At 36.8% G+C, this 72,089-nt stretch overlaps 3 protein-coding genes and 2 pseudogenes across 3 annotated transcripts; all 5 read left to right on the forward strand.

Moving 5' to 3' along the window:
• Positions 1-11,929: 11,929 nt before the first annotated feature.
• LOC143563128 (nuclear transport factor 2-like) lies at positions 11,930-23,537 on the forward strand. The gene is made up of 10 exons (XM_077050747.1): positions 11,930-12,078; positions 12,192-12,262; positions 12,353-12,490; positions 21,336-21,624; positions 21,704-21,936; positions 22,026-22,194; positions 22,284-22,405; positions 22,488-22,553; positions 22,822-22,888; positions 23,006-23,537. Exons 2-10 carry the CDS (start codon positions 12,221-12,223, stop codon positions 23,263-23,265), a joined length of 1,386 nt encoding a protein of 461 aa, XP_076906862.1. The 5' UTR covers positions 11,930-12,078; positions 12,192-12,220; the 3' UTR covers positions 23,266-23,537.
• A 3,498-nt stretch (positions 23,538-27,035) lies between these two features.
• Positions 27,036-28,598, forward strand: LOC143562429 (DNA-directed RNA polymerases I, II, and III subunit RPABC5-like). The gene is made up of 4 exons (XM_077050232.1): positions 27,036-27,164; positions 27,260-27,318; positions 28,033-28,127; positions 28,328-28,598. Exons 1-4 carry the CDS (start codon positions 27,129-27,131, stop codon positions 28,351-28,353), a joined length of 216 nt encoding a protein of 71 aa, XP_076906347.1. The 5' UTR covers positions 27,036-27,128; the 3' UTR covers positions 28,354-28,598.
• A 527-nt stretch (positions 28,599-29,125) lies between these two features.
• Positions 29,126-30,497, forward strand: LOC143562441 (uncharacterized; annotated as a pseudogene).
• A 128-nt stretch (positions 30,498-30,625) lies between these two features.
• LOC143563509 (18S ribosomal RNA) lies at positions 30,626-30,758 on the forward strand (annotated as a pseudogene).
• A 1,417-nt stretch (positions 30,759-32,175) lies between these two features.
• On the forward strand, positions 32,176-34,889 carry LOC143561803 (oleoyl-acyl carrier protein thioesterase, chloroplastic-like). The gene is made up of 7 exons (XM_077049781.1): positions 32,176-32,478; positions 33,568-33,701; positions 33,788-33,901; positions 33,976-34,071; positions 34,153-34,240; positions 34,349-34,417; positions 34,493-34,889. Exons 1-7 carry the CDS (start codon positions 32,176-32,178, stop codon positions 34,748-34,750), a joined length of 1,062 nt encoding a protein of 353 aa, XP_076905896.1. The 3' UTR covers positions 34,751-34,889.
• The last annotated feature ends 37,200 nt before the right edge of the window (positions 34,890-72,089 follow it).

Consider the following 72,089-nt stretch of genomic DNA (forward strand, 5'->3'; position numbering starts at 1 on the left):
ATTTCCTTTCCCAACATTGAGGATTTCTGGCAGACGGTGGAATATGACTGCCGCGTCGACCCCCCCGTGATGCGTGCAACGGTAAATGGTCAGGATGTTCAGTTCTCGTCTGAACAAATCCGGGTGGCTTTGCAATTCGGAGAGGAGACGAGGGACGACCCGACAGAGTTTGTTGCTCCGTTCCGTGATGGAGCATTTCTACGAATGGGGTATTCTGGTCCCTTGGGGGATACACAAAGAAGGAAAGGTTTCTTGCTCGATCAGTGGCGCTTCCTCATGCACGTAATGATTGTCTGCATGTCAGGGAGGAAGGCGGGCACTGACGGGATGGGCGCGACCTTGCAGTCGGCGATGACTGCTCTGACTTATAACAAGCGTTACAGCTTGAGTCAGATGGTCTTCTATGAGATTGATCGACAGCGAAGGGCAATGGGGCGTGAGAGATTCATCATGTATCTAAGATTTCTCCAAATGATCTTGAATCATGTTGCTCCCACGTTGCCTCAACGTCGCCCTATCAGATACGTGGAGAGTGTGAACAAGCGTATCTTTGCTCAATGTAGAACTTCGAGTGCTAGAAGCAAGCCTGAACTGCGTCCTAGGCATACTCCACTGTTTGGGTATTTAATCAACCCGGAGTATGTTCCTGCTAATGGGGACGAGTTTAGAGATCCTCAAACACAACAGGCGGGAGCACCTCAAGCTGTACTTGCTGCGCCTGTTGTGTCAGCTGAAGAATAGGTAGACCTTGACGCTGCTTTTGGCGGCCAAGGATTTTTTGACATGGACCGAGTTGATCTTCAAGAAAATATACAGGTCTCGGTTCCACAGAGTACGGGAGTAAATGTTACTAGAGCAGCTACGACGGTGGATGACTCAGATTTTGATGATGTAATGGATGAGGCAAGACGTATGATGGTGACTCAAGAGAGGACGTATGGGAAGAGAAAGAGGACAGATGACGACAGTGAGTCAGAAGAAGAAGAAGACATTCATAAGTTGATCAGACGTTCAAGAAGGGACAGGACAGGTGCAGGTAGGGGAGCTGGTGAGAGCTCTAGAGTCATACGTTTCGCTCCGCCCGCACTGTCCGGTATGTCAATTGTCCCTACACCATTACAGGTCACAAGGCCAAGCGCCACGGACGTTCCCGTGGTGGCTACATCATCATCTGTTGGCCTCCCATCCATCACACTCCAGCTGACGACTCCAGATATTGTATCGTTGCCGCCTCCAACGCTTACTCCGTCGGAGGTTGTTGCACAGGTTATTGAGTCGACAGTGGTTCACACTGTAGGGTTGTCGGTCACGATACCACCTGCGGTTACGTCCACAGCTACTTCTGATGTCCCGGTTTCATTCGAAAACCCTCCTCAGTATACTCAATACATATCTCACATGAGGTTCGATTTCGATGCAACCCTATCAGACTCGGAAAGAATAGCTGCACTAGAGCGGGTCGTGGCAGAGCAATCTAGGATATATCTTATCCAGACCCAGGCTATTTAGCGCCTAGTAGCAGAAAATCAACTACAGTCGTCCCTCCTGGTTGAACATGGAAAAATTATAGATGCTATGAAGGAGTTCTTGGCATCTCAGGGGGAGACGAGCTGTAAAGGCGACGAGCTCAGGACAAAGAAGAAGAATGATAGAGACGATGATCCCAATGCATCGAAAGGTGCAGGTGGTGAGTTGCCAAGAACTACTCAAGCTCTTGGGACAACCACAGCTCAGGGGGAGTCTGCAGGTGCAGCTGGCGGTTCTGGTGGTGATGAGGTGGTGATGGTAGATGACGAGGAGATGGGAGATGATGTGATCGATGCCTTGAAGGACTTGGATGATGATATGTTAGATGTTGATGATGTGTGTGATGATGATGAGCTGCCATTAGAAGAAATTGAGAAGATTGGTGCACAGATAGTGATAGAAGATGATGTTGAAGAAGGTGAAATTGTAGAGGAGAATGTTGAACACGAGCTTCCAACCGTTGAGAAGTCGAATGTATGTGAAGATACAGTAGTTGATGATACAGAATGGGAGGAGCAGCCTAGATGGAAGGAAGGCTATGCTCATTGGTTTATCAAAACAAAGAAGCCAGTGGTACCTACAATGTTCAAGAAAAGTTATAATATTAAAGGGTACGCTGAGTCAAAGAAAGGCATTATCTGTTGGTTATATGATGAACAGCTAAAAGTGTTCGTGGTGAAAAGATATGATGGGATCCAATACTTTAAGAGGACGTTGAGATCTCTAAATACCTTACCTGAGTGTGAGGTAAAGGATTTGGCCAGACTGGGGTTGATTAATAGAAGTGATGATAATATGGCCAGAGTTATTGGGAAGATAGTATGGAAAGAAAGTATTAAAGAGAAAAAGTTTGAGTTGTTAAAACCACAGAAAGGGAAATTAGTTGAAGATACTGAAAGAGGAATGAGAGCAGATGGCAAACCTTGGATGGTGATGAAATATAAGCCGATTCGGTGTTTGAAAGAGGTTCCAATGAAGACTATGCCTCAAGATGTGCTGAAAGATCTGAAATGGTGGTATGTGGATTGCCAGACTGCTGAAGCCATGATGGAAGACGAAGACGAACAAGAAGTGCTAAGAGTATATGATCCGATGCATCTTGTTAATTTATCTAAAGCTGATCTGCAGGTGTTAAACGAGAAGAAGATATTCTATATTCCTGCTTGGAAAGGCGAAGCGAGGAAATATCAGCGAATAGTCACGGTCTGTGTAAGAGAGGGAGTGCATGCATGAAGATTACAAGACAAGTGCTTAAAGATAAAGATATGAAGCTACTGCCAAGGGGGAGTCTGTTGGTGCATAATGTCAGTAGTTCATAGTCTAGTGTCTGTAATCCAGTCTGTAATGTTAATTGTGTTTTGTTTATGTTTAAGCGAAGTTACTGACAAGTTCGCTTATCAGGCGAACTTGTTAGTCAAGCGAAGTTAGCAACAACTTCGCCTGAATATGTTGTCGTGTATTTATACGCTAGGTCACGGCTTGTTTAGGGTGGCTGAAGGTAATCGTATACAGACGTGTGTGAGTCGAGAGACGTGAGAACCAGAGAGTATTGAGTCTGTATTCAGTGATTATATCACGTGTTTCGGTTATAATATAACGTGTGTTCGTTTATTTGTATCGTGTGTTTGTTTGATTCGTGTTCTACGCTCGTAACAACCTACGCATGGATTCCGCACCTGTGTAGATTGAGATATCCCGTGCAGATCCATCCAGGGAACCTACAAGGTCGAGTGGGTGTAATTTTGGCTAACACATTACCATGGTCGTGGTTGACATGGTGGCAAGGCAATCGTATAAACAATCAGCTTTGGTGTCGAACACTTAGTAATACATGCTTGATAGGTTAGCTACCTATTGATATATAATTGACATAACACTATCTGGTAAGGCTAAAACGCAACGCTTAATTTATGTAAACATGTGAACCCACCAACCCTGTGTTGACACTTTTAGTATGTTTATCTCAGGTAGCCGAGGCGGGCGAGCGGTATAGGACATGCATTCTCTGAACACCATTGTTTTAAACTTATTTTAAATTTCATCATGATAACTGTGTTTTAAGACGTCCTGTGTGGCACAACTATTTGCTTTACAATTTACGCTTCCACATTTTTACTTAAGACTTGATGTCTTAGTTGTTTTTTGAAAACTTTAATTATGGTGTTTGATATAACTAATGATTCCGATCATGTTAGCTCACACCCTCTAAAGGTAAAACTCCGTTAGTGGATTTTGAGGGTGTGACTTTTTAGAAACCTAACTCACGTGTGCTTCTGTGATGATTTTTAGTGAATTTATTTACATACGGTTTTCACACAATGATCAAAACAATACAGTAAACACACAGCAGTCATTATCATGCGCAACAGAACTTTATTTGTTATTCCCGTTACACGGATAATCCAATTAATGCAAGGCCAATTTGGTCAGATTCCTAACTCAAATTATTAACATCCAGAAGCGGAACCAACCCATTTGGTCTTGTCGTTTATGAGATATACTAATTACAAAACAGCCTACAAGCAGACTTCCCGAATCAGACTTGCACAACAGATTTGTAAATTAATAAAAACTAACTTTCACACGTCCAAAAATTACAAACTCAGACTCTTTAGAAACTAGACTCGACCTACTACATCATAGAGTCAATAGTCACTTCCAAACACAACATTAACATCGAGTTACAGTCATCTAAACACGAATTTAAGAATATGTCCAGCATCAGTTTTCACCAAAATTCAACAAACTAATAACCTACGAGCTAGAAATCATGAATACAACCCTCTAGATACATAATCCACCAACCATGCATCTCAATTTCACTTTAAATGCACATTTAGGGTTTTACTTCAAAATTCAATTTCAAGAAACATGTGATTAACAATCAATAACAATACAACTAGTTATCAATTCACTAGTATTCATCAACAAACATACAAATAAACCCTAACTCATCTTAAATCATCACTTTCAAGATTTAGGGTTTTGATTAACATGTTCAATAGAATAATTAAATCCATAGAATGACTAAAGAGGATGTTAATTACCTTTCTAGCACCTTGAATCCTCCAACCAAACTTGAAAAACACTTTGTATGTGTGTGTATGTGGGTTTACGGTCGCCAAGAGGGAGAGAGAGAGGGAGGCCGATCGCAAGGGGGGGGGGGAATTAGGGTTGGGTAATAATTTGTTTATATAATTAATCATGTTACACTTAACCCCCTAATCTTCTAGTTAATTAATTTCTAGCACAAAATAGTTTATTTTCTTCATGAATTAACGTTATGCATGTAAACACCAAGTAGCACATAAATGTAACACATAATTATCAAATACTTTATGATACTTATTTTCTGTTCACCAACGGTTTGAGTCGACTCGTGTGTGTTTCGGTGAAACTCTGAAAGACTACTTGTGTATTGATTGCTACGCGTCATTTAAACCCTAATTAAATGTAATGAGATATGCGTTAACTGGAATGACATAGTTCGTGCGATATTGAGTTTGAATTAATGGAGTTCGGATTAACGGAGTTAACCTGAAATTGGCGAGTGTCACATCATTCCCATGTTGAAAGAATTTTCGTCTCGAAAATTTGCGTCATGTCCCGGTGGCTGTCTGAAAAAAGCAAAAATTTTCAGTTTGTCACATTTAGGTTATGTTCACTGATGTTAATTAGTCTCTCCATATATTTATATACACCCAAGTGGAAACCCTTGATTAGCAAGAAAGGGTAATTTGGTCCATCAACAATTACCTAGCTAATATAATAATAAGATATAATTAATTAACTTTGATCTTATTATAATATAAATGATCATGTAGGCCATTCATATATATATATATATATATATATATATATATATATATATATATATATATATATATATATCCTTATATTTATTATTACATTCTCCCACTTGGCCAAATAATCATTTATTATGAGCATTAAATTAGTCTGCAGATTTTAACACTTATTTTAGCTTTAAACTCAAACTGAAGCAGAGAAATACAGTCATTGAATTGAACATCAGCTCAAGAACCCCATTAATTATACTGCAGTCCTTGTTTAAAACCTAAATAGTTATGATCAAATGATATAAGTAAGCCCTTCAAATATTTGATTTGTATAATAATTTGTCTATATGTCATTACGCATGCAGAACATATTAAGAGACATACAAAATCAAAACTGAGGAAATTTTATTAAATAAAATGTAAATAAGTACAATATGCAATTAAATAAGGTCTTCAGTAAATCCCATATTAGCAACATGTTCTTCAAAAACTTTATGTGGGAGACCTTTAGTCATCGGATCTGCTAGGATATTATGTGTACTAATATACTCAATACAAAGTTTATTTTCCTCAACTCGTTCACGCACGAACAAATACTTTGTATCAAGATATAAACCAGCTCCAGTCGAACTGTTATTGTTCGAGAAATTAACAACAGCTGAATTATCACAATAAAGCTTCAATGGTCTAGAAATGGAATTGACTAATTTGAGTCCAGAGATCAGATTTTTAAGCAACATTCCACAGCATGTAGCATTATAAACAGCTATATATTCTGCCATCATAGTGGAAGTAGTCGTTAACTGTTATTTATGACTCCTCCATGAGATGGGCCCGCCTGCTAACATAAAGATATACCCCGAAGTGGACTTCATGTCATATTTGCATTTAGCAAAGTCAGAATCGGAATAACCTACCACTTCTAAATTATCACTTCTTCTATAAGTCAGTTTGTAGTCTTTCGTCCTTTGAAGATATCGAAAAACCTTCTTAGCTGCTTTCCAGTGTTCAAGGCCAGGATTAGTCTGATAACGGCCTAACATTCCAGAGATATATGCAATATTTGGGCGAGTACAAACTTCTGCATACATAAGGCTCCCGGCTACTGATGCATAAGGTATCAATCTCATTTGCTCTTTTTCAACCTCTGTTTTCGGACATTGGAATGCCCCGAAAACGTCTCCTTTAACCACAGGAGCTGCAGTTGGGTTACAATGTTGCATTTTGTAACGAGTAAGGACACTGTCAATGTAGGCCCTTTGAGATAATCCTAAGATCCCTCTGTGTCTGTTTCGGTGAATTTCGATACCAATAACATGAGAAGCATCTCCGGGATCCTTCATGTCAAAGTTATGCGAGAGTAATCGCTTCGACTCATGCAACATGTCTAAACTATTACTTTCTAATAGAATATCATCTATATAAAGGACAAGTATAGTAAACTTACTCCCACTCATTTTGAGGTAGGTGCATTGATCCACTTGATTCTTTGCAAAACCTTGTTTCTTCATGACTTCATCAAACTTTAGGTACCATTGACGTGATGCTTGTTTCAACCCATATATTGACTTCTTGAGCTTACAGACTAGATGTTCTTGACCTTCAAGTTTAAAACCTTCAGGTTGCTTCATGTACACCTCTTCGTCTAAAGTGCCGTTAAGGAAAGCGGATTTCACGTCCATCTGATGCAACTCTAAGTCAAAGTAAGCTACTAGGGCCATAACGATCCTTAATGAATCTTTTCGAGAGACAGGTGAAAAAGTCTCTTGATAGTCAATTCCCTCTTTTTGAGTGTAGCCCTTTGCAACCAATCTCGCTTTATAGAGTTCAATGTTCCCATTTGGATCAAGTTTTGTTTTGAACACCCATTTACATCCTATGGGTTTGACACCGTTGGGCAATTCTACCAAATCCCAAACGTCATTTTCCTCATGGAATCAAGCTCATTAATCATCGCTTTATTCCATTCAGAAGACTGATCACTGCTCATAGCCTCATTATAAGATATAGAATCATTAAGCTTTCTAGCGTCAGCTTCAGTCAGGTAGGTGACATAATCATCAAAGTTAGTAGGTCTTCTAGACCTGGATGACCTTCTGAGTTGATTAGAGGGTTCAGCATTGTCTTGGTTTTGAGTGTTTGATGTGCCTTCATTTTATGTTATAACGGGTTCTGAGTGTGGAGAAGGTGGTGTAGAAGGTTCAATTACATGGGGTACAAGAGGAATGTCCGGAGTTACAATAATCGACGAGTCTTCCCTCTCATCTTGTATTTCTTGCAATTCTTCATAAGGGTTAGTACTGCTCCCACTGATCTTGTAATCCTCCAGGAACACGGCACACTTGGTTTCTACAATACGAGTGACATGGGAAGGACAATAGAAACGATAACCCTTTGAATTTTCAGGATACCCGATAAAGAAGCAGGTAACATTTTTAGGGTCAAGTTTCTTTAGGAAAGGGTTATAAAGTTTTGCTTCAGCAATACAGCCCCATACTTTCATATAATTAAGACTCGGTTTCCTTCATGTCCAAAGTTCATAAGGAGTTTTAGGGACAGACTTAGAAGGAACTCTATTGAGTATATGAACGGCTGCTTTTAAGGCTTCAGTCTAGAGAAATAGAGGTAAATTAGTGTTGGCTAACATACTGCGTACTATATCCATAAGGGTTCGATTTCTCCTTTCAGCGACACCATTTTGCTGAGGAGTACCTGGCATGGTATATTGGTTCTGGATCCCATGGCCCTTACAAAACTCATAAAATGGACCAGGGGCCTGACCCACATCAGTATGTCTTCCATAATATTCACCTCCTCTATCTGATCTGACAACTTTTATTTGACGATCTAATTGTTTTTCAACTTCAGTTTTATAATCTTTAAAAGTTGTTACAGATTCAGATTTTTCTTTAATGAGATACAGGTACATATATCGGGAATAATCATCAATGAAAGTGATAAATGAAGTATGTCCAGCTATGCCAGCAATGGGGTAAGGACCACTAATATCAGTATGAATGTAATCTAATAAATTAGAGCTTCTAGTGGCGCCTTTCTTATTTGCTGATGTCATTTTGCCTTTAAGGCATTTAACACATGTTCCAAAATCAGTGAAATCGAGATGTGGTAAGACTTCATTCTTCACGAGGCGAGCTAACCGGTCTCGTGAGATGTGGCCTAAACATTGATGCCACAACATAGAAGAAGTCTCTAAGTCTCGTTTCTCTTTAATCTTTGTGGGTGATTCATTAATATTATATGACAACAAAGATTTAGAAAAATTAACATCTAGTTCTAATCTATAAAGACCCCAATCAAAAAACCATAACCAAGCACTTGAGAATTTAAAGAAATAGTAAGTTTGCCACGACCATGAGAAACATCAAAACCGTCCATGTCTAACTTTGGTCCTGATACAAGATTCCGAGTAATCTCAGGAATATATAAGGTATCATAAAGTTTAATACATAAACCAGTTTTCATTATTAATTGTAAAGTTCCCACAGCCTTGACTTCAAGCTCTTTATCATTCCCCAGTCTTAGTGTTCTTTGGTTTCTTTCCAGCTTCTGGATTGAAAGGAATCCCTGAGTAGAATTGGTCACGTGAACCATAGAACCAGAATCAAACCACCATGTATTAGCAGGAACAGTTAAATTATAGGACTCAATTATCATAAAGAGATCATTACCTTTCTTAGCCAGCCACTCCTTAAAGTCTGAACAGTCCTTCTGCATATGAATGTACTTCTTACAAAACTTACAGAAAGGCTTTCTAGTGGAGTTCTGAGAGCTGGTTGAGGCACCTGTTTAGTCTTCTGAACTTTAGCAAACTCCTTTCTTGAATTAGTGTTCTTCCTCTTCTTGGTACTGGTGGCAAGGTAAGCAACTCCAGGTTTGTCCATCTTCATACGCTCTTCCTCTTGCACGCACATAGCAATCAGCTCACTTATAGTCCATTTGTCCTTCTGGGTGTTGTAATTGATCTTGAAAGCTTCATAGGCAGCTGGAAGAGAGGTCATGATGAAGTGCACCAGAAAACCATCACTGATCTCCATGTCATCCCTTCAGCTTATGGGCCATGTCGTTCATCATCATAATATGCCCACGAATGCCACTCCTTCCATCATACTTAGTAGTCACCAGCTTGAGAATAAGAGTACTAGCATGCGCCTTAGACGTTCCTTTGAATTGTTCCTCCACAGAAACTAGATAGGTTTTAGCATTTTCAGAGTCTGGAATGGATCCTCTTATGGGCATGCTAATGGAGTTTTTCATAAGCATTAGAGATATGCGGTTATATCTCTTCCATTTTTCAAACAATAAGTGCTGAGCAGGAGTGCTTTCAGTGGTTAGTACTGGAGGTTCATCCTCGTTTAGAGCAAAGTCGAAATCCAGGAAGGCGAGATTAAACATAAGAGAGTCCTTCCAGGCAGCAAAGTTATTTCCAATTAATGATGTGATTCCACCATTCGGAGCTATTATTAGAATTTACATGAGAATGTTAATATACTAAACTAGAAGAAACTTAGAGTGAACTAGGGGCAATTTAAACTAATGCAAGCATAGATAAGAACCATTTAAATTATGAAGCTGTGATAATAAATATCTATTATTAACATCAAAATAATAGACTAATGTAATTAATAAAATCTGCTTAAATAAAAGATAAATCACCCTTGGACAGAATTAAATTTTACTTAAGTATATGTGCAAAACAATTGTAACACATCACCTTTGGACATAAGTGAAACAACCATTTTAATCATGCACGAGTTAGTTTTGCTTTGATATAGATGTATCGCATCACCTTTGGGCAGAAGTGATACATTTAAATCATGTTTAAGCTAAACTAATACAACTTGTATTTAGACTTGAATGATATGTTAGATGTATCACATCACCTTTGGGCAGAAGTGTACATCATCATTCATTTAAGTTAAGCTTTTCATATGTTTTGTAAAAGTAATCAATATGAATTTTAAGTATTTACAAAACATTGGTACAGTTAATAGCAAACAAAATATTAGCGCAGATCGAACTGCTTTAGCCGTAAACACATACACCCATAAGTTTATGAACAGTTAATAATGTTTGATCTGAATTCTTAAGGATTGTTTGTTTATCCAAGATTTGATTATTTTCAAAGTAATTCCTTTATTAAGTTTACAGAATTCAAAATATCTTGGTCTAAATCTTAATCAAAAAATTTAGAAAAACATTATAACAATCCATATATTGAATAAGATTATAACAGGTTTTCGAAAACTGTTATGAACACGAATAATCATTTAATTTACCAGATTTCGAGTTTATATCAGATACGATTTTTAAAACCGAAAACTTTTTAGGGTTTGTTTATTTTCGGATTTTAATCAGAACAATAAATAAATAAAACGAATTAATAAAACCGAAAATTGTTAGGGTTTATCAGGTTTTAGTCCATGTTTTCCGTTTTAGATCCTGAGTTAATGGAAGACATGAAGAACTGATTAATCAACATCGCTCTTGATACCACATGTTGATCAGTTTTTCATGCATATAATAGAAAACATGAATATTTATGATAAACCTACAATTAAAACATACATGTCACAGCATAGAGAGAGGTCACGGCTGATGAGAACGATCCAAACGACATGACAGTCAGCTTGGTCGGGTTCCCCTTTAGGATGTATATTAGTGATGGGGATTAGAGTTCTTGAGAAACCGAATAATATAGAGGAAGAGAGGGTCACGAATTTATTTGTGAGGTTTAGGTTATGTTCAATGATGTTAATTAGTCTCTCCATATATTTATATACACCCAAGGGGAAATCCTTGATTAGCAAGAAAGGGTAATTTGATCCATCAACAATATAATAATAAGGTATAATTAACTTTGATTTTATTATAATATAAATGATCATGTAGGCCATTCATAAATATGTATATCCATATAATTATTCTTACAAAAGTTCGTTAAATCACAATGCACATTTAATCTATAATATATATAAACGAAAACCCAAAAATCCTAGGTGTTGCGATGTGGTCGCTCCCCTCTTTTTTGGATTCACCAGATTTGCTTTATTTTTAAATGGAGGCTTCTCATGCATTTGACCCGAATTCACGGGTATGAGTCTTATCAAACCCATATATTTCTTAAACGGGTTATAACATCTCATTAAATTAAAAACTAATCTCACCATATATTTGATATAATAATCCTATAAATTAGGGATATACTAAAAATTAATATATGATTTATTTAAAATATATATATATTATTTATAATTAAAAAACCAATTTGTAGTAAAAAAATAAACGGGTCTTTGGTCTCATCAAAGTCATATAGCTTTTAAACCAAGTTATAACATCTCATTTATATGTGAAACAATTTATCAACATACCATAAGTAAATTATTAATTTTCATACAATAAAAAAGATAAAAATAAAAAAAATAATATTAAAAACAAATAATATAAAACAACCCCGTATTAGTTTTCTTATAAAAATAAATAAGATATTCTATTCTATTTTATTTATTAAGAGAGATACATACATACATAATTACATACATACACAAATACATATACGAAATTATAGAAAAGTAAAGGCTCATTGATTCATTCATTCTCCTTGCCTGCTTACTATATAAACCCCTGAAACCCTTTATTATTCCACCTTTTTGAGATCCGCCAAGCCAAAGCTCATCATCAAACCCTAACTTAACCAACAAACAAGCAGAGAGTCGATATTCACTCTTTGATTCTCGTACGGACTATCTTCTTTCTTCTCCTTTAAATCTTTCAATATTCTTCATACTCTCTGCACTTTTTCTTAATAATATTCTTATGCTTGTATTGACTTGTGGTGTTTTTGTTAAGTTTAATTAGGGTTTAGACATCGATCAGTAATGGCGGATCAAGCGACACCTGCACCTGTTTCTGCTCAAGTTGTATGTATTCAATCATTAACTTTTATTCATTAATTTAACCTAAATTAGTTATGAATTTGTTTGATTTATAATTTGTGTGTATATAAACAGGTTGGGAATGCTTTTGTGCAGCAGTATTATCATATACTGCACCAGTCATCTGGTTTGGTTCATCGGTTTTATCAGGATGTTAGTAAGCTCGGTCGCCCTGAAGACGACGGTTCGATGAGCATGACTACCACTATGGATGTATGTTATCTGTTTATCTTTTCTATTTATAAGTTTATGTGGGAAGTCTTTTTTTTTTTTTTACTATTTTGGTGTAGTGTTTCAGCCTTTTGTGTTTTTATTTTTGGTGTCAACTATCAAGGTTCCTTTTTTGTCTATATGATGGTCTCAAGAGATGTTTATAAGCTTTGCTTTTTTTAGCATCATGTATTTGATCAAGTTATTAAATTAGTTGTAGATGTTGGTCGGTAGTTTTATGTCAAATAGTTTTTTTAGCATTATATATTGATCAACTTATCAAATTAGTTGTAGATGTTAGGCGAGCTGTGGTTGTTTTATGTCAAATAGCTTTTTTTAGCTTACATATTTGATCAACTTATCAAATTAGCTGTAGATGTTAGTCGAATGGTGGTAGTTTTGTTGGAATTACGTATGCCCGAGACACATACTTAAACTAATGTGGCTAACTGTGTTTGATCCAAGTCGGGTCATACCCAATAACAAGCTAGACAACACCAAATGTATTCTTTAATGATTTGATCACTTAAACGAATACCGAACACTACGTGTTTAGAAAATTGGTTTTCTAAACAAACACACTTGAGGATTTAAATAAATTATCTGGATAATTTGTTTATATAAATTAATTATTTAATTGGTTAAGTAATTATGTAAATGCATGTACATTTTATAAAGTTAAGTTTTATAAAATGAATGGAGATGGTTTTAAAATGGTTAAAACAAAACACAAAAAAAAAAAAAAAAAAAAAAAAAAAAAAAAAAAAAAAAAATATCAAAACCGGCCACCCCATGTGGGTGGAGGGTTTGGTCCCATCCAATCTTTTGTCCTTTTGTGTTGACCACCTCTTATTTATCTCCATTCACATTACATGCATTCTTGGTCTTGTCCCTTTTGTATTCTCAAGTAATTTTGAAGTTTTCCATACTCTCTTTTCTCTCTCAAAACTCACGGCCACATTGGCCTCAAATTGGGAGTTTTGTGAGCTTCAAATTGGTGTTCAAATCCTAGCAACTAGTTGGTGTTGTTGCTCAAAGCTTGGGGTATACAAAGCTTGAGGGTTTCTCTTTGCAACCTTGCCATTTGAAGACATCATCATCTTCATCCACATACATCTTCTTCTAAAGGTATAAGAAGGTACCATTTACATTTTGTAAGCATATTGTTCTTGTAATATTGATCCTTGTTCTTTGGGTTTTAGTTTTAACATAATGGTATGTTCATAACAAGTTATAAAATCTAAGCTTCCGTTGCGTTTTCTAGTTAAATATGGTTAACTTGACTTTGATAAACTTGTATAAAACCCAACAAATGGCATCAAGAGCCGGTTACAAGGACTTATGCTTCTTACATGTTCATAGATTTCGGGTTTTTCATGGGTGAAAAAGGGGTCCGAAATTTTGGTGGATTTTACCCCATGGTTTTGTAAGATCTTGACATGCATGCAAAGATCTTAGGAAACCATTATTAACATTTGGATGTTGAAAATAAAAAATATATATAAAAAAATTTTTTTGGGCCGTAGCCTCTTGGGGGGGGGGGGCCGTTTTTTTTTTGGGGTTTTGGGCATTGGTTGCTTAGGTTGCATGCTTAGAACATTTGGTATGTTTGGATGTGTCATAACCGAAACCTAGACCTTGGATGTGTTGATTGTTGTTTGTGTATGTTGATTATGTTTATTATTCAATATGGTTGTAATAATTCATAATCTTAGGCTTGTGTAATTTATTTATTCATAAGTTGGTTTGTAATAAATAGATTAGTTGCATTTTCTTTTTTTAGAAAAATATGTATTAGGATACATTTTGTAAAAATTGAAGATGCAAGAATTGGTGGATTTGGGCCTTGGACCGAAATTTTGGGCTTGTTGGGCCTCACCGGCCCATCATGGGATTCAAGCCCATTAGGCCCATAAATTTCACTCTTGGGCCCAAGAAGACTTTTGGGAGTTTGGAGCCCATTAACAAGCCCAACAAGAACACAACAACTTGGAAAGGATACTTGAAGCATTTGGATGCAAGATCAAGTGGGAGTCAACATTCCATCCTTGTGTCATGTTTTGTCCCTTAGGTGTGACTTATGACCTATACTTGTTTCGGCTAACAAGTATGGTCAAACTTAGCGGTTCTCGGTTATGACTATATTTTGCATGTGTTTGCTTGGTTGTTTGTTTTACTTATTGTAATGTGTGGTTGATAGATATTAGGATATCCAAACCGTCACATAGGAACGACAACAAGCATAAAACGGGTTCTAATATATATTTGGTAATATCGCGTCAATTAGTTTAATTAAATGGGTTTATTAAAACTAAGCGATTACTCACATATAATAAAATTGGTTTTATTATAACTAGAACCTTGAAAATTGGTTTTCAAAATCGCCATATTTCTAAATGCATGTTAGGATATGGCATAATGTTTTTCAAACTAGAATATTGGAAAACTTAAAAATCCCTTTTTCATAATTACCAAGGAAACAAGTCTAACACCATCCTTTTGTAAGACACTTAACGTATTAGGAAACTTTAAATGGGATAAAGGTCACCTAACCATTTTAGAGCAAACTAATATACTTAAGGTAATATTAACATATTTGTGGGATAAAGGTCACCTAACCACTTGTATGTTAATCTTACATGTTTATACAAGTAGGACGACTTGAATTGGAAACCATGTGATAAAGGTCACCTAAGCATGGGGTCCAATGGTGTTGATGGGATAAACATGCCAACACGAAATAAGGATTTCGAATGGTCCCATACCTCTAGAAGTTGCAAAGGGTTGCAATTGTCAAGGTTGACTACCTTGTTAAATCAAATAACGGGATAAAGGTCACCTAACCGAAATTTGATTTATCGTTGGATTCTAGAATTTAATTATTATTTTAAAATTTGGAATAAAAGGGTATTAATAATTAAATTGTTTATAATACTAAAATAGAACTTTGTTAAATTTTGTAGATGGCCGCTAACAATGCAAACACCTCTACCCATAACACCCGTAACCTATCCTTAAGAACCATCCTTGAAAAGGATCGTCTAAACCATAATAACTTTATGGATTGGTATCGCAACTTGAGAATAGTTCTCAAACAAGAAGAGATATCATATGTCTTAGACGATCCCATTCCCGATGAGCCTAACGTGGAAGATGAGGAGGCGTATAACGATTGGGTCAAGTACACCAAAGATTCGGTGCAAGCCTCTTGCCTCATGTTGGGGACTATGATTCCCGAAATCCAAAAGGATTTCGAGCATCATGGGGCATACGACATGATAACTCAATTGAAGGAAATGTTCCTTCAACAAGCTAGAGCGGAACGTTTCGAAACGGTTCGAGCGTTTCATGCATGTCGTATGGAGGAAACCCAAAGCGTCTCATCTTATGTCCTAAAAATGAAAAGCTACATTGAAAAGCTTCGTAGGTTGAATTGTCCCGTCTCTAATGAGTTGGCTACGGATTTGATTCTCAACTCTTTGACCAAAAGGTTTGAAACCTTTGTCATGAACTATAACATGAACGGGTGGGACAAAAGCATTGGTGAGCTTCACGCAATGCTAAGAACGGCCGAAGCGGGAATGGGTAAAAGGGTTTTACCCGTTCTAACAATCAATGAAGGAAAAAGGGGACATAACTCCAACCCCAAAGCAAGTGTTGCTAAGGGCAAGGGCCACGTCCAAGGAAAGGGAAAGAGGAAAGCCATCACGCCCACCAAACCGAAGGAAAAGAAGCAAAAGGTTGCGGCGCAAGATCCATGCTTTGAGTGTGGAGAGATAGGTCATTGGAAAAGGAATTGTCCGACCTATCTCAATGCGTTAAAAGATAAGAGGGATGCGGGGCATACCTCAGGTATTATCTTTACTATACATATTGAACTAAATGTTATTTCTTCAAATACATGGGTACTTGATACCGGATGTGGAACTCACATTTGCAATTTGTTGCAGGGGTTCAAAAGAAGTAAACAACTCAACAAAGGGGACATTAGTCTCTTTATGGGCAATGGAGCAAGAGTTGAAGTCCAAGCCCAAGGAGACTACTTGTTAAAGCTTCCAAGTGGTTTGGAAGTAATTTTGAAGAATGTTTTGTATGCTCCTAAGTTAAGGAGAAACATTATTTCCGTGTCCCTTTTAAAACAATGTGGCTTTGATCTTAAATTTATAAATTGTGATATTCATGTTTTGATGAATGGCATGTTTTATTTTAAAGCTGTACCCATGAATGGTATATATGAAATAGATCAAAGTGGTATGTCACATAGTAGTTCAATGTACAATGTCAACACCAAGAAACTCAAGAAGGACTTGGGTGATTCCTATCTTTGGCATTGTCGCCTTGGACATATAAGTAAGAATCGCATGCAAACTCTTCGCAAGAGTGGTATTCTAGAAACAAATGAGTATGATTCATTTGATGTATGTGAATCTTGTTTACAAGGCAAAATGACAAAGCAACCCTTTAATAAAACTTTTGAAAGGTCAAAAGAATTATTGGGTATCATACATTCGGATGTATGTGGTCCTTTTAGACCAATGACTAGGAATGGTGAAAGATACTTCATTACCTTTATTGATGATTATAGTCGATATGGTTATGTGTACTTAATGAAACACAAAGATGAAGCTTTTGAAATGTTCAAAGACTTCAAAACTGAAGTAGAAAGACAACTCAAGACCACAATCAAAGTACTTCGTAGTGATAGAGGAGGTGAATACCTAAGTGGTGTATTTCAAGATCATCTTAAGAGTTGTGGAATTATTTCACAACTTACTCCACCTGGAACACCACAACATAATGGTGTGTCTGAAAGGAGAAATCGTACCCTATTAGATATGGTTCGATCGATGATGGCTAGAAGCACTTTACCTCAATCATTTTGGGGCTATGCTTTACTTTCCGCTATTCGCATATTGAATATGGCTCCAACCAAGAAAGTGGAGAAGACACCTTTTGAAGTATGGCATGGAAAGGCTCCATCGCTATCATTCTTAAAAGTTTGGGGTTGTGAAGCTTATGTAAAGCAATACACCCCAAACAAATTAGAAGTCCGATCCACTAAGTGTATCTTTATAGGTTATCCTAAAGATGATTTAGGATATTACTTTTACGATCCTAGTGAGCAAAATGTTATTATTGCTCGAAAGGGTAAGTTCTTGGAAACTAAGTTCCTTGAGGAAGGAACTAATAGTAGAACAGTGAAATTTGATGAGGATCAAGAATCACAAGATGATACACAATTGGTTGATACTAGCACTCAACAAGAGGTTGTTGAAAGTGATCAAGTGGTTGATCAAAACACACAAAACGTTCGCAGATCTGGTAGAATTAGCAATCCACCTGAAAAATATGGATTTTTTGTAGAAGGTTGCTACGTGGTAGATTCGGATGAACCAACCACATACCGTGATGCAATGTCCAAGAATGATTGTGACAAATGGCTTGAAGCCATGAACGTTGAGATGCAATCCATGTATGACAACCAAGTTTGGGAATTGGTTGAACCACCACTCAACTCCAAAGCTGTTGGAAGTAAGTGGGTTTTCAAAAGGAAAACTGATATGCATGGAAACTTGGATACTTATAAAGCAAGACTTGTAGCTAAAGGTTTCACTCAAACTCAAGGGGTTGATTATGATGAAACTTTTTCGCCTGTGGCAATGCTAAAGTCTATTAGGATATTATTTGCCATAGCTGCACATTATGATTATGAAATCTGGCAAATGGATGTCAAGACCGCTTTCCTAAATGGATATCTTGAGGAAGATGTCTATATGGTTCAGCCTGAAGGTTTTGTCGATCCAAAACATCCTAATAAAGTATGCAAGTTAAAGAAATCAATCTATGGATTGAAACAAGCATCTAGAACTTGGAATCATCGTTTTGATGAAGAAATCAAAAGTTTTGGGTTCATCAAAAACGCTGATGAGGCTTGTGTGTATAAAAAGGCTAGTGGGAGTATAATTACATTCTTAGTATTGTATGTCGATGACATTCTACTATTTGGAAATGACATTCCAACCATGGAAAGCGTTAAGGCTTGGCTTGGAAGTAGATTTTCCATCAAGGATCTAGGTGAAGCTGCCTATATTTTGGGAATAAAGATCTATAGGGATAGGTCAAGGCGCTTGATAGGTTTGAACCAAAGTACATACATTGATAAGATCTTGAAAAGGTTCAAGATGGAAAACTCCAAGAAAGGTTTTGTACCTATTCAAAGAGGGACCATATTGAGTTCAGCTCAATGTCCAAGCTCAAAGGGTGAGCAAGAGACGATGAAACAAATCCCATATGCTTCTGCTATAGGATCCATCATGTATGCGATGATATGTACTAGACCGGATGTGTCATGCGCTTTGAGCATGACAAGCAGATACCAACAGAATCCAGGAAACAGTCATTGGATGGCTGTTAAGAGCATATTGAAATACCTTAGGAGAACTAAGGATATGTTTCTGATATATGGATCTGGTGAGGAGGAACTCGCTATAAAAGGTTACACGGATGCGAGCTTCCAAACTGATCGAGATGATTCTCGATCACAGTCTGGGTATGTGTTCACACTTAATGGAGGAGCTGTCTCTTGGAAGAGCTCAAAACAGGAAGTGGTAGCATTGTCCACTACAGAATCAGAATACATCGCCGCTTCATTGGCAGCTCAGGAAGCTGCATGGTTGAAGAAATTCATTACTGATCTAGGGGTGGTCTCTTCCATTCAAGACCCTCTAGAAATCTTTTGTGACAACGAGGGTGCGATTGCACAAATCAAGGAACCTCGTTCGCACCAAAAGACAAGGCACATAGAGCGGAGATTCAACTACATAAGGGATGAAGTTGAAAAGGGAAAGATATGTATTCGCAAAGTTGGAACTGATCAAAATCTTGCGGATCCATTCACGAAGCTCCTAGAAAGACCGAAACATGAGCGTCATGCGAGTGGCTTAGGACTTCGATATTCTAGTAATTGGATTTGATCTATTTTGTATTTACGTTTAAAAGACTTTTGTAATTTAACTCTTTTATATGATTATGGAATCTTGAGTTAAATTCTAATTTTGCATGTTTAATCCATGAATAAGTTATCTTATTCTAAAAGTCCGTAGTCGATCACATTTGTGGGAACAAATATGAAGCAAGACTATTATGAACTAGGATTGGTGGATATTCATAAGGAATGAATATGGAGCATAGGTTTGCTGCCAAAGTTCATAGATATTTGTGGGATACAAATATTGGACTGACCCGCTCTCAATATTACTACATGGAGTCGATTGACTTGATCATTAGTAATCTTGAGTAAAGGAGAATTTCATATTATCCTTAGACCTGAGATGTATATTGGGTCTTGATTTTCACCGAGTATTACACTTTGACTCTCCCCTTCGCTATTCGTAAAAGATGGTACATAAGGATGAGCTCGGGTGGAGTATAAAGTGATAGTGAGAGGCGTATACAGTCAAGACGGAATTTGTTCCTCTTATGTGTTGAGAGTTTAGATGTCTAAGGCCTGATAAAGTTGAATTGTAAAGAGAATGATCACCTATGTCTCTTAGATCCAACATGACATCTAGTAACAAAGGGATATAATGATAGATTCACCTAAATCATATCAAGTAAGGGACTTGAAGGGATGATGTTATTGAATGGCACTTCGTCAAACACATTAGGGGTGGTGAACTGTTGTTAGGCGGTATTCACCACTTGCATTAATTTTCTATGTATCTCGTGCAAGTGGGAGATTGTTGGAATTACGTATGCCCGAGACACATACTTAAACTAATGTGGCTAACTGTGTTTGATCCAAGTCGGGTCATACCCAATAACAAGCTAGACAACACCAAATGTATTCTTTAATGATTTGATCACTTAAACGAATACCGAACACTACGTGTTTAGAAAATTGGTTTTCTAAACAAACACACTTGAGGATTTAAATAAATTATCTGGATAATTTGTTTATATAAATTAATTATTTAATTGGTTAAGTAATTATGTAAATGCATGTACATTTTATAAAGTTAAGTTTTATAAAATGAATGGAGATGGTTTTAAAATGGTTAAAACAAAACACAAAAAAAAAAAAAAAAAAAAAAAAAAAAAAAAAAAAAAAAATATCAAAACCGGCCACCCCATGTGGGTGGAGGGTTTGGTCCCATCCAATCTTTTGTCCTTTTGTGTTGACCACCTCTTATTTATCTCCATTCACATTACATGCATTCTTGGTCTTGTCCCTTTTGTATTCTCAAGTAATTTTGAAGTTTTCCATACTCTCTTTTCTCTCTCAAAACTCACGGCCACATTGGCCTCAAATTGGGAGTTTTGTGAGCTTCAAATTGGTGTTCAAATCCTAGCAACTAGTTGGTGTTGTTGCTCAAAGCTTGGGGTATACAAAGCTTGAGGGTTTCTCTTTGCAACCTTGCCATTTGAAGACATCATCATCTTCATCCACATACATCTTCTTCTAAAGGTATAAGAAGGTACCATTTACATTTTGTAAGCATATTGTTCTTGTAATATTGATCCTTGTTCTTTGGGTTTTAGTTTTAACATAATGGTATGTTCATAACAAGTTATAAAATCTAAGCTTCCGTTGCGTTTTCTAGTTAAATATGGTTAACTTGACTTTGATAAACTTGTATAAAACCCAACAAGTTTTATGTCATGTAAATAGTACAATGTAAGAATGTATACTTGATTATTTAATTCACTTAAACTACAGGCATTCTGTTATTGATTTAAATCTTCTCTAGTGTGTGTGTGTGTGTGTGTATGAAAGCACAACAAGTTAAGGTTTTTGGAACTGATTTGGGGACTTTTTTGACTGATTTTTGTTGGTGCCAACACGCAGGCAATCAATGAGAAGATACTGTCACTAAATTATGATAACTTCAGGGCTGAAATCAGAACCGTTGATGCGCAAGAATCAATTAACGGCGGATTTAATGTTTTAGTCACTGGATATTTAACTGGAGAGGATAATATTTCGAAGAATTTTGCACAGTCTTTCTTCCTTGCACCTCAAGAAAAAGGCTACTTTGTGTTGAATGACATGTTCCGTTACATTAATAATGCTAGTCATCATGAAGAAGACCATGTTCCCTCTGAGGATGTGGTGGATCCTGTAACTCCCGAGCAAGGTGACTGAAATTTATATATAATTTGGGAAACTGTATCGAGTTTGTTTCTCATATTATTTTTTAATCAAATGATTTGCAGTACCTGAAGTTGTTCCAGCACCAGAAACTGTTATTCCTGAGCAAGCTGATGTAATTGTACCAACAGCGGAATCTCATGCAGAAAAGGTTGTTCGTGAGGACAATGGTGAAGTACTGAAGATAGAGGAGGAAGAACCCGTTATTAAGGTCGTTGAGGTGCAGGATTCGTCACAGGTGGAGGCTGAATCTCAGACCAAAATTGAGAATGCTGCAAAGAAATCATATGCATCTATTGTAAGTTGCTTGTTGGCATGCTCTGCTCTATCTTTTTGGTATTTTGACAAGGATTACAGTCATCTAAAATATGTTTGTTATTGTTTAAGGTAATTGCTATGAAGCAGAATGGTGCAACTTTTTCATCTCCAGCACCAAGAAAACCTCAACCGAAGAAGGAACAACCTTTGAGTAATGTTGTCACAGCCACTGTAGCTGCGGAACCAGTGGTGGCTTCTAATGGGGATGTTGAAGAAAATGGTCTTCATGAGGAAGAAGGTATGTCTAGATTAGTTTTTTGAAATTGTACATAATAACATTTTGTTTCTTAATGAATTTTTAATGTGTATTCTTTTCTGATTTGACAGGTGAAGGTTACTCGGTTTATATCAAGGGTCTTCCAGTGAATGTTACACATGCAATGCTGGAGGAGGAATTTAAGAAGTTTGGACCTATTAAACATAACGGTATTCAAGTTCGAAGCAACAGGGTATGTATCAATTCCTTTATTATTTGTATATATCTTAATATTCTTTTTCTTAATTCTGGCTCACTTGATGCTCGTATTGCAGTTTCAGGGATTTTCTTTTGGTTTTGTTGAGTTTGAGGTCCCTGAGGCAGTTCAAAAGGCGATTGAGGTATGTGCAGAGTTAGTTGTTTTTTATCTTATTAATGGAGAAATAATTAACTTATTGTATGCTTTCTTTCTGTAACCGTGATTGTTTGGTTTGTATTAAGCCTGAAAAAACGGGCAGCCGGGTCAGGTTTTAATGGGTCATTTTTTTTAAACAAAAGTACTGATTTGGTTCGGGGCAAAACGCCAAATGGACTTGGGTTGCTTGTGTAGTTAACTATGCGTGTGTGCTCATGTATAGATTATTTATTGTTATTTTTTGTAATATTCAGGCTTCACCAATCAACATCAATGGAAAGAAAGCTGTTGTTGAAGAGAAGCGATCTACAAACTCTAGAGGTATGTTATTAGATATTATAATACACAAGTTGTAGACAATTAAGTTGCTATAAGTTAATAGCATATCTTAAATTGTATTTACATTAATTTTTTAAAAAAAAACCGTTTTATTCTTAGGAGGAAACCGGGGAAGATTTGTAGGTGGAAGGGGACCTGGGCTCAGGAACGATGGCATGAGAAATCAGGGAAACTATAGGGGTGGCAGGGGTTACAATCGTCACGGTAATTTTGGTGGCGGTAGGAATGATAATGGTGGCAGAGGTGGTGGCGGCCGTGGTGGACCAGGTTCAAACCGTGGTGGTGATGGATATCAAAGGGACAACAACAATGGTCGTGCGAATCGTGGAGTAGATGTTAACGGAACTACAGCACATTGAGTTGTTACTCATCGAGTGAGCTTCATGTCATATGGCTGGTTTTTGGGTTCTCAATTTAAAGTTTCATCGGTTACGTAGTGGTGGTAATAATACTATATTAACGGTTGATTGGTTTATTTGGGGTTTTTTGTTTACTGGCAGTTTGTTTGGGCACTTGTTCTTTTTAGGTGATCATAGGTGGGTAGAAAGAGGTTCTTATTTTTATTTTATTTACTATCATTTTTTACTTTGTAGCATAAATGAAATAATTTTGAATTTTGTGTATTAGTCTTACTGATTATTATCATTGGTGACCTGCCGGTAGTTGGTTCTGGTAAGTCAATAGAGTGCTGTATTCTAACTTTTGCAAATATACCAACTACCAACAACATGATGCTTGCATGATGATGTTTTTGACATAAGGATATGAAAGGAGCATGATAGTGGATATTTTGTTTGCCACATGGCTAATCTGATTAGCACGTCTGTAGCTTTTCTCCATGAGAAGGAACACCGGTTAATAGATGCTACATTGGCGTCGTTCATAGTGGGGAAAATACTACTTTGGCTTTGTTTTAGTATCTTGTCAAAGTATCATATGAAATATGAATGTTCTTAGCTTACCATATGACATGGGTGTCTGATCATTAACAGATTTAACGCAATGGTGTAAACAATTATCCTAGCAATGTCCGAATCTCAAGAATCTAGTGTTAACATTAGTGGATGACTACATTATCTTCAATATATTGACTAATTCGAATTCGAAATAGATTCGACGAATTCGATTCGATTCGAATTCAGAATGGTTAATTCGAAATTCGATTCGATTCGAAAATGAAGTGCGAATCGAATTCGAATCGATTTATAGTGGTTTTGAAATTAAATTATACTTTTTAACTGAATTCGAATCGAATTCAGTTAAAAAGTATAATTTAATTTCAAAACCAATATAAATTTGAGTTTTCTACAACAAAAAGTAAGTGTATAAAATAAATAAATCATTAAAAGTTATCACATCCTAAATATTCAAAATAATAATGTCCAATTACATTAATTATTAACCAAAATTACGAACTTTCTATTATTAATCTCCATAACTCAAAAAAATTATTTAGTTTATCTTTTCATAAGTATATATATAATAAAAATAAAATGTATAATTTGAATTCGAATTTCGAATCGAATGCGAATTTATGATTATAAATTCGTATTCGATTTGAAATTCGATTACTAAAATCGAGTTCGAACCGAATCGAATTCTAATGACTGAAAATCGAATTCGAACCGTCAAATTCGAATGCGAGTCGAATCTAATTTCGAGTTATTCGAGTCCGATTCGAATACTGAACACCCCTACTCCACATGGACCACACCCATTGTATGCCTTCTTAGGTCTTATTTAACCTCATGTTTACTATAATTAGACTAAATACATATAGAAATCTGGGTGAAGTCTTATACTGCATCACATTAAAAAATTAACCTGAGCTTCAACTTGGCCAAAACAAAAGTTGAAGTCTTACGTTGTATTTTGATTAGTTGTTGACACCATCTAAACCTTACACCCAACACATTGATCCAACGTTGGCTAGGAGTTGGTCTCTTGTAATGAGCATTTAAAAACCTGACACTAGGGAAGATTTGTTGGAGTTGAAGATACAAAATCTGCAATGCTCAAAAATTAAAAAAAAAAAAAACCAAGATCTCGACTAGAGATGGTCAAAAAAACCGGTCCGGGAACCGGTTTGCCGGTTTAAACCGGAAACCGGTTTTTACGAAAACCGGTTTTTTAAAAACCGGTTTGACCGGTTTACAAACCGCCGGTTCGTATTTCGGTTACAAGTTTTAGAGCCAAAACCGGTCAACAAACCGGTTAATGGAAAAACCGTTTTTTTTTTTAAAACCGGTTATTATGAAAAAAACCGGTTATTAACCGGTTATTTAAAAAAAAAAACCGGTTAACCGGTTATTAACCGGTTCTAACCGGTTTCTAAACCGGTCCTAACCGGTTAGACCGGTTAGGGTTTTGACATACAAAAACCGGTTATTAACCGGTCCGGTTATTAACCGAACCGGTTTTTTTTCGGGCCAAAAAAAACCGGTCCGGTTAATAACCGAACCGGTTTTTTTAAAAAAACCGATTTGTGCACCTCTAATCTCGACTCTTATGCATTTAAGCATCTAAACTTCATTTTAGCATGGATATTTCAAGTGGGCCATGTTCCAATTGTATCAAGCAAATCCAAACACAATTATCGTGATATGAGAAGCGGTTATAAAAATCAACGAGCTTATAGTCAGAAACATGACGGTGCTTTTACAAGCACATTAGTATAACTTTAATCTCTGAGTCTTCGTTAACTGAATATATCCAAAGACAAAGTGAAAGGTTCAAGCCACCATTTAATTGTAAAATTTTGGGTCCCCTATGTAAGAGAAATCCTTGTTGTGCCAAGATTAGATCTTCGGTCTCCCCACACAATCGTCCATTGCCTTTTCCACCTCCAATGTCTTCACTGTCACCATTGTTGTCTCCATCTCGACCACCAATATCATATCCAACACCGTCGCCTCCACTAACCCCATCGACACCACCATTGTCATTCATTACCACTAGTTGTCATAGAAGCAAAAATGTAGGTGAACCCGCTTTAGTACCACTAAAAACCTATTTTAAAATGAAGCCATTTTGATGGTTTCGACTCGAATCAAATTTTAAAAGGTCTATACTTAACCATAATTTTGAACATCAAAGAATAACAGTAAAAATTAGATAGAGCTTTATTGCAACAACCAATTTTAATAAAAACATTTGTATCTAGCAAGTTGTTACCTATCTATTATTTTATTTTTAACTACTTGTTGAGTATCTATTATTTTTGTTTATTTATGTTGTCTTAGATTTCTTATGTAGAACCCTATGATAGTTATATATTGCTCATTCTAGTAGGGGTAAGTAAATTAGTTAGACTCATGAGATCTGACTGAACCTTTTTAGTGGTATTTTAAGGACCATGACCCGACTCTATTGTAAATAACCGGGTTTGATCGGTTTAGGTTTCGTGGGTCTCACAGATCTTACCCAATTTAGATAAAGAAGTCAAACCTTTGAGACCAACCTGAACCTGTTTAATGGTTTTCTTAGAACCCGGGAACTAACCACGTTGTGAACAACTAGCCAAACCAGTCGAGTTTTGCGGGTCACAGTCTTACTCGGTGTATGCTCACCTATAGTTTTTGTAGCTGGGGGTCTTCTTGAACAATGTGTTATTGAGTTTTTTTTTATTTAAGGGTTTGAAAAAAAATAAAAAAAAAACTTCCTTTTTTCATTATTGAGTTTTTTTTTTTAAAAAGAAAAGAAAGAGAGAACGAACATAAAATTGATGGTTTTTTTCCTCCAAAACTTTCCAGCCAAATAAGGTCTGATTGTGAAGGAAAAATTTATAGCCTATTACAATATTACTAATTTACCCTATCTCAATTCTCTTTTCCATGTTGCTATGAGAACATGATTGTAAAATTACAATTTTTTTCCTATATTTTCTCTCCGATCTAACTTAAGAATGTAATTAACCATTTCTTTTCTTTTATTTTAACTCGAGAATATCTTTTAAGTATATAATTTTTTTTTCCTTTTTTCACATATCCAATCTTATAATATTTTTTCCTTGTATTTTAAACCCGGGAATGCAGTGTCATCATTCTGTATTTATAACTCGATTGCTGAATTTGTAAGTTTTGTTTCTCAAAGGGCTTATTTGGTAAATATCTCCGGGTTAGGTATAAACCTGGGTATATAAGATGCACATTAGGGCAAAATTCATCATTCCATTCCGTTGCTTCGGTTTGAATTTGTGAAGGCGAAACTAGGGCAACCAAAGATGATCATTCCGGTCCGTTGTTTCACTTGCGGCAAGGTAAATCCAGACGCATCACCTGTCCTTATCTCTATAACCACTCTGTTAGGTGTCATACTTCATTTAAACGGTCTTAATTTAATTCGTGTTTTCAGGTTATCGGAAACAAATGGGACACGTATCTTGACCTTCTCCAGTCTGATTACACCGAAGGGTGAGTTCTTATGTAGGAAGCAATTATTGATAGTAACCGAACAATTTAGGGTTTATTGGTTATTCTAATTGGTTCAGTTTTTAGTGATGAGTCGTTGTAAACTGAGGGGTGAGCAAAACCTAACCGTAACCGAAAAAGCGGCTGTTATGGTTAAGTGATTTTTATTAACTTACTAGTTGGTTATGGTTACGGTTACGGTTACGGTTAATGAATCTTTGTTAACAGACTTTAAGCGAACCGAATTTTGTATGTTTGTGTTTTTTTTTTTATATATTTGTTTTCATCTTTTGTACCTCTATTTCTAGCTTTGAACATTTATATTTATGTTGCAACTTTATAAGCGATCGGTTTTCAACTGGAACAAAGGGAAAGAAAGTGCATTGGACAATTAGCCTAATTTAACTGAAACCGGCTCATAACCGGCTGTTAACCAACCTATGGCTAATTCAACCTTTCGGTTATGGTTATGGCTAAGCGCATATTACCGAACTGACTTTGCTCATCCCTGGTTCTGATCATATCATTATTCGTAGGTGCTATTGTGTTACAAATTATGGCAAACATTATTTCATAGATTATGCATTATGCTTACATGGTCTGTATCTTTTGGTAATAATCTACGGGCTGAGGAAACATGGAGTCATATCATATGTTATGTGAACTATGATTAATCTAAGTGTTGAAGTTTTAATATTTGCTACATGATATGTGTAGGGATGCTCTGGATGCGTTGGGGCTGGTTCGTTATTGTTGCAGAAGAATGTTGATGACTCATGTTGATCTCATTGAAAAGCTTCTTAACTACAACAGTAATCTCTTTTTCATTACTATCCTATTTTTGATAGTTAATGCACAATACTTGAATAACTATAACTGGGCAATATGAAAGCTTTTGATAAACAACGAGGCTAATGGTTTTTGTTGATCACATTTTTAATTTAGTTGTTTAATTTAGCAATAAGTATGTTTTCGATCATCTTTTAACAATTGAAATGGCATTATGTTTCAGCATTGGAGAAATCTGACACCAGTTGAGGACTCATTGGAGGATGTTTGTGGATAGTTCTTTTAAGGAATTTCGGGGATTTTGTATGTTTGCGTATTAAGATTTTCTACTCTGCTGTTTATGACTGATCGAAAGTGTGTGGTATGCTTTAGTACAAGCAGTGATATTAAGGTTGGTTTACCAACTAATTATTGACGCATGCTTTTGAAGCTTTTGTGGTTATGTGACTTGTTTGTTTGTCTCTTTAGATTAATCATGTTGTGATAGTTTGTAATTTGCTCTCGCGTACTAGCATGTTGCTTGTGGATGTGGTCTATTTGCTTATGTAATTTTACTAACTGGGTGGATTGGAGGGGTTAGCTGTGAGGTTAAAATGTGTTCTAAAACAAAATGAGTTGGGTTGAAATGGGTCAAATTGGTTTCTGAAGAAAAGGTTTGGTTGGGGTTAAAATGGGTTGCAGACAAAATGTATTCGGGTTGAAACTGGTTGGTTTTCAAACCCAAGGTATATATTTTTGAAGCTATTTGAGCTCTTGTATTGAGTTTGAATTGGTCTACAACCTTAAGGCTAAACATAAAAAATAGGTTCAGTTTTTAACTCTTAATACAACCCATCCCAACTTGATTAAAACACGTTTACAATTTGATTGTTATCCAGCTAACCTGTTTAATGCGTTTATAAAAATCGACTAAGCGGGCTTGTTTTTAGGTTACTTTATTTTAAGTGTGTCAGTTAGATTTAATGTGTTTTTACACACGTAGAGTTATGAGTTGAACAAAACATGATATGATCAAAGAAAACAATAAAAAGAAGAAAAGTGTACATCTATTAAATCGTCTTTAAATCATTAAATTTGTTTGTTGAGAGTTGAAATACAGTGCAGCATTCAATTCCCTTCAAGAATTTCATGTGCTTCATATACTTCAGTTCTTCAGCTATTACACATCAAATGCCATAACCAAAACCTTCACATGCACACAAAATGCTTGCCATACATTGCTGCATTACTTTACAACTCGTTTCAATCAGTTGAGGATCAAAAACAGCCATGGGGGTTTTAGGAGAGTCATGGTGTTTCTGCACTGGTGGAGCTAAATCGGAGCAAACCAAAGCTTCCATTTATTCCAGTAAAGGTTGCACCATGGCCCAGATTTCTACCACCGGCACTGGATTCCTTATCCACCCGAACCTTCTCCTCACAACACACGCCAACTTTCCATCAGTTACGTCTGCTGCCACCACCAAAATTCGCCTTCAAAATGGCGTCATTGTTTCCCTTTTGCCTCACAGGTATCAATGCAGCTAATGTATCCACTCCAGTCGAACCTTTATATAAGTTTCCTTAGTTACTCATATTATATTATTATTCACATCGTCTAATAGAATTACAGGTTTTTCATAACCAGCACTGTTCTTGATCTCACAATAGTGGGCCTCGACTCGAACATGCCGAGTCAGCAGCCTCATTACTTGAAACCAGGTTCAAAACCTAGTCTGAACCTGGGTAGTATAGTATACCTTCTAGGCTACACTGACGAAAACAAGCTAACCGTTGGTAAAGGGAAGGTGGTTATAGCCACTGACAACCTCATCAAGGTCTGCACAGCGGGTGTAACATGGAGCCCTGGTTCAGCTGGGTTTGATGCACACGGTAACCTCTCATTCATGCTTTGTGACCCGATGAAGCTAGCCACATCACCAAACACCAAATCAACCTCCACATTGGAATTTGGCATCCCGATTCCTGTTATTTGTGATTGGTTAAACAGGCACTGGGAAAGCGGGCTTGATGATTTGGTTAACAAACCGAAACTACCCATTATTAGATTAATGTTAACGGGGCCAAAAAGTGAGAAGTGTACTTTCACTATGGGACAAGTTTTCAAAATCAGTGGACCAACAGGGGCCCAGTACTTCCCGGGTCATGACTAGTTGTCAAGATGAAACACAGGCCTGCGAGCAGCCCGCTCATGTACACAGGATACTGACACCTGAGATATACGAGTCACCGAAACTGACATCCATTCCGTTGAAGAAAAACAAAAACACCCAAATTCAGCTCTTGGACATCGATTTCCTTCCCAAGATTGCCGGACCGAATTGGGCCGGGCCAGCCCTGGAAGTTAAAACAACCAAATGTTGTAACCGAAGCTGAAACTTCTTTAATGGGTTCGGTGGTCCGATCATGCTCGTCACCAGGCCAGGCCTCTTGCAGGCTGCAACTCGCCTGCATGAAGCCGGAATCGCTAGTAATCGCCGGTCAGCCATACGGCGGTGAATCCGTTCCCGGGCCTTGTACACACCGCCCGTCACACTATGGGAGCTGGCCATGCCCGAAGTCGTTACCTTAACCGCAAGGAGGGGGATGCCGAAGGCAGGGCTAGTGACTGGAGTGAAGTCGTAACAAGGTAGCCGTACTGGAAGGTGCGGCTGGATCACCTCCTTTTCAGGGAGAGCTAATGCTTGTTGGGTATTTTGGTTTGACACTGCTTCACACCCAAAAAGAAGGGAGCTAGAGGGGCAAAATGGGTATACCAGTGAAGGAGAGACCACCATGTACTCGGCAGAAACAGCCGAGGGCCATAACTGGCTGAGTCCTATAGAAGGGAAGTTAGGCGAGGCTAATCCAGTGGCTCAGGGTAGAAAGGTCTTTTTACAAGGTGCGACGTCTGACTGGGGCAGTGACCGTTATAGCCCTACCGTGTCATCACTCATGAAGAAATGGACCAATCTGGAGCAACAGTGGCAGCAGTTCATTGCTCACAAAAGTGGGCGTTTTGATGTTGTTTCAAGGTAGAGTTAAGTTGTTGCATATGCCTAAATGTGCAGTTTTGAGTAAAAGATTTTTTTGCAAGTTTTGTACTTTTTGGATCAGGAGGTTGAAAAGAACCAGAAGGAGACATGTGCCTTGTCAAATTAACTGTAAAATTTGGTTTCATTCAAAAAAGAAAACTGTATATTTTGGTGGTGAATTTGGAGGTTAGAATGATGTATTTGTCCCTTGTAATTATACTGATAGTCTGATACTGTCTGTTCTGTAGTCAAGCTTTTAAGCAAAAATCAGTTATCACAAAAGCTCAAGTTTTAATTTCGTTTCGAATATTTTATCCGTCTAACAAGCAGTCATACAAAAAATTATTATGATTTGTTCTAATATGTGTTACATACTACACATTTTGATGTGTTTTTATCTATACGACAGTTAGTGGCACGGCTTCATCTAACATTTTTCGAAAACGAAAAGAGTAGAAAGTAATTGTCATACTATACAGTATTCTTACGAAAGTTGTCTATAAGTCTAAGTGTTGTGTAGCTATGAGGGGCGCCACCTACATGCCAAATCATCATGACCGAACGTCAAACACCTGCCCACCACTATTTTAACTAGGTGCCACCCCTTTAGGCATCAATACAATGCGCCCAACATCACCATCCTCTTTAACTTTGATCCATCATGATTGGCCCATCCACATATAACCAATGACTACAAAATGATTATAACTTGGTTAACTAACACTCTCTAAAACACTTGATTTTAACAACATATGAAACCACCCCCTATACCCGGGAGAGTCTTCCTAAGTTAAGGATGAATGTTTTTGGTACCGGTGCTGAATCGGCACCAAGTTTTGAGTTTTCGGTACCGGTACCGGTACCAGTACCAGTACCATCCTAACTCCTAAGTAACTTTACACTTGTTCCAGTAGCAAAGCGTAAATACCTCCAACCGGAAAGGTCACATCCGTCAAAACCCAAACCCCCTCCACCTCGTTTCCATCGTCATATAAATACTTTCTCCATTCACTCAAAACCCTCTAATTAATTACAGAAACTAGACTGAAGTGAAAGCATGATATCAACCTTGGGTTTTACCTCTCCACCCACCTCTGTTCCTATTCGCAATGCCATCTCTACAACCACCACCCACACTCACTCCCGCCCACAAACTCTCCGCCGAGTTATTATTAATCAGCAAGCTAATGGAGTCGCTGCTGTTGGTTTAAAGGAGATGGAGAAGACCTTGGCGGACCGCCTCCGGTTGGGAAGCTTGACGGAGGATGGGTTAAGTTATAAGGAGAGGTTTATTATTAGGTGTTATGAGGTTGGGATTAATAAAACTGCCACTGTTGAAACCATTGCTAATCTCTTACAGGTTACCTTATATTATTATCATCATTATTATTATTATTATTATTATTATTATTATTATTATTATTATTATTATTGTTATGCTGTTTTATGTTTATCATTATATGTGCTGTTTAAATTGTTAAACGTTATTAGCTGAATTGTTTCTAGGTCAAAATTGGTTTACTGCACAATGTAGTTTTTTTCTTCTTCTCAAATTTGGGGATTTAGAAGGATTTTTAGTGTTTTAGAATTAGGTTTATGTTTTATGTAATTGAATGTGTGAATTTTGGATCAAATGTTCGATTCTGGAAGAATTGATTAGGTGTTTTACTTGTGTTTGTTGATGCTGCTAGGTCTGTAAACGTCTAAACGAACTGAACGAGCAATACAAACATATAACTGAACGTATTTTTTGTTCATGTTCTTTCATTAAGAAAATGGGCATATTCGTGTTTGTTCATGTTCGTTTGTTTAAAACCTAAACGACAGTTCACGGACGTGTACGAAAACAAATGAAAGTAAACAAACTTAAATGAACATAATTGAACAAAATATAAATGAACGAACAAAACGTGTGTTTATGTTTGTTCATTTAATTATATGAACGAAAAATTGTTATTTATTGAACAAAAGGTGTGTTTTAATATTAGGTTAATGTTTTATACAATTGAATGTGCCAAATTTGTATCAAATGTTGGATTCTGGAAGTTCTGGAAGAATTGATTAGTGCTTTCCACTTATGTTTGTTGATGTTGCGGATCTTCAAAAGGGGGTGGCGGCGCAGCTTGTTGCCCGCTTACCTGCATCTTTATTGTAATTGGATCCTTTTATTTGAAATGAATAACAGTTAGTTTTTAGTTTTGAAAAAAAAAAGCTCTATTGAATGCAATTATTTCAACATGGGGGTTTAAAAGGATTTTAGCCTTTTGGAATTAGGTTTCATACAATTGAATGTTCCTGTTTAATAATGTTGGGCCAAGTTTGGATCATATGTTGGATTCTAGAAAATTTGATAAGTGCATTTCACTTATGTTTGTTGATTATGAGACCTTCAAGTACTATTTAATGTTGATTTTAATTTTCTTTCTTTAAATTTCTTGATATATTGTAGGAGGTTGGTGGTAATCATGCTCAGAGTGTTGGATTTTCAACCGACGGGTTTGCAACGACAACCACAATGAGAAAGTTGCATCTCATATGGGTAACTGCACGAATGCATATTGAAATTTACAGATATCCCGCTTGGTAATCCATCTACTATTGTTTTAAAATAACATACATTATCACATCACAAATAAATATCATCTTCAATGTATTTCCATATGTAACAGGAGTGATGTGATTGAAATTGAAACTTGGTGCCAAGGTGAAGGAAGAATCGGGACCAGACGCGACTGGATTCTCAAAGACTATGCCAATGGTGAGGTCATTGGAAGGGCCACAAGGTGCATTACATTCGTTATTTTAATAAAATGTAACACTGGAATTATAATTTGACAATTATCAGTTGAATCTGCAGTAAGTGGGTGATGATGAATGAAGATACTAGAAGACTCCAGAAAGTCAGTGATGACGTCAGAGATGAATATTTGATTTTTTGTCCAAAGGAATTGAGGTAGATCTTATTATCTTAATTTCAATACCATTGAAATGCTTTTGCTTTTATAGTTAATATTTAAGGATACTGTGGCTTCAGATTAGCATTTCCTGAAGAGGACAATAATAGCCTGAAAAAAATAGGAAAACTTGAAGATCCAGCTGAATATTCAAGGCTAGGACTTGTGGTAAGATCACAATTTTTTTCCTTATATAATAATATAATATAACATAATAAGAAATTTTTAGTTTTTAAAATAGTAATAAAGTATTAACAAGTTTATAACAATATACAGCCAAGAAGAGCTGATCTTGATATGAACAAGCATGTCAACAATGTTACCTACATTGGATGGGTTCTTGAGGTTAGTCAATCTATTCATGCTCCACATTATGTGCAAAGGGTCCCCTCGGTTTGACCCTTTTTTTCTTTTTAACAGAGCATCCCACAAGAAGTGATAGACACGCATGAATTGCAAAGTATTACATTAGATTACAGACGTGAATGCCAGCATGATGACATAGTTGATTCTCTCACTACACCAGAACTGTTTGATGTTTCAAGCAACGGGTCTGTTGCTTCCAAAGAAGATGGAGATAATTTGAGTAAGTTTTTGCATTTATTGAGATCATCGGGGGACGGTCTTGAAATAAACAGGGGTCGCACTGAATGGAGAAAAAAACCGGTAAGAAAATGAGTAAGTTAAATGATTCTTTGTGTTGATTAATATTATCATGGTAACATATACGGTTCATGTGTTTTCTGTTATGTTCTGTCAGTTTCACCAATCGTTATACTGGATTGTTATGGTTTGTTTAATGTATATAGTTGTTATAGTTTATATAATTTATTGTGGGTTATTACATTATGAAAAATAAGTTTGTGAATCAGTAAATTACTTGAAAATCTTAATGGCATACTAAAAACTGTTTTTTTAACAGCACTAAAAGCTTTGTACATATAATTTGTAAACGACTCATATATGTCGGTTTGAGGTTTTAAATAATGACTGAAGTAAATTGAAAGCGTCAATCGAAAGTTTGAAACTTCAGTTTACTGCTATGAGAATTGAGGCGGGTAATCGAAATGAAATTACACTGTCATATGCGTTAGATATGTTTATTAACACTATTATGAGTGTGTTTCAAAATTTAATAAAGTATTGGTGTTGACCTTTGGACAATTAGAAGTTAATGAATATTGTCAATTTTGAGCAAAATGTGAATGTGAGAAATGAAAAGATTGGTTTATCTAATGATGGTTTTAGCTAGTCTACAATATCTGTTGGAGTGTGTTGGAAGCTTAAGATGGTAAATTTGAGTGGACAAATTAAGATTCAAACCAATGTATTTTCAATCCAATTGGGTAGGAATTAAGTATGATATAAAAATGTTGGATTTGGACATATAATTCTTGTGAGATGAAAGCTTGTCTTGTATAATTGCAAGCAACATGTAAGGTTGAGGACTTGGACCAAACATTGAAGTGATTTATACTTGGGATATCTAAAGTGAATGTATGGAGCTTCTCAGAATTGAACCACACATCAAAAATGAGTTTTTGAAATCAAATCCTTCAATTTTGTAAACAAAGCATTGGAAATAATATCTTTAAGAAATTTAAGTCAAAACTACATCTTCTTCCGGATGTGAATGTAATTGGAGTTTTTTTAAAGAATCCATACCAAAAAGAGGAACCAATTGAAGCATCAAAGGCTTAGTGACCTTGTATATACCATTATAACTTGCTTCTACAAAATCGGTATAATATAAATGACAACTTCGTTATTTATTTATTTTTTGCATAATATTTATAAAAACAATGAGTAATTTAACATCTAAATTTATTAGGGTCAATGAGAATAGAAGGTCTTACGACCCGGTGGATTACGAAAGCATTGATAGAATCGATTTGGGTGATTGACGAAGAAGCGGAAGGTGAACTTGATTATGATGAATCGGAGAATATGCTAGAAGAAGAGCCACCAAGTAACCTTGGCACTCCAAATTTGCAAAGAACTTGAAGATATAAATGTACAAGAAGATGATGATGAACTGATTACACTTTATGACGATGGAGATGATGAAGATGCTCTCTAAGTTACAAGTATTCGGGTTTATGTTATGTTTGCTTAAATCGGGTTTATGTTTGCTAAAACTCGGGTATTTTGTATAAATCTGGATCATGTTTTTTTGCTAAAACTTGGGTTGATTTGTACGAATTTGGATTGTGTTTGCTTAAACTTTGATGCTAGTTTATCAGCTTACGATGATTCATGTGCTAAGCCTTTTTTCAATCGCAATTTTGTTCATACATGTATTTTTTTGACTGTTTGAGAGGAAAACCGGTTTCTGAACCGGTTCAACTAATTTAACCGGTCGAACCGGTGGACTGGTGAGGCTCCCGGTTCAGTGGTTCACTGCCGGTCCGGTAATGAAAATAGATGATCAATATAGATGATTAAGATAATCAAGCATCCCATTCGAAGATAGTCAAAGTCTTCATAATAGATAATAGTCAAACATACCAAGATAGTAGTCTAGTACTCAACATCTGTCTACAAAAGGACCAAAACTATCTACTACCATATTCAAAACTAACATGAGAATCAATGTAACGTCCGGGCTTCTACAAATTATTAATAACGGATTTATTATTATTAAGAAGATTTATTATTTAAAATTTACATAATAAAGTATGGGTATGATTGTATGAACATAAGAAATATGAGAATGGGCTTAAGTGGAATGAAGTGGGCTTAGGGTCCATCGATTAAAGGCATAAAAACCCATAAGCCTACCTAAACCCCAACACCCTCATTTCACCTAAATCTATCTCGCTCAAGAACATACACTCCCACTCTTTCAAGATTTCGGATTTCAAGAAGCAAGAAATTGGAGTTTGCCTTGTGCTTTTCAACATCTAGTAACAAAGAATCTTCGGCTCAAGACCCATCTTGGTGATTTAAGTAGGCCCACTTTGGTGCCGTAAGTACGTCATTGGACCACTTGGCAACACCTTACTTATGCAATGCATTTTTTTGTTAAGAAAACCGATCAAATGCTAATTTTGTTTTTGTTTTGTATCTTTTTTGTTTTGTTTTAGTTCCGGTACCTTAATAAAATATAAATGTGTCATAACTGGCGAAATTCACATAGACTCATCATGTTTGTTTTAGTTCCAGTATCGTAACAAACGTAATGAAAACCGATCGAATGTAATTTTGTTTTTTTAGTTCCGGTACCGTAACGAACGTGATGAAAACCAGTTGAATTTGTGTAGACTCATCGTCTCAACGACGGGGATCAACAACAGTCGGGTTTTACCAACCGATGTCACCCCATTGGCCCCTCAATTTTTATATATTTTTTGTTTTAGTTCTGTTACAATAGTACACGTAAACGAAGCCGACTGAATTTGCGTCGACTTACCGCCTCAACGTTTGAAACGACAGCGCTTGGATTTTACCACCGCCCGGTATTAACAACTTGCCCGGCGCAACGCACCGGGTAAAACTCTAGTTGTTTATATTTATTAAAGTATGTCAGAGAAGAAGAATGAGTTAAGATGTATCAAGTGGAGTCGTAAACTAGAACTCAGTAACGTAGCTGACTTTTAGTATAAAAGCTAGTGATTGACTAAAGAATGTAAAGGAGCTTGGAGTGCACACACGGTATTGGCTTCCAAACAACTGTTTTAAAAAGAAAGTTGCATAAAAATGTAATATTATTCCACGAAAGTTTTAATAAACTCTAGATAATTAAGCTTTATTTATGAGTAAATCCAACATTCGGTAAGGTGCCCGGGTTTGGGGCCTCACAATCAACACACTTGTGTCTATGTAACCTCTTAATCGGTTTTCCTACAAAGAATCAGTCTGTCTAGAGGTCGACACGCATAAGCTTCCTGCAATTGATTTTGCACATGCAAGTAGGACACCTTGCGTTAAAAGCTAGTGACTTTCTTATGCAAAAATTGCAAAAAAGATGACCGCACGATGTGGTCGTTGTCTCGGTTAATGCTTCATGACAAATTGGACATTCAAAGTCTTCCTGATGTTGTGGTAAAGCTGGTGGTGGTGGTGGCGGCGGCGGCAGTGGTGGTGGCAACAGTGGTGAAGCTGGAGGTAGCAGTGGGGAAGCCGGAGGTGGTGGTGAAGTTGGAGGTGGTGGTCGTGCAACAGGATCTAGCTGCAATTATGGAAAAAACCAATTTAATTGATATGCTTATGCCCAAAATGAAAAAAAGAAAAAGAAATAAAAAACCTAAAATAGCTAAACGCAATCAAACTAATAAACCAAAAAACATGAAAGCAGATGCATTATAAGGAACAGGAGGTTAGTAAATATGTTTTCTTTAACAGAAGGAATCATTAAAACCGACCAACAGGAACCCGTGAAACACAAAAAATGTACAAGTTGGACTCTACATATCCTTCCGAAAACATCTCAAAACACGAAAATAACTATATAAAAAAATTTGAAGCAAACAAATGGGCTTCAATACATAACATGCCGTTGAGCCCAAAAGCATTAAACACCCACGAAGAACATCATGAAAAGGAAAGAGTTCGAGTCACAAGCATTCATCATTGCAATCCCAACACTTTTGACTGGGAGGCTGATGATGTGGGTACCCCTACCCACTCACAAACTGGAGAAGCTTAGGAGTAGCAAACATAAGCTCACAAGCTAGGGAAGCTTAGGAATAAAGGAGAAGCAAACATAAGCTGTCAGATAAGGAAGCTCGACACTTGTCCAACAATATTCCTAAGTTGACCAGGAAACTCTTGCTACAGTAAAAAGCAGAAAAGTCTTGACTGACATAAAGCTGGTGTCAGCTAGAAAGTAAAAAAGCAACAAAAGGACAAGCAAAGGACTGAACAAAGGTTGCACGGAAATGGCATGCACCCAGTCTTCACAAGCTGAAAGAAGAGCTGCCATTTTCCCCTTAAGAGGCCCTAAGCTTCTCCTAGAGTAGGTTCTGACTGTCTATTAAAGGAAAATTTCACCAAAGGTATTTTCATTCACTCCATTTCTCTCTACTCTCTCTTCTTTATAACTCTCACTCTCTCACACTATATTCTCTCTCTAGAATAATACTCTCCAGAATATCATTATCAAAATAATACTCACTAAGAGATCTCCCTCTCTTAAAACTAAGTGTAGTGGGGCTACAACTTGGGTGAGAAGGGGCGCAAACCCCCCCCCCCCCCCCCCCCCCCGCCGATATGTGGGTGAAAAGGGGCGGGGGTGGGGTTCTTTTGTCGCCCAAATTGTTTAAAAATGATATTATTTTATTATTATGACCGTTTTCAAACGGTCAAAAATAAAAAAAAAATAATGAAAACAATATATATATATATATATATATATATATATATATATATATATATATATATATATATATATAAACATACACCTTCTTCTCAATTTTATATCCATTTCATACACAATTTATACCCAAATTCTTCAAAAAATCTAGCAAAATGAATCCTACAAACAACCCGAAACAACCGAAACCCGTGGAACTCACCACTATCATAAACGAAATCATCAAAAAACACGAAAAGTTTGTCGAGGAACTCAACGATACCATGAGAGAAACCAGCAAACAACACGAAAAGATTGCCGCTATGATGGAGTTGCAGGAAATGAGTAAAGAATACGAATCCCTCAAAGCGGCCGGGTCACACGAAGAGGCCGCATTGTTGCAATGACGGTGAGTCGAAAAAATGCGCGAATATTATGGATATTAGTATTTTTTTTAGTTATGCATCTTTTTTTTAGTTATGTATTTTTTTGTATTTATTTTTAATTTTAATGCATTTTTATTTAATATTTAAAAAAATTGGTTTTTATTTGTTTAGTTTAATTATAAAAAGAAAATAATAAAAAAAATACCGTGGGCCCATTTTGTAGCCCCTACACCATTACACCCTAAAAACAAATTCTCACTCCTTGCTGACTGAGCGACACATGTCACAATTCGTCCTCATTTGTAGCCCCTCCACTACGCATAGCCTAAGAGTAATTATCATTCACTGAGTTGTTTTGCCTCTGAGCTGCTAGTCCACGAACTGCTAAGGCATAACACCATCATCTCAATTCTACCCACCCCAACTACCACCGGATAAGCAGCCTGAAAACACCTCAGCTACTTTCTAACAGTCGGGTCTCGACCACTATCTCCCCTTGCGTTCTCTATCTCTAGTATACACATCTATATTTACTATTTATATACTTTCATGGGATAAATTACTAATGTTGAGCGTCGGAGGGTGGTCAGAGACCTCATCTCTGGTCCCATTCTAACGAGTTCTTTCGTGTAGTAGGTAGAAGCATGAAGCTGGAAGGTGACCTGGAAGCGTCAATACCATCACCCAATCATACCTTTATTGTTAGCTATATGCATCATAGCAACAAAAGTGTTATCGACCAATGAGTGAAAGTTGGTCGAGAGTATTAAAAACCAATATCCCTACTTTTTTATAATGGATGTTTTAATACAAATACTAAATAGTACTCCTTCCGTCCCATTAAAAGTGTCATGGTTTAAAAAACACAAAGTTCAAGGTAAACTGAATGATTACCTTTTTTCCTTACCAAATGGCATTATGCCGTTGGAAATTGGGTCCATAAATATTGTTTATTAATGTTAGTTGTGCGTTTTTAAGGATAAACTTAAAAATTGACTAATACATTTTGAAAGTGAATATTTGTGATGGAATAAATAAAAAGAAAATGTGAACACTTTTAATGGAACGGATACAGTAAATACGTAAGCGAACGACACAATTATTATATGTTAACGGCGAACCAACCAATTTGGGTTGGTTGGTTACTTGGGCCGGCCGAACCAATCAGCTAGAAAGGTTTGGTTTTTGCGGTTTGAATTTTTGTTTTTTTCAAACTAGGTTGATTTATTATATTATTTTTTAACAAACTGGTATGATTCATGAACATTACGCACACATGTGTGCATGTTCAATAAAAATTAATAATAAAGATTAAAAAGTTTGCTTGGTTTTATGTTCGGCTTCAAGTTCCAAAACTTCGAGCAATCAAATCGTTAAATTTATTTTTTTTAATTGTATAAATTTCAAGACGATTGAATCGGTAGTTTAAACCGTCTTGTTGATTTTAAGGGCTTATAATCATTGAAAATGTGTGCCGTCATCATAAACATTAAATAACGTTGGTAAGAGCATTCTCAATTAAAGTTGTCAAACTCATATAATTTAGGGTAAATCTTAAGAAAATCATCAAAATCACCTCTCAAATTCATTCTTTATTATATGGATGAGTTATATGACAATTAAAGTAAAAACCTAAATATAGGGACTCATTTTTGATCCATCCCATATAATATATCACATATCTTCCTATCACCATTTACTATATAACAAGACAAAAGAGAAAAAATAATAAAGAATTAATTTATGGATATGAGTAGGGAATAGAATGTTGAAGAACTTTGAAAAATGATTGATAAATTTATGAAATGGTGTTTTTTAGCTAAATTATAGGGAAAAGTATATGGAATGAGCTAGGAATGATCTGAGAGGACTTCAAAGAAATACCATAAAGCCTCGTTGCAGTCGAACTCTTCTTCGATGGTAGCTTTGAAGACCAGACATCTTCACTGCCAATTCACAAATCAAATAAGCTTTACGTTACAAAATAATCACTTAAAGCTCAAGAATCATTAATTAAGGAATACATAATATTTGTTTCATTATATCAAGCGTTGTAAAATCGGAATTAATCGCTGATTAATCAGTAATTAGAAGTCCTTCAATGGGATTCCCCCTAATCATACCAAGAAATTGGTAAGCGGTTATGGTCAAGGTCATTCCTAGGCGGTCTAAATCGGAGGTAATCGACTGAATCCTAGGCAAAATAGAGGTAACCGAGAGACATGCGTTTACATGTCAATCAAAGAATGAGATTAGATGAAGCATAAATGTAATTGTGAGTGAGATATGCAATGATGACTTACCACTAGATTTACGATGAGAACAAGGAAAACTTTTATTGATGGATAAAAATAAGCGGGTTATAAGTCTCACCAAACCCAAATAATTTTTAAACTGAGTTATAACATCTCATTTATCTTTAAAACTCTTTCATCATCAAATCCTAAGTATATTATCAACTTCAATAAATAAAATTAATATCCAAAAAAATATATAAATATAGAGCAAAGTTATAATAAGAAGTAGATTTTTCTTAAGAAGTGTAGGAAGTATATTTTCACCATTAGATATAATAAAGCATGTCGCACAATAAACACACATCAACTAAAATAAAACACACCGCACAATAAACACACTTTCCATATCCATCGTCAAATCAACATATCTAACGCACCAGATTACTTTTTACACATCTTTGACACACTTCACTTCTTATTGTAACCCCACCATATATATATATATAATGGTTAAATAAAAATAAGAAGTTTCTTACGAATGGTAAGAACCAGTAGATTTTTTACATGTGTCATTAAAACCTATGGTGAAAGAATAATTCTAGGAAACTATGTCGGTTATAATAGTGAAAGAGTAATGTTAGGAAACTATGTTGGTTTTTAGTAATTTTAAATCTCAACCATTGATTAACATGATCCAATGGCTATGATTTATTCATATTATTCTTAGGAAACTACTTCTTTTTAGGATACCCTTCCGCTATATATATATATGGAAATGATCTTTTGAGAACTTGATAAGTTGTAAGAACTTTAAGAACTCAATATCGATCACACAATCAATTAAATGAGTAATGAATATGTGGCTGAGATTAAATCTGATTAAAAAAAGGAATTAGGAGAGTGAATAAACACTTGTGAAGATTATACAAATATAAATGTTAGTTACACATATGTAAAAAGTCGATTCAGTGTGTAAAAAAATATTGTAATTGTTTAAGTTACTTACATATTACATGTGTAAAAAAAATTGTTACGTTGAGTTCTTTCGAGTTCTTAAAACTTGAATTGGTTCTTAAAAGAAATCATTCATATATATATATATATATATATATATATATATATATATAGAAAAGAGTTCAAATAAAAAACAATTGTTTTGTGAGAAGAGTGAGAAGAGCTTTAAAATAAAACAAACCATCTAAATATGACACTATAGTACACTATACCATGTAAATAAGAAACAATACAATTATTTATAAACTACCAATCTCAACCACTAGATCATAGATCCAAGGGCCTAGATCTATTCTTATTCTTCTCACAAAAATATTGTTTTTACATTAACCCTACCCTATATATATATATATATATATATATATATATATATATATATATATATATAGGGTTGGTATCATTTAAGAACTCCAAAAAATTTAAGAACCGTTAGGAACTTTAAACAATCAAATTTGTTTTTATTTTTTTTATGTATTAACATTATTTAAGAGTAGTTTTATCATATTTTATATAAAAAATTTTGATTGCATATATAAATCAAAAGTTTACATATGTGTAAAATTTATGTATTAATAAATTTACATAGGTGTACAATAAAACATAGATATGTATAAAAACTAATTTTCAAAACTGTAATTATAAATATAGATATATAAAATGATGAAACTACACTCAAATAACATTAACATACAAAATTTTTTATAAAAAAAATTAGTTTTCAATGGTTCCTTCAAGTTCTTAAATAATTTAAGGGTTCTGTAATGATACTCATCATATATATATATATATATAGAAAATGGTTAAAATAAATATATATAATTTTATAAGAAGAGTAGGAATGACACAAATTTTAAACTTAGGAAACTATTTAGAGTAAATTCTTAATCCTAGGAAACTATTTGGTATTTTAAAACTTACCAATCTCAATCACTAGATCGTAGATCTAATGACCTAGATTTATTCTTACTCTTCCTAGAAAACTATTTCTTTTTATTGTAACCCAACCCTACACACACACACACACACACACTAGGTTAGAACCCGTGTGACACACGGGTTGGTCAAAAATATAGTAAAATAGAATAAAAAGCATGTATATAGATAATAAGATAAATAATGGGTTCATATTATGTAGACAATTATACTATTTTAAGTAAACATATAAATTACAATTATCTGACTTTGGTTTACAGCCATTGCAACATATGTATTCGAATAATTTAAATGTATATCAGTTAAATTTCAACTAAACTAATCAAATGTATCAGAAAAATTTAAGACTACTTTTAAAAAGTTTAATTTATATTTTTTTTTCTTAAGTAACTCACTTTTGCAAAGTTATAAAAATAATTTAAATGTTTTTTTGTGAATGGCCCGTTTACAACTTGATTGAAAAGAATTATAATATCAAGATCAAATCCTTTAACCCGTTTACTAAAATGGGTCACATGAAAAAAAAAGGAAACATTTCTTATGTTCGGACTTCAGAGAAACAAACAAAATACACATACCTTGTGAACTATATATGCAACCAAAAATACAATCACTTAACAATATTAATCTAAACTCATTTTAGTCAACAACCCATTGACCTGACCTTGTATTTAAACTAAATAAGGTTGATCTTTTCACATATTTGAGCAAACTATGGACATTAAGTCAACTACAGTGTTAATATGAGAATGTTTTACAAAAAATTATAAACATGCTAGCTTGTTAAAAGTTAAAAACCAAAAAGAATAAAAAGCATTTTACTTATAAAGTGTTTTTTTCTTTTATCCTTTTTGTTTTATTTTACAAGGAATTCACATAAAAATATATCTACAATTAAATATAAAAATAATATTAGACGTAAAAAAATGTAAGTGATCATTCACATCATGCTCGTTTGACTCAAACTTATGTTTACTTAAAAAACACATTGACCAAAATTTATTTTGAACTAAACATGAACCCAAGCCGGTCATTTAAAATTACTTACAATTAATTGTATGATAAAGGTGATATAAAGTTGCATTATGATGTGCAGACTGGTAAGATATTTCGAAGGGGTTCTTCTTTATGTTATCACGAATCATTTTTTTTATTCTTTGGTTTTCCTTAAAGATAGTTGAACGTTATATATATATATATATATATATATATATAGGGGATGGTTCATGCGAAAAATGAAGTTATAGCGAGAAGTGCGGGAAATCAATATGGGCCGTTGATTACATTAATCAATGATATATATTGATTATGGAAATCATGTAATTATTAATAATCTCATATACATGTTTTTAATATGAAAAGGGTATCTTTGTACTTTAAATGTAGGCACTTAATATGAAATCCCCACTTGTTACTCCTATAATTAAGCTCATAACATTTTAATTATTAAAACATAAAACGACTTGTAATCAACTACATTTAATATTTGATATTTTTTGAAAGGCATATATATTTTTTCTTTGTTAACGTGCATAACTAATGATTTGGGAAAAAAGTAGTATTTTTGTGATTCTATGCCATCTTAATATATACATTGCTTTTCCCTTACTTTTACATACATTGAATTATTAGTTATTACTACAAAACATTTAAAAGTGTATCTACGTTAAATTAGTTTTGCTTACACTATATTAGCTATGTCAAAACACAACATTTGAAAGTGCGTCTACACTACAACAATTATGACTACATCGCATTTGAAAGTGCGTCTACGCAAAATTAGTTTTGCCAACACTACATTAGTTATGTCAACACAACATTTGAAAGTGTGTCTACAGTACACTAGTTTTGCCTACATTACATTAGCTATGCCAACACAGCATTTGAAAGTGCACCTACACTACAACAGTTGGACTACACAACATTTGAAAGTGTGTCTACACAAAATTAGTTTTGCCTACACTACATTAGCTATGTCAACACAACATTTAAAAGTGAGTCTACACTAGTTTTGTCTACACTACATTATTTATGACTACATAATATTTAAAAATGTGTTTACATTACATTAGTTTTGCCTACACTACATTAGTTATACAACATCTGAAAATGTGGCTACGCAATATTGCATAGCTAATTCTAGATTACATAAGATAAACCCACATTAGTTGATTGAAAATCAAAGAAAAAAAATTCACATTTGCGATCAGATAAAAAAATAATCATAATTATTCATGTTTTATATAAAATGATTTTTGATCACATTGATTATAATGGTTCAAATTTTAGATGAAATAAAAAGTAATAATAATAGTTTGTAACTTACTATTAGGTAATAACTTATCATTAATTAAACTATTAATGAGTATTAATTACAAAAAAAACACACTTTATATTTTACTAATATACCCTTGTATTTAAACAACCATAAAATAAAAAGAAATAATTTGATTGGCTGGAATCTCTTCTCGTACTTCTCGCAATAAAAAACACTTCTCAAATGAACCTAATCCTATATATATATATATATATATATATAATAGTGATAGTAACATGGCCACTTACAGTTTATGGTCAATCTTTGTTGTGTAGAGATTATATTCTCATTGGTGATACCTATGTAAAAAAAATTAAAGATGATACTTTTACTAAATAAATAAATAACTATGATGTAATCAATAATAAGAATAAGAGTTTAGAGAAATATACCATCAGTAATATTAATAGAGGTATTCGCAAGGTAGTATTGCTAAATGTAGAACACATCATCTCCTTAAAAACAATAAATGTCCATAATTCTCCGAAAACAATCCACCAAGAATAAAAGTAATTCAAACATTGCATATTGGAAGACATTTACTTGTTAATCTATTAAGCATTGAATCTTGCACTATATCAACTTGTTTTTTTTTATATTTTAATGTGTGTTTTTGTCACAGCCCCCGAACCCTATACCTTAAGAGGGAAGCCGTGAACATTGATTTGTGGTATCGGTGTTTATTAAATTATTTTGCAGCGGAATATTTTATCAGAACCGTAGTTAGAAAAAATGATCAGAGTTATAAAAACACTATGTTTATTATTATTATTATAAACTGGGAATTTAACCCATTTTGATACAAACATAAACTTTATAAGGATAGACCCTAATTTACAAAACACGTTTCTGTATCCTGGTGAAAAGCCACTTATTTAAGCTGGGAGCCCGCAGGCATCATTCCTTTGTCTCTAACAAGTCACCTGAAACATGTTTAAAATATTTGATCAGCACGAAATACTGGTGAGTACATTCATTTGTAAATGACACATTTTACATTTTAAGTATTAAGATGTTTTTACATCTGCCTGTGTCACACCCCGACCAAAGGTGGCGGAACATGCCGAGGTGTAACGATTGCCCATAAGCACATTACACTCATTAAAGCGACAATATTTAACAAACTCATTTCATTTCACAACATCGAAAATGTCACATAACAATATTCGTAAGACAAATATAACAAAATATAGCAAATCATAAATTGTTCGTTTTGCTAATATCCTAAAGGTATTTGACGACGTTTCTCCACAATCCCATATCAACCAAGATGCAAACCTGTAACATTTAATAAAATAAAGTTTATCAACAAAGGTTGGTGATCAATTCATAAGTTTGCGCATATAAATATATAGTAAGAAAGAGCCACAAAACTCGCATACGAAACAATAAATAAAAGCAATAATTTGGATAAAATCGCTAACAGAATTACGTTAGCTACACCTAAATATAAGGGGATGCCAAATAGTCTAGGATTTTATAGTTATCGTTAATTGCATTACGTTAACGACACCTTGCTATAAGGGGATGCCAAATAGACTAGGATTTTATAGTTCCGCCAACCAAAAGCGATAAACACATAGGCATATAATCATAGAACACCAAATCGAGCAATTATTCAAGTAAAGTATACAATAACATTTGTGGTTTAAGATTCAAGAATAAAACATTTAGTTGAATAAGTATGAAATGTCACCCCCAAAACAAAAGATGGAAAACGGGGTATGAAAGTACTCACTTTCAAGTAATAAACTTGAAAGATGATAATTTGGAGATTTTCCAGAACGACAGGTTTAACGAACAAAGCCTAAAAGGAAAGAAGTCTCGGATTTAGAAAGGTTGTCTCGAAAGTCTTTAAGTAAAATAAATGTTGAGAAATGTAAACAATTAAAGTTTCAAGGTTTAAAATGTAACCATTTACAATTTATAATAATAACCCTTTAAAAATGTAAGTTTTCTCGAAACCGGGTTAAAGTATCTAACCTTAGTATTTACTCAACCTATGTTAAGTATTAAGGTGGGTAAAATGCAAGAATTCAAGTCCCTTTGGAATAAAGATACTAAAACGGGTTTTAATGAGTGTTCGGGTTGTTGGTTCGGGTCTTGATAATTGGTCAAACCCAAAGTCAACTTTCCAAAATATTAAATGTTATGAGATAACTCATAAAAATTAAGTAAGACTTAACCAAGTATGTAGATCTATTGTTTTAGAACTAACAACGTACGCTAAGCGAGTGTTCGGTTTTGTCGGTCCAAACTTTGTTATGAGATCAAATTGGATCCAACATTTCCAAGTACTTAAGAAAATAATTAAAATCAGTTTGTAAACTATTTTTAAAGAAATATACAAGTCATGATAGCTAAAAACACTTGTGTGTCTTAAGCGAGTGAAAATCGGTTTAGTTCGGTTTGGTTCGGTTTCCATCTCACAATAAGTTCATATATGGTTTCCACACGCCCAAATATCCAAGAACTTGTATAATAATGTACAAATGAAAATACTTAAGTTTTACAAACAAAACGTTAACAATAAAGTCTTTAAACAAAAGTTCGGTTTTCGATTCGGATCTAGTTCCGGGTAAAGGCCGAGGTTAGAATCTACAAACCCATAACCATGGAACTCATAAAAATGGTTTTATAAACTGAGATCTAACATTAAACATGTTTAAACAAGTATTTAACAAAAACCAGTAAACAAAGTTTGGTTTACGGTTTAGAGCTATTTACGGTTAAACCGAAGCATAGACCCTCAAACCTATAACCATGGAACTTGTAAATAAACTAAAATGAGCAAAAGTTAAGCATGGTTAGTAAGCAACTACGACTACGCTTGGTTTTCTTCTCGTTGCGATCCATGATCTCAACGGGTCGTTCAACCATGATCATCGACTTATCGACGTGTACTTCGTCGAGAGGTATATGGAGACTACCTTTGGCTAAGCACTTTTTAAGATTTGAAACATGAAATGTCGGATGAACACCGGCAAGTTCTTGCGGTAGTTAGAGTCGATAAGCTACCTTCCCAACATGCTCAAGAATTTTTAAAGGACCAACGAAACGAGGAGCTAGCTTACATTTCTTTTCGAAACGGACTACCCCCTTTCAAGGAGATACTTTTAGAAGGACAAGATCGCCAACATTAAATTCGATCGGTTTTCACTGTTTGTCAGCGTAACTCTTTTGACGACTTCTAGTGGCTAGAAGGTTCTTACGGATTTGATCGATAACGTCGGTGGCTTCTTGGACCATTTCGGGTCCCGTGATTTGAGCTTCACCGATTTTGTTCCAACTAATCGGGGAACGGCATTTACGACCGTAAAGAGCGTGAAAAGGAACCATATCAATGCTAGAATGATAGCTATTGTTATATGAAAACTCGATGAACGGAACGTGAGAATCCCAATTTCCACCAAAATCAAGAACACACGCTCGTAGCATATCCTCAAGTGTTTGAATCGTACGTTCGGATTGACCGTCCGTTCAAGGACGATAAGTGGTGCTAAGATCGAGACGTGTTCCCAAGGCTTCTTGAAGTGAACGCCAAAATGAGAGGTAAAACGAGCATTGCGATCAGAAATGATAGTCAATGGTACACCGTGTCGGCACACAATTTCCCGAACATAGATTTGAGCAAGCTGCTCCACGGAATACTTTTCGCGGATTGGAATGAAATGAGCAGATTTGGTTAAACGATTGATAATCACCCAAATACTATCGTTGCCTTTTTGGGTGTTGGGTAGTTTAGTGATAAAGTCCATAGCAATGTCTTCCCATTTCCAAACGGGACTTGGTGGTTGCTCGAGTAGACCAAAAGGTCTTTGATGTTCGGCTTTGACTTTTGAGCAAGTAAGACATTTAGATACAAACAACGCTACGTCCTTTTTCACACCCGGCCACCAAAAGGTAGCACGAAGATCAAAATACATCTTATGCGCACCGGGATGAACGGAATACTGCGAATTGTGAGCTTCATTGAGTATACAAGTACGAAGGTCATCGTGATCGGGAACCCACAAACGATTGAGAAAGTAAAAAAAAAACCATCGGGTTTGGTTTCGAGTTGAAGTTCGGCACCGCATGACATTTCGTAGTACATGTTACCCTCTTCAACGGAGGTACGTTGAGCTTGGAAGATAAGAATTTGAAGATCGGTTGTACAACAACGCTTAAGAGTAGAACGGATTTAACATTATGTAACATAGTGAAAATTTCGAGTTCAAAATTTCAACTTTCGAAAGTCTAGGGACCAAAAATGTCAAAATTCCAAACCTTAGGGTTTAAAACGAATAATTCTGATTTTCTGTCCCATAACGATACGCGACGGGACAAAGGACAAGCACATCGCGTATCGCGAAGGGCTTGGTCTAATCTTCTAGAAGTGGGTCAACGGCGATACGCGATCGTCGTGGAACCTACGTCATCGCGTATCGCGATGACGTGGTTTGACACCTTTGACACACGTTATCACGTGGCACACCGTCTGCCACGTGTCCCGAAACATGGCAACATGTGGCACGTCGTCCGCCACGTGTCAACACGTGGCACACCGTCTGCCACGTGGTGCCACGTGGCAAACCTATATGGTGACTGGCCTGGGCTACATCGCGATACGCGACGGGTGACCAGAAGGCTATCGCGACGCGAAGGGTTTCCAGGTTTTGCCTATAAATAGCAAATCCGGGATCTTCATTCCTCACACCACAATTCAGTAATCCAATCTCTCTCTAACATCTCACTGGAACTCCATAATCAAACCCTCGATCTACCTCGAAAACCGTGACCAGATTCCTCATATTCCGTGTTCGTTTCCTCGAAGTTCGTGCCACTATCCACCGACATATCAACCAAGAATGTGTTTGTTATATCTCGACATCAAGATGGTGAGTCTCGTAAGGCGTGCCGACACGTGGTGAAAGATTGGTGTTTGTCGTACCAAGGATAGGATTACGAGAGAAAGGGGTTGAACGAGAAGAAGGTGAAGCGGCATTGGAGTGCTGCTCGAGTAATTAGGGTTTCCATAAGCCAACAAATGTAGGCGTAACGCTAGTGAAAATAATAATAAAATATTATAAAAGGCTTAAACCTTAAGTCAAGGTTATACTCGATACCTCGATAAAATAAAAGAAAACATAACAAAGAAAGAATAAAAGATAAGATTGTGAATATTGATATATATATATATATATGTGTGTGTGTGTGTGTGTGTAAGTATATATATTCTTTGTTATGAAAATATTATTTAAGTAATAATAACTATTCTTAAATAATAAAGAAAAGAAAAGAATACGTTTCTTAGAGAAGAAGAAATGTAGGGTTTTATAAATAAACTAAAGGTTTATAATTTTACTTTTATCTAAAGGTTTTAAAGTAGAAAGAGATTTTGGACTAAAGGTTCATCGAGGTAAATTTATAAAATAAGACTAAAGGTCTTAAGCCGGATTGTATATCCGACTAACAATTGTTTATATTCGTACTATAGGTGCGAGATAGCAACGGGAAAGGACCTCGGACGGTGTTTGAAGCCGATCCAAATCAAAAGGTGAATACGCCCCAACTTATACAAACTTGTTTTCAAACGAGTCAACGTGTTATATAAAAAACCCTTACATGAGACTATTTGTCTCTAAAACATTTATGAACAAGGGTATAAATACTGGCCTCAGGCTATCGTGTATGTTTGTCTGGATCCTTTCATATGTGGTGGGCACATCACACTTGGTCACAATTACACTCGTCTGTGGGGAGTATGACCTTGTGTATACGTATAGGCACTCAACTATTCGAACACTGCGGTGTTTCGCTGGGGGAACCGAGTATAGAGACTTGAGTTTATAAATTGCACTGTTTTAACTTGATTATTCCTAAGCCACGTTGGGCCGAGACCTACGTAGTCTCGAGGGGTGATTAAGTAAAGAAAATATTTTTAGCGTCAGCATATTCACCAGCATTCATTGCTGACGTATTTTCTTACATTTTGCAGGTGACCAAGGTTAGCGCTTGGAGTGACGAAGTGCTAAAAGATATCCGATGGCTCGGATCTTTTGTTTAAACATTATATAATGTAAATGGTGTTTTTTGTAAAACAAGTAATCTTAAAACATTAAACGGGAAACTTTTAAATCCCGTCTTTTGTATATGTAAATATTACACTTTTAATCCACAAGTTTATAAAGTCTTCCGCTATTAAACGTAACTCTGATTTATTTACAATTGTGGTACCAACATGGGTGTCACACGCCTAGGCCGTGGTCTGGGGTGTGACAAGTGTTGGTATCAGAGCCATCAATCTTAGCGAATTAGGTATTACAAGATAATACCTAAGCTTCGATCCAAGTATAGGAATTACTTGTTTATTTGAAATAGGGATAAGATAGGCTGGTAAACCTTTTCTTTCCCTCCTCATTCTAAACCACCCAAAATGTTAGATGTCGTTCAAGAGCATGACGGAGAACTATGTACGCAAGGCTAAGGAGGCTGGGATTGCCGAACCAATACTCGAGGATAATATGAATGAAGATTATTATGAAGCATTCTTCGATCAAGACGTAGAGCATGACTTAACCAAACCATTTCATTTCCCCGGCCATGAACACTACCCAATTAACCTACCCGATAGTCCGCCCATGACAAGAAATGAACCTCCAAGGCACTCAAGCTACCACCCACCAACAATACCCATGTACCACCCATCTGAGGTTCCCACATATCACATCAGAGATCCCCACATATCAACCATCGGAGATACCACCTTATTACTCAACTGGAGTTCCAACTTACCTACCACCAAATCCTCACCCATCCTATGTTTTCCTCTCCAATCAACCAATCAAGGAGGAACCAAGATCTCCCTCATCCAACTGGATGCAATGCCACTCCGACCAATGAAGATGTCATACCGGAAGCTCTGCCTTCAATTCTGTTGATTCCCATCCCAACAATGGTGTAGAACCATCCCGCAAACCCAAGATGAGAGTAATGATGCCGTATGAAAGTTTCAGAATGCCCCAAGTTGTGAAGGAGACCGTTCAAGAAGAGGAAGAAGAACCTGAAGAAGAGGAAGAATATCCGGAGGAAGAATCCGAGGAAGAACCGGAAGAAGAGTACCCTGATAATCCCAACGAGATGTCAAATCCAATGGAAGAATCACTTTCTCCTCAAATTCCAAGCTATGGTTCTATGGATCCTTATGTGCAATATCTCGAAAACTCAAGAACCAAGCTTCATCAAGTTTTCCACCTTTTCAAGGCACGATTCCGACGGAAGAAGAGCAAGCCAATGAAATTAGAGAACAAAACGAAGCTGCCGAAGATTTCTTCCACTACTCATCCGACGTGACCGCATCTCCGTATCCAGAACCGAAGAATCATTATGACATGGTGATTATGGGAAACCGCGATCCACCTCTAAGATACGGATACCCCAACGAAGTCCCGCAGTCACAGGAGGAACACTTGGACCGCGCCTTGCATGAGTCGGACGATTTGAGGAAGAAGATAGCCGTTGATGGGAAGAAAAAGAAGAAGATAGGAGAGACGCTTCTTCGGAAATGCAACAAGTTAACCAAGGTGGTGAGAAAGTTTATGAGAGATTGAAGAGATGATGATGAAGGATGTGATGTGAAGTTGTGTGTGTTAATGTAATCTTATGTGTTATGTGGAAAAAAATGTATAATAAAGAACGTTGAGACGTTATTAAGTAAAGATAGGTTTATCAATATATATATATATATATATATCAATCAAACCATATATATATATTCGTGTATATGTTGTAATATATATATATATATATATATCATTTCATGATATATATATATCCTTATCTAATAAAATGTTATGTTGAGAAAAGAAATTTGTAAAATTTCAGATATAAAGAAATATTGAATAGAAAAGAATAATGTCTCAACAAAGTAACAACATAGAGAATGCATGTAAAGAAGAAGAAATAAGAAAAGAAAAAGGTAAAGGTCCTGAAAACAAACAAGATGAACCAATTCCCGATAAATACATGAGTCAAATACGAAGAATGATAAAGGATGCGGTTAGAGAAGAATCTATGGCTAGATCTCAATCGAAACACTCTAAACATTCCCAATCTGTTAATCTCTCCCATAAGTATGTTAAGTCTCGTCCGAAACCCTCCCATGTTGAGGAGAGTGTTCATGAATCAAATGCTGATGGTGGAATTCGTCAAGAGTTCAAGAAGTTGAATATTGGAGGATGTTCTTTCATAGATTTCAAGTATTTCGGCCCAAAGGAATTTTATGGAGATAAAGGAGCTATCACAACCGTTAGATGGCTCGAGAAAATGGAATCGATCGTCTTCATAAGCAAATGTTCGAATCAAGAAATGATACAATACTCTTCCCAGATGTTCAGAGGCGAGGCGTTAGAGTGGTGGAACATGCTGATTTTGAGCAAGGGACGTCAAGTTTTATACAATCTTTCTTGGGAGGAATTCAAGGCGATGCTAATGGCGAAATTCTGTCCAATGCACGAAACTGATCAAATCCAAACTATGTTTCTTAGTCATAAGGCCATTGGGACAAAACTCCGAGAATACAACACAAAGTTTCATGAGTACTGTCGCCTGGTTCCCCAGCTAGTTAATCCGGAATCCAGCAAAGTCATAAGATACATATGGGGATTGCTGCGGGAAATCCGCAAGCTCTCATCTACCTCAAACTGTTGATTCCGCAATGGAGTTGGCTGGTTACCTGATGGGCGGAATGATCCGCAACAAAGAAGATGATAAGAAGATGACAACAACAACCACTCAAGGGAGAACAAGAGGAAGCAACAACTACAAAGGCAAAGGCGCGACCTAAAGCCGATCTGGGTTCAACTCAAACACTCCATTTTGTAAGATTTGCCGAAAGCGCCACCGAGGGCAATGCCGACAAGCCTCAACTACCATGTGTGAATCATGCCAAAGACCGGGCCATGCTGCTGCTGACTGTTGGAAGAAGAATATGACATGTTATAATTGCAAGGAGATGGGGCATCTAAGTTTCGAGTGCCCAAAGAACAAACCCGCGACTGGTGGTGCAGGTGGAAGTGGCCAAAACAAGAAAGGAAACGCAAGAGTCTTTTTACTCGACATGAAAAAGGCCGCTGACATGCCAGAAACCATCACCGGTACGTTTCTAGTCAACGACACCTATGCTAGAGTTTTGTTTGATTCAGGTGCCAATTTAAGTTTTATAGATTATAGCTTTTGTAGTCTATTAAAAGAACCTTTAACAAAGTTAAATAAAACTCTAAGCGTCAAGACTGCTAGTGGCGAAATCGTTAAAATCTCTGAAGCCCTTGAAAACGGAAAAATTCTCTTAGCTGGTTATATTCTGCCTATACAATTGTTGCCTATGACTCTTGCTGGTTTTGATATTGTACTTGGTATGGATTGGTTATCCAACAACCATGCTCGTATCATTTGCAATAGCAAACCGTCGAACTTCAAGCCCCCGATAAACGAACCATTCGAATTGAATGGGACAAAGACGCCGGCCAAGTTAGCCTAATTTCAATGATCAGGGCTAACAAATGTTTGAATCAAGGATGCTTAGCATTCATGGCCTACGTCACTGAAGAATTCAAGCTAAAGGAGATAGAGGACATACCTGTCGTCTCTGACTTTTCTGATATCTTTCCTGATGAACTTCCTGGGATCCCTCCCGATCGCGAAGTAGAGTTTAGGATCGATCTTATTCCCGGTACTGCTCCGATCGCAAAGGCACCATACCGTCTCGCTCCAACTGAAATGAGAGAACTGAAGAAACAACTTGACGAGCTTCTTGAGAAAGGCTTCATTCGACCGAGTTCGTCCCCATGGGGAGCGCCAATCTTATTCATCAAGAAGAAGGATGCATCTATGCGTTTGTGTATTGATAATCGTGTGTTAAACAAAGTCACAATTAAAAACCGCTATCCACTTCCTCGAATCGATGATCTTTTTGACCAACTTCAAGGTGCTAGTTTCTTTTCCAAAATTGACCTTTGTTCTGGTTATCACCAACTCAAAGTTCAATCCGAAGATATTCCGAAAACCGCTTTCCGAACAAGGTATGGCCATTATGAGTTCACCATTATGCCGTTTGGACTTACTAATGCGCCAGCTGCGTTCATGGACACGATGAATCGAATTTGCAAGCCTTACTTGGATAAATTTGTTATCGTATTCATCGACGACATACTTATTTATTCTAAGTCTAAGGCCGATCAAGAAATCCATCTTCGAACCTTACTTGAATTACTTAGAACCGAGAAACTGTACGCCAAGTTCTCAAAATGCGAGTTCTGGTTACACGAACTGCAATTTCTTGGGCATGTCATAAATGTGAATGGTATTCAAGTTGATCCCGCAAAAATCAAAGCATATCGAAGTGGGAAATTCCAAAGTCTCCAACCGAGATCCGAAGTTTCTTGGGATTGGCTGTCTATTATCGAAGGTTCATTGAAAATTTTTCTCGTATAGCCGTTCCCCTAACTTCTTTAACTCGTAAAAACATCAAGTATGAGTGGGGAACAAAACAACAAGAGGCGTTCGATATACTCAAACAAAAACTCACCCAAGCACTTATATTGGCCTTGCCAGAAGGTACTGAGGACTTTGTTGTATTTAGTGACGCGTCTCATTCTGGCTTGGGATGCATACTAATGCAACGAAAGAAAGTGATTGCTTATGCCTCTCGTAAACTCAAGGTGCATGAAAAGAACTACACAACTCACGATCTAGAGTTAGGCGTCATAATCTTTGCACTTAAGATATGGAGGCACTATCTCTATGGAGTAAGATTTACCGTGTACACTGATCATAAAAGCTTAAAGCACATCTTCGATCAAAAAGAGCTTAACATACACCAACGAAGATGGATGGAAACTCTCAACGACTACGACTGCGAGATCGTTTTCATGAAGGCAAAGCCAACGTCGTGGCCGATGCCTTAAGTCGTAAGGAGCACGAAAAGACAAAAAGAGTCCGAGCATTAAGGCTAGAACTTCAAGTCAATCTTTTCGAACAAATCAAATCCTCTCAAACTCAAGCGATCAATGAAAACCAAATCTTCGATGAAAAACGTAACGGCACCATTGATTTACTAGTTAAGGGTGACGATGGTATCCTTAGACTCGGGATTAGGATTTGGGTACCAATTATTGGAGACATGCGTGAGAAAATCATGAACGAAGCTCATAAGTCCAAGTACATGATGCACCCCGGTAGTGACAAAATGTAACAAAATCTTAGACAAAACTACTGGTGGAATGGGATGAAAAGGGACATCGCTTCCCATGTTGCGAAATGTTTAACATGTTTGAAGGTCAAGGCTGAACACGAAAAGCCTTCGGGATTGCTTCAGCAACCCGAACTTCCCGTATGGAAGTGGGAGTTAATTACTATGGACTTCATTACTAAACTCCCGAAAACGACTCGACAACATAATGCTATTTGGGTTATCGTGGATCGATTAGCAAAATCCGCGCATTTCATACCCATCAATGAATCATACTCAATGGATAGACTAGCGTGTATTTATGTAAACAACATCGTTGCTTTGCATGGAGAACCGCTATCTATAATCTCTGATCGAGACAGTCGTTTTACGTCTCACTTCTGGAAAAGCTTCCAACAAGCGTTAGGCACCAAGCTAAACCTTAGCACCGCCTATCATCCACAAACTGATGGGCAGAGCGAAAGGACAATCCAAACGTTAGAAGACATGCTCCGCGCTTGTGTGATTGACTTAGGTAGAAGTTGGGATGACCACTTACCCTAATGGAATTCTCGTATAACAATAGCTATCACACCAATATTCAAGCCGCACCATTCGAGGCGTTATATGGTCGTAAATGTAGAACGCCCGTGTGCTGGTCTGAAACCCGAGACAATCAATTATCTGGACCCGAGATAGTCCAAGATACCACCGACAAGATTCTTCATATCCGAGAACTACTTAAGACGGCACGTGATCGCCAAAAGAGTTACGCCGATGTCCGTGGTATGCCGTTGGAATTTAGTGTTGGTGACAAAGTTCTTTTAAAAGTATCGCCATGGAGAGGCGTCATTCGCTTCGGTAAGAAAGGAAATCTAAGTCCTCGATTCGTTGGACCCTTCGAGGAACTTGAACGAATTGGTACTGTTGCATACCGTTTGCGACTGCCCGAGGAAATGCAAGGGATACACGACGTATTCCATATCTCAAATCTACGAAAATGTTTAGTCGACGAATCTCTATCGATGCCGTTAAAAGATGTTGAAATAAACAAAAAATTTAAAATTTGTTGAAAAACCAGTTCAAATAGAAGATTCGAAATAAATAAATTGAAAAGACGAACATTGAAAATTGTTAAAGTAAAATGGGACACACGAAGAGGACCCGAGTGTACATGGGAACTCGAATCCGAAATGAGAAAGAAATACCCCCATTTATTCTAAAGAATGCAATCTCGAGGACGAGATTTATTTCAAGGTGAGGAGGATGTACATCGTGAAAATTTCGAGTTCAAAATGTCAACTTTCCAAAGTCTAGGGACCAAAAATGTCAAAATTCCAAACCTTAGGGTTTAAAACGAAAATTCTTAATTTTTGTCCCAAAGCGTTACGCTACGGTACAAAGGACAAGTTCATAGCGTATCGCGAAGGGCTTGGTCAAACCTTCTAGAAGTGGGTCAACGGCGATACGCGATCGTCGTGGAACCTACGTCATCGCGTATCGCGATGACGTGGTCTGACACCTTTGGCACACGTTCTGCCACGTGTCCACACGTGGCACACCGTCTGCCAAGTGTCCCGACATGTGGCCACACGTGGGGCACGTCGTCCGCCACATGTCAACACGTGGCACACCGTCTGCCACGTGGCAGACCTATATGATGACTGGCCTAGGCTACGTCGCGATACGCGACGGGTGACCAGAAGGCCATCGCGTATCGTGAAGGGCTTCCACGTTTTGCCTATAAATAGCAAGTCCGGGATCTTCATTCCTCAAACCACAATTCAGTAATCCAATCTCTCTCTAACATTTCACTAGAACTCCATAATCAAACCCTCGATCTACCTCGAAAACCGTGCCCCGATTCCTCAAATTCCGTATTCGTTTCCTCGAAGTTCGTGCCACTGTCCACCGACGTATCAACCATGAAGGTGTTTTGTTATATCTCAACATCAAGATGATGAGTCTCGTAAGGCGTGCCGACAAGTGGTGAAAGATTGGTGTTTGTCGTTTGGCGTACCAAGGAAAGGATAACGAGAGAAAGGGGTTGAACGAGAAGAAGGTGAAGCGGCATTGGAGTGTTGCTCGAGTAAATTGGGTTTCCATAAGTCAACAAAGGTAGGCATAAAGCCAATGAAAATAATAATAAAATATTATAAAAGGCTTAAACCTTAAGTCTAGGTTATACTCGATACCTCGACAAAATAAAAGAAAACATAACAAATAAAGAATAAAAGATAAGATTGTGAATATTGATATATATATATGTGTGTGTGTGTGTGTGTGTAAGTATATATATTATTTGTTATGAAAATATTATTTAAGTAATAATAACTATTCTTAAATAATAAAGAAAAGAAAAGAATACGTTTCTTAGAGAAAAAGAAACGTAGGGTTTTATAAATAAACTAAAGGTTTATAATTTTACTTTTTAACTAAAGGTTTTAAAGTAAAAAGAGATTTTGGACTAAAGGTTCATCGAGGTAAAGTTTATAAAATAAGACTACAGGTCTTAAGCCGGATTGTATATCCGACTACCAATTGTTTATACTCGTACTATAGGTGCGAGATAGCAACGGGATAGGCCCTCGGACGGTGTTTGAAGCCGATCCAAATCAAAAGGTGAATACGCCCCAACTTATACAAACTTGTTTTCAAACGAGTCAACGTGTTATATAAAAAACCCTTACATGAGACTATGTGTCTCTAAAACATTTATGAACAAGGGTATAAATACTGGCCTCAGGCTATCGTGTACGTTTTTCTGGATCCTTTCATATGTGGTTGGCACATCACACTTGGTCACAATTATGCTCGCCTGCGGGGAGTATGACCTTGTTTATACGTATAGGCACTCAACTAGTCGAACGCTGCGGTGTTTCGCTTGGGGAACCGAGTATAGAGACTTGAGTTTATAAATTGCACTGTTTTAACTTGATTATTCCTAAGCCACATTGGGTCGAGACCTACGTAGTCTCGAGGGGTGATTAAGTAAAGAAAATGTTTTTAGCGTCAATATCCACCAGCATTCGTTGCTGATGTATTTTCTTACATTTTGCAGGTGACCAGGGTTAGCGCTTGGAGTGACGAAGTGCTAAAAGATATCTGATGGCTCAGATCTTTTGTTTAAACAAATTATATAATGTAAATGGTGGTTTTTGTAAAGCAAGTAATCTTAAAACATTAAACGGGAAACTTTTAAATCCCGTCTTTTGTATATGAAAATATTACACTTTTAATCCACAAGTTTAGAAAGTCTTCCGCTATTAAACGTAACTCTGATTTATTTACAATTGTGGTACCAGCATATGTGTCATACACCTAGGTCGTAGTTTGGGGTGTGACACATTAACCTTTCGAATTAGGGCGTCAGCGACAACATTCGCTTTATCGGGATGGTAGCGAATCTCGCAATCGTAATCACTAAGTAATTTGGCTCATCGTCGTTGTCTCATGTTGAGATCTTTTTGGTCAAAAATATATTGAAGGCCTTTATGATCGGTAAAAACCTCACATTTTGTACCATAAAGATAATGTCTCCAGATTTTGAGAGCGAAAACGACGGAACCAAGTTCGAGATCGTGAGTCGTATAGTTCTTCTCATTGACCTTAAGTTGCCTTGATGTGTAAGCGATGACTTGACCTCGTTGCATGAGGACACAACCAAGGCCATGATAAGAGGCATCGCAAAATACAACAAAATCGTCGTTTCCATCCGGAAGGGTTAGAATGGGAGCATTGCAAAGCATGTCCTTGAGAGTACAAAAGGCTTCCTCTTGCTTCGAACCCCAATCGAATGGTTTCCCTTTATGAGTGAGGGAGGTAAGAGGCAAAGAGATCTTGAAAATTTTTTGAATAAAGCGCCGATAATATCCGGCCAAACCGAGGAAGGATCGAATTTCCATGGGAGTAGTTGGAGTTTTCCAATCCTTAACGGCCTCAATTTTAGAGGGATCAACATGAATACCTTTGTCGTTTATGATATGTCCTAAAAATTAAACTGCCTCTAGCCAAAATTTGCATTTGGAGAACTTGGCATAAAGTCGTTCGTTTCTAAGGAGTTCGAGAATGGAACACAAATGATGTTCATGTTCGGATTTAGATTTAGAGAAGATAAGGATGTCATCAATAAAGACAATAACGAATTTATCAAGGAATGGTTTGCAAACGCGGTTCATGAGGTCCATAAATACCGCGGGTGCATTTGTTAACCTGAAGGGCGTAACCAAAAATTCGAAATGTCCATATCGAGTATGGAAAGCGGTCTTAGGAATGTCTTCTTTGCGAACACACAATTGATGATATCCTGATCGAAGATCAATTTTTGAGAAACACGTTGCGCCTTGAAGTTGGTCGACTAGGTCGTCGATTCATGGCAAGGGATAACGATTTTTTATGGTTAGTTTTTTAAGCTCTCGGTAATCAATGCACATACGAAACGAACCATCCTTGTTTTTCACGAAGAGAACGGGAGCGCCCCAAGGAGAAGATCTTGAACGAATGAAACCTTTATCGGAAAGTTCTTCGAGTTGGTTCGACAATTCTTGCATTTCTGACGGGGCTAAACGATAAGGAGCCATGGCCACGGGCATCGCTCCGGGCACAAGATCGATTCAGAATTCAATCGGCCGAACGGGTGGAAGACCGGTGACATTATCTGGAAAGACGTTGAGGAAATCACGAACAATGGAAATATCTTGGATTTTCCTTTCCTTTTTGTCTTTTATCACCGCAAGATCTAGGAATGGAGCATACTTTTGGCGTAATTAATTTTTCAATTGAGTGCACGACATGAGATTTAGCCTTCTAGAAGTAGCTTTGCCGAAGACCTTAAGAACTTTACCGTTGACGAGCGGAATGCAAATGAATTTATCGAAACAAACAACTTCGGCGCGGTGCAAAGATAACCAATCCATACCTACTATGACATCGAAACTTCCCATTTGCATCGGGATGAAATCGATGGAGAATTTATGAATAGCAAGGATGAGAGTACAATCGCGGACGACGGAGTTGATGGTAATGGAATAACCATTGGCGACTTCAACAGAAAACGTTTGGGAAAGCTTGGTTTGAGGCATAGAAATTTTCGACTCAAATTTTAAAGAAATAAAACTTCTATCGGCACCCGTATCAAATAAAATAGAAGCTATATATTGGTTCACCAAAAACATACCGGTCACGACATCGTTTGCCACTTGAGCTTGATTTTCATTCATAATAAAAGCTTGCCCTTGATTGCCATGGTTGAATTGAGGTGCTTGTTGGGGAGGAGGAGGTGGTGTTTTTATAGCTTGGATGGGTTGGATGAGTGGTGCATTGAGTTGGGGAAGTTGGGGTTGGTAAGTTTGAACTTATAGGCTTTGGTTTGGTAGTAGGGTACGACCACGGTTTGGGCTTGATTGGCAAAGGTTAATCAAGGGTAATTGTTGCGGAAATGGTTGGGAGCGCCACAATTGAAGCAAGCTCGGGCTTGTTGGGGTTGGTTTGGTGGGTAGGGTGCATATTGGTTTTGAGCATTTTGGGGAAAGCCCCTTGGTTGGTTTGGTTGGTTAGGTTGGGTTCGTTGGGCGGATCGGAAAGTGGTGCTGAGATGGCCAAATCGGTTACAAATGGTACAATGGTGACAAGGCATGTTTGATGGGTGGTGAAGTTGGCAAGTGTTGCATAGAGGGGCGGTACCGGAATAGGGTCTTCGGTTTTGGGGTGGAGCTTGGGTTTGATTTTGTTGTTGTGGTTGGGGTTGAGTAACGGCATAGTTTCGGTAGTTGGTTTTGGGTTTCTTTTTGTTGTTGTTGTTGTTGTGATGGGATGAGATGGAGTAGTTAAAGGCTTGTGGTGCGGGTTCAACCTTGGCTTGCGGTGCGGGCTCGGGCTTGGATTTCTCGTTTGGCTTCTTGAGGGTTTGGGTACCCGCCTTCACATGGTTCTCCGATAGCGCACCGGCTAATGTGATGGCATCCTCAAGATTCACGGGTTTGCTAATCATGAATGAGTCCCGGATTTGCATCGGTAAACCCCAATGTATTTTTAAAGCTCACGCTCAGCCGCGGTAACCAAATGTGGGACGATAATGCTCAACTCGTGGAAACAGAGTGAGTAGGCGGCGTTATCACCACTATTTTGATTGAGGTTCCAAAATTCCTCCTCAAGCTTTTGAAGTTTGTGTTTAGGACAGAACTTCTTCATCATAAGTGCCTTGAGGTCGGACCATGGAAAAGCCATAGCCGCTTCCGACCCTTAGGTGTGCATGACACTACCCCACCATGTTAGAGCGGTTTTTCTAAACATGCTTGAAGTGAAATTTGTCTTTTTCACTTCGGGGCATTCGCTGTATCTAAACACGTTCTCCATGGACTCGAACCATTGCGACAAGGTAGTTACACAGTTCGTACCCAAAAATTCGGTTGGGTTGGCACTAGTAAATTGCTTGTATGGGTAAGATGCGGGTGGAGGAGGTTGGGTAGCTTGGATTTTGGTTACAAGTTCGGAAATCACAGTGGCCATTTGCTTGACGATAAATGCAGCCATACGTCGGTTGGTGTTCTTGCACGGTCTTAGTAGAGGCATGCTAAAAGATTATAAAGAAACGGAATAAGTTTTGGGTAAAAAAAATGAATATGAAGGTGTATAAAAATAAAATAAGATGAAGTTTAAATTATTGATTGTGAATCCTATAGTTAGTAAGGAGGAGATGTTAGTGTTAGATAAAAAAATGTAAATCTTTGTATATAAACAACAAAACCGAAAACAATCATAAATGGTTTTTGAGAGGTTAAAGCTTGAAAATTTGAGATTTATAAAGTCGGAAAATCGTACATGAACCACCATGATTTGATATTCCGACACTAAAAGTTTTATAAAACACCATATTGGAGTCTAAACATGTGCACGAACCACCGCGACTTTTTCATGTTTTTGACTCAAATAACGATAATAACACAATAAATCGAGATACAACGTCATGTCAAAACACTAGTCTACAAACCACCATAGTTCTATTGTTTTGACACCGAAAATTAGAATGGCGACCGAAACGCTCGCATTCGACTACTTAAAGTATTGACATGTATAACACAATTTGTGGCTTAGAAACGAGCACTATAATCCAACTATCCCAGAGATTCTTTTTGTCAAATGGTCATTTTATAATGTCTCGTTTACTATGATGGCTACAAACCCGATATAAATGCAACCTTTAAGGGATTTAAAACAACGGGATCCAAGTTAATCTGGTTATACATAAAACACAATGAAAATCTACTTTTGCGTTTTAAGGTAAGGATACCTTGGAAATACTATGAAAGTGTGTGTATGTGAACATTTAGGATATTGATGAATTTTAAACAAGTTTGGAAATAACATGCGATATGAACAATTAAAACAGAGTAAACACGTATAGGACCCTAAGCATAACAATACTAGGTCGTTATGTCTAACCACCTATCTTATTGTCATGGCTCTGATACCAATCTGTCACACCCCGACCAAAGGCGGCGGAACATGACAAGGTGTAACAATTACCCATAAGCACATGACACTAATTAAAGCGACAATAATTAACAAACTCATTTCATTTCACAACATCGAAAATGTCACATAACAATATTCGTAAGACAAATATAACAAAATATAGCAAATCATAAATTCTTCGTTTTGCTAATATCCTAAAGGTATTTGATGACGTTTTCTTCACAATCCCAAATCAACCAAGATACAAACCTGTAGCATTTCATAAAATAAAGTTTATCAACACAAAGGTTGGTGAGCAACTCATAAGTTTGCGCATATAAATATATAGTAAGAAAGAGCCACAAAACTCGTATACGAAACAGTAAATAAAAGCAATAATTTGGATAAAATCGCGAATAAATTTATGTTAGCGACACCTAACTATAAGGGGATGCCAAATAGTTTAGGATTTTATAGTTATCGTTAATTGCATTACGTTAACGACACCTTGCTATAAGGGTGATGTGCACGAAGTGGTATATAAAAATTTAACAAATGATGACCAAGCACAACGAGTAATAAAAACCTAGAATACCCTAAACCAAACCACAAGCAACAGGCAAGTTAACCTATCAGGCGTAGAATAGCTATGGGAAGACCAGGAATATCGAACGCTAGAGAAATTAATTTAAATAACGAGACTAGTTCTAAAAGCTAATTAAGAAAATATATAGTTTTGGATTTTTATCAATTTTATTTTAAAAACTAATAATTAATTAAACTAATTACTTAATTAAATTAAAGTAAACTAGAAAATAAATTACCGAATAAAAACTTTCGTAACTTCAAATATGAGAAAGAGTTACCTAGGCAAGGAATCCGAATTGTGACGAATCGGGCTTTTATCGGTTACGGGAAAGTGCTATGAGAACCGGGAATCTAAAGGTATTAAGCTCTAGAAAACTTAATGGATCCTTAATCACTCTCAAGGTGTCACCTAAAAAGAAATCTTAGAGATCATGTAAAAACACCGGCTTATTTGTTCACCTGTCAGTTCACCAACTATGATTAATTACCCTAGAAAACAACTAACCCGTCGGTTCCACTATCTCAATGCACCTAAGTACACAGGGTGGTTTTTTGAACAGTCTAAAGGACACGGGTAAACAGTGAAATTAAGGCAAAAATAGGCAAACCTCCTGTCAGATAATTTAACCTAAAACCCTAACAACGCAGACAAACCCGACTACTTATCACCCGTCGGATATCTAAGTAGGTAAAAATATAACTTCTAATAATATGTCAAAAATCAGTTTCTATGGTAAATGAGCTCAATAAACGATAAACAAGTTGCAAACACACAGTAAACAACCCTTACATGCAACCTATAACCGAAATACAATCAATCAAGCAACATGTGAAACATTCATTTAGACACAAATTAAAAATAAATACGCATGAGACACATCCAATAAATATGATCAAAACTTTTAATTAATCAAAATCCCAAAGACAAAACCCGAAACCGACAAGTCCAAAGCAATCACCAAAACTTCATCACAAGCCTAGATAATTAAAAGTATTTAGCCAATAATCATGTTCAAGAACGAAACTAAAATATATATAAAAAAGTTCATTGAAAAAATAAAATAAAAGTAGTGAAGCAAGTTGCCTACTAGCTTAAATAATGAAGATGCCTGCTTGCTTGGATCTGCCCAAACGAAAGAAAACAATAATTATGATGACTTCTTCTTCTTGCTTTCTTTGATTAGCCCCCAATGAAAAAGAATATAATAATAACAAATATGTTATTCGGCTGTTGTTCTCTCTCTCGTATATTAATAGGGTTGTTGACTTTTTAGAAAAATAATAAGAATATTCTGCTGCTTTTTCTCTCCACACCAAATAAAAGCGAAAAAAATAATAGTAATAAATTTTTTTTTTTGAATGTTAATGCTTTCCTCCTACTATTTACAATATACCACCATTGCCAGGAATCGAACTCTGGACCTCTCACCCAAAGGCCAAAGCCTTTACCATCCCACCAAAGTGGAGATGGCAATAGTAATAATTGATGTAGGGTTTTTTTTAATAAATCATAATATTCCTCGTTTTGCTGTTGTACCACACAATAGTCACCGCCTTTAACTTTCCTTGAAGCCTATTGGGCTGTTTCTGTTACTCACGTAGGGTTTTATTTTTTGTCTCCCAAAGATAATAATTCCCCTGTTCGTGTCTTGATGTAAAACCCAATGTTGAACTCTATTTTGCAGCCCACGTGGTGTTAGTGTCCATAAAGTCAACCATGGCGTTTTCACTATCCACAAAACAATATAAACATTAAATACATGCTGATATCTTAAAATTAACAAATGATGCCATGATTTAATCTTATATGTCCTTTTGAGTTACGTTGAATAACAATAATTATTATATAAAATATTTGTCTGACTCTTTGCTTGCTAGTTTTAAATTTAGTAAAATGTTCTATTTTAGCTCGTTGTTTCTTTAAACATTTAAAATCCAAATATGAGCCAAAAAGAAATATGTTTAATAAAAAACATGGCTCAAAAATACTAAAACGTGTAGGAAATATGTATAATAATATGTATGTTTTAGACCACATCAAATATCACCACACTTAAACTTTTTTCGTTCTCCAAAAATATATAATGCAATGGAATCATAATTTAAAGTCGATCTTCAAAACATATAGGTTATCTTTTAAGCATAGATAAACGCAAAAACCGCGATTGTCGATATTGTTGTCCACTTAAACCCAGCCACCAGCCTATCAAGCCCCCAATCGCATTAAGCATTTTTAAGTTCAAAAGCTACGGCTACACCTACCCCATCTCAGACAAAGAGAGCTATAAGAAATAGAGTCGAAGCAGACTGGTTCGACAAATCACCATAAGCCAAGGACTCGTTGATGGTACTAATTAGATGCACTTGGTGGAATTTGATGGATGAATAGTCATGTGGAGGCCGTACGAGCACACCCTAAATATTATTGGACTTTGTCCTAAATATTCCCTAAAAAATATTTATTGACTAAGAACCTTCGAGCCCCAATAGTGTATCCTCAGAGTCACTATCCCCTTGGTAACACATAAACTCTAAGTCCCGTCTAGTATGTGCATCTTTGGCCTCGTTTACTAACTTTGAGAATGCTTCTTTGACATTTTACAATACATAATCTCTCACTTCATTTTCTTTTTGGACCAATTCTTGTAATACACTTTCAAAACATACTTTTTTTTTCTTTTCTTTTTTTTTCTTTTTCTTTTTTTTTTTCGCTTTTTTATATCACCCTAAATATATAACTATTTTCTAAGCTCGTAAAAAGATGGACATGTGGTGGTGTGCTGGTTTGAGTGCATTTAAGTCTTACAATCTCAAAGTTTTTAGATTATGGTAATCCTCCCTAAGCATCGAAATTCGGTTTCACTGTTTTTCAAATTATTAGATATATAAAATATGCTAAAGCGGACTATCAAAGCTAGTTGGGCCTACCGACACATCCCAAATTAAGTGCGCTATCTATTATTTAATCTCATATATAATAGTAGTTTTAAAAGATCAACCTTAAACAATAATATCATTTTCTATTATGCGCAAAATAAATTTTCGGGACATTTTTTTAAAGTTTTTCATTTTTTTTGTTTTTTATATAACTTTTCTTTCTCGTTTTTTTTAATTTATCTATTTTTTTATTTTTTTTTATATATAAAAATCTAAAAACATCTGTTTCCCAATAAAAACGTCTGTTTCTCATCCCCACACATAAATTTCACATTGTCCTCTATGGGAGACAAGAAAAAGACAAAAAGAAAGCAGAAATAAAATAAAATGAAATAAAAAAAACCATAAAAAAATGGAATAGACTCCCCTGGTAATATGACAATGATCTGTGTATGTCATGTTCCGATAAAGCGACCATTTAGTATTTCATTCGCGGCCGCAGCTTTTGGGTACCCTCTACAATCAAATAAGCTTAGAACGCCCCCGTCCGAATGGAGATTGAGTACGAACGAAAGTATCCAAACCTGCAAAAGAAATCTCAAAGCACCCAAAGCAGACATCAAACAGACTCTAAAAAATTTAAAACTGACTCAAAATACAAAAATAAAAGAAAACAAATAAAAATTATACAAACTCTACACAAGGGTATTTCCCGAGGCATATCCCTATCAAGCAATCAAAGTAGGGATATCGAGGAGAAATACATCTTCCTCGACCGAATAAGCCGGCCCACCAATATAATGCTTTAACCTATGGTCGTTCACCTTCCACGCTTTCCCATCATGATCAACCAACTCAACTGCACCGTGCGGGAATGCCGCCTTCACCGTATACGGACCAACCCATCTCGATCTAAGTTTACCTGGAAATAACTTTAGACGGGAATTATAAACCAACACCCGATCCCCACACGTGAACTCTTTCACCTTACTCAACTTCCGATCATGCAACGCCTTCGTACGCTTCTTATAACTCCATGATCTCGCATACGCCTCATCTCTCAGCTCCTCTACCTCATGAATTTGGAGATACCGGTTTTTCGCAGCTTGGGTCAGGTCAAGATTAACGGATCTCAACGCCCAATATGCTCTATGCTCTAACTCAACCGGTAGATGACACGCCTTCCCGTAAACTATCCTAAAGGGTGTGGTCCCAATAGGCATTTTAAACGTTGTACGGAAAGCCCAAAGTGCATCATCCAACTTGTCAGACCAGTCCTTTCGGTTCTTGCCAATAGTTTTCTCCAGAATTCGCTTCACTCCTCGGTTTGCGTTATCCACTTGCCCGCTCTTCTGTGGATGATAGGCGGTATACAACCGTTGGGTGACCCCATACTGTGCCAACGCCTTCTCCATCTGGGCATTACAGAAATGTGTGCCCCTATCACTGATCAAGGCATTGGGAGTACCAAACCGACAGAACAACCTCTTCAAGAATCCCACTACAACTCGGGCGTCGTTAGTGGGCAAGGCTTGAGCCTCAACCCACTTGGAAACGTAGTTGATTGCCACGAGAATGTATCGGTTCCCTCGAGAAGAAGGGAACGGACTCATGAAATCAACGCCCCATACGTCGAAAATCTCACAAACCTGAATAGGGTTTTGGGGCATCTCATTACGGGATAAGATGTTACCAGTGCGCTGACATGCGTCGCACTGTCTGACAAACTTGTGTGAGTCTTTGAAAATTGATGGCCAATAAAAGCCAGAATCTAGAACTTTCCTTGCGGCGGAAGAAGAACCATGGTGGCCTCCAGTTAAGCCCTCGTGACAATGCCTAAGAATTTCATGGCCCTCTTCCCTACTCACACACCTCCTTAACACTCGATCGGCACCTACACGAAACAAATACGGCGCATCCCATATGTAGTGGCTGGCGTCTGCGAAAAACTTCCTCCTCTGCTGATAACTCATGCCTTTGACCACTACTCCTTCAGCCAGATAATTCGCAATGTCGGAGAACCATGGAAGACCCTCCTCTTCATCACTCACGTACAAAACTGGTTCTCTCTCAAACCTCACTCTCACCATCATCAATGACTCGTGGGGAAACTTATCCCCGATGGCATCCTCTCTAATCTCCTCTCTCTTCGGATCCTCCAGACGTGATAAGTGATCCACAGCTACATTCTCCGCTCCCTTTTTATCTCTAATCTCAATATCGAACTCGGAAAGCAAGAGAATCCATCGTATCAGGCGAGGCTTGGGATCTTCCTTGGCGAACAGGTATCGCAATGCCACATGATTAGTATAAACGATGGTTTTGGACAACACAAGATAAGAACGAAATTTGTCGAACGCGAAGACCACTGCTAGAAGCTCCTTCTCAGTAGTCGTGTAAGTCTCCTGAGCATCATTGAGGGTCTTAATCACGTAATATATAGGATGGAAGTGCTTGTCCTTCCGCTGACCTAAAACAGCCCCGACTGTAAAATCACTAGCGTCACACATGAGCTCGAAGGGTAGGCTCCAGTCATGTGCTACTAAGATAGGGGCGTTAACCAACTGCCCCTTGAGAAACTCAAACGCCTTCAGACAATCAACATCGAAGTCGAATGCGATGTCCTTCTCTAAAAGGCGAGTCATGGGCCGGGTGATCTTAGAAAAATCTCTAATGAACCTACGATAAAAACCCGCATGCCCGAGAAAACTACGTACAGATTTCACACTAGTCGGTGGAGGGAGTCTACTGATAGTGTCGATTTTAGCTTTGTCTACCTCAATACCATCTCGCGAAATCTTGTGCCCGAGCACAATGCCTTCAGTCACCATGAAGTGGCACTTTTCCCAGTTCAACATCAACTTAGTCACTATGCACCGCTTCACCATCCTCTCAAGATTAGAAATACATTGATCGAATGAGTCCCCATATACCAAAAAATCGTCCATAAAAACCTCCATGGAACTCTCGATCATGTCCTGGAATATCGCTACCATGCAACGCTGAAAAGTAGCCGGAGCATTACAAACCCGAAAGGCATACGTTTGTATGCAAAGGTACCGTATGGGCATGTAAATGTGGTCTTTTCCTGATCCTCATGTGCGACCGGGATCTGGAAATAACCTGAAAATCCATCAAGAAAACAGTAAAAGTGTCGCCCCGACAGACGCTCCAACATCTGATCGATGAACGGAAGAGGAAAGTGGTCTTTCCTAGTAGCGTCGTTAAGTCTCCTATAGTCGATACACACCAGCCAACCTGTGACTGTCCTAGTCGGAATAAGCTCATTACGTTCGTTAGTGACAACTGTCATCCCTCCCTTTTTAGGGACGACCTGAACGAGACTCACCCATGAAGAATCGGAGATAGGATATATCAGGCCTGCGTCGAGGAGTTTGACAACCTCTTTTTTTACTACCTCCGACATGTTAGGGTTGAGCCTCCTCTGAGGTTGGATTACAGGCTTGTATTCATCCTCCATGAGTATCCTGTGCGTGCAAAAGTTCGGCATGATACCCTGAATGTCCATGAATTTCCACCCAATAGCCTTCTTGTGTGCCTTGAGCACATCAACTAACCTCGATTTCTCATTATCCATCAACTGAGAAGAAATGATGACGGGCAAATCGGCATCACCGTCTAAGAAAGCATACTCCAAATGAGGAGGTAGCTCTTTAAGCTCGAGGGACGGTGGTGCCTCAATCTATGGTC

The sequence above is a fragment of the Bidens hawaiensis genome, unplaced genomic scaffold (genome assembly GCF_021521415.1).
Source record: "Bidens hawaiensis isolate Kalapana, Puna unplaced genomic scaffold, B.hawaiensis_p1.1 tig00001179_1, whole genome shotgun sequence".
In the NCBI taxonomy this organism is placed as follows: domain Eukaryota; kingdom Viridiplantae; phylum Streptophyta; class Magnoliopsida; order Asterales; family Asteraceae; genus Bidens; species Bidens hawaiensis.

Coding starts and splice junctions, on each gene's coding strand:
- LOC143563128 (XM_077050747.1), top strand. CDS start 12,221: ATGGCGGATCAAGCGACACCTGCACCTGTTTCTGCTCAAGTT. Junction 21,937..22,025: donor AGAAATCATATGCATCTATT/GTAAGTTGCTTG, acceptor TTATTGTTTAAG/GTAATTGCTATGAAGCAGAA. Junction 22,554..22,821: donor CAGTTCAAAAGGCGATTGAG/GTATGTGCAGAG, acceptor TGTAATATTCAG/GCTTCACCAATCAACATCAA.
- LOC143562429 (XM_077050232.1), top strand. CDS start 27,129: ATGATCATTCCGGTCCGTTGTTTCACTTGCGGCAAG. Junction 27,165..27,259: donor GTTGTTTCACTTGCGGCAAG/GTAAATCCAGAC, acceptor TCGTGTTTTCAG/GTTATCGGAAACAAATGGGA. Junction 28,128..28,327: donor AAAGCTTCTTAACTACAACA/GTAATCTCTTTT, acceptor ATTATGTTTCAG/CATTGGAGAAATCTGACACC.
- LOC143561803 (XM_077049781.1), top strand. CDS start 32,176: ATGATATCAACCTTGGGTTTTACCTCTCCACCCACCTCTGTTCCTATT. Junction 34,072..34,152: donor TTTTGTCCAAAGGAATTGAG/GTAGATCTTATT, acceptor CTGTGGCTTCAG/ATTAGCATTTCCTGAAGAGG. Junction 34,241..34,348: donor ATTCAAGGCTAGGACTTGTG/GTAAGATCACAA, acceptor AACAATATACAG/CCAAGAAGAGCTGATCTTGA.